The 63,265-nt window shown below is 47.9% G+C and overlaps 2 protein-coding genes and 1 long non-coding RNA gene across 3 annotated transcripts; all 3 read left to right on the top strand.

The window, feature by feature from the left end:
• The first annotated feature begins 7,144 nt into the window (after positions 1-7,144).
• SRP14 (signal recognition particle 14) lies at positions 7,145-13,971 on the top strand. The gene is made up of 5 exons (XM_044271898.1): positions 7,145-7,235; positions 12,354-12,426; positions 13,320-13,432; positions 13,506-13,538; positions 13,625-13,971. Exons 1-5 carry the CDS (start codon positions 7,212-7,214, stop codon positions 13,712-13,714), a joined length of 333 nt encoding a protein of 110 aa, XP_044127833.1. The 5' UTR covers positions 7,145-7,211; the 3' UTR covers positions 13,715-13,971.
• A 13,946-nt stretch (positions 13,972-27,917) lies between these two features.
• CHP1 (calcineurin like EF-hand protein 1) lies at positions 27,918-46,697 on the top strand. Its single transcript, XM_044272661.1, has 7 exons — positions 27,918-28,074; positions 34,069-34,141; positions 41,313-41,393; positions 43,673-43,800; positions 44,193-44,254; positions 45,078-45,200; positions 46,165-46,697. Exons 1-7 carry the CDS (start codon positions 28,008-28,010, stop codon positions 46,216-46,218), a joined length of 588 nt encoding a protein of 195 aa, XP_044128596.1. The 5' UTR covers positions 27,918-28,007; the 3' UTR covers positions 46,219-46,697.
• Positions 46,698-50,818: 4,121 nt separating this feature from the next.
• Positions 50,819-60,219, top strand: LOC122921726. Its single transcript, XR_006387061.1, has 2 exons — positions 50,819-51,201; positions 55,182-60,219. It is a non-coding gene; the product is annotated as an uncharacterized LOC122921726 (long non-coding RNA).
• Positions 60,220-63,265: the final 3,046 nt, after the last annotated feature.

A 63,265-nucleotide genomic window follows, 5' to 3' on the forward strand; every position in this document is an offset into this window, starting at 1 on the left:
GGTTAATTGGGTATCAAATATGACTAGAGGATGTGATTCTGTAGCTGACCTATGGGTGGTAGAAGAACTACAGGTCCCAGCATTACCGTGTGTGGTCTCATTCTGTAGGTAAATAAATAAGGATCGCAAATATGTATTCTGTATAAAAATATGCCGATGTATCAAGGAGATGCGGGCTTAAGTATAATCCTCATTGTAGGAACTGAACTTTGATGGGGTCATAAAACACTTGGGGGCCATTCCCTAGGCTTCACAGTCCCTCTGCTGCCATTGGCTGACAGGAGTAAGTCTCCTGCCCATGGGAGAGTTCATAAAAATCCATGCACAAGGACAGAGGAGAGAGACCCATGGAACATCACCAGACACTTCATTGGACATTGACGGCAGATCCCTGTATCAGAAGAACTTTGAGGGTCTCCCCTGATACATACTGAAAAGGGGTTTGCAAGGATTCAAAAAGGACATATGAACGACCATCTGAAACCCTGCAGAGAAACTAAGTATTCTTTCATCTTTTTCCCTTTCATTTGAACTGTCGTGATTATTTATATTGTTATTATTATTCTGTAGATTTATAGTCATTTTCATTAGATTTGTATGCACTGCTTTTTACCGCTTATTAAAGATTATAAAATCTAAATGGCCAAGTCTTCCATATTCTAAGCTGCTGAACAACGTACCTTGCCTTTGAAGAGACGTTACCAGGTAGTTAGTTAAATTGCATTTAGGAATTGTAGCTGGGGGTGATTGACTGCGGTTGGTCAGTAAGTGATATCCGGTTCATCCACTGATCTGTGTGATAGTGAATTACCCGGATAGTCGGCTCGTGGACCGGGAACCCACGTGGTGGCAGTTACCGAAGTGTAGTGGGGGGTGTTAGCCGAATGGTAATACCCCGGTCACGTGAGGTCTCTGTGTGTGCGCAGACTCCGTCACAGACCACTACGTCACAGCTGTGGGATCCGGAGCGGTCGGATCCATAGTTCGTGACATTCACTTACAATAGTGGTGTACTTTTATGAGGCCTTCAGGCTTCAGGGCCTCTGGGCAACTGCTACATTTGCACCCTTATGGGTATTCTCCTCGGGTTAGTCAAAAAAGGGGCACAGAGGGGCTGCCACTGTTAAAACAATCAATAGTATCAGTGTACAAATGTAACAAAGAGCTGGCAGAGCCAAGCCACTGACTGCACAACAGCAGCATTGGATATATGTATAGTATGTCTAGTCATAGTACAGCTTATTTTCTTGCCCTTTGCCTCACAAAGCCCTAGGACCCTTTTAAATTGCCCCCTCTCCCCACAGAGCACCCTGTGCCTCAGATTAGATAGATGTCTTGGCGTAAAACTGTGCAGTGGTCAAGAGAAGTCATCTTGGTGGTCTGGGCCAGATGGAGAAGAAAATAAAAAAACATGTCTACAGAGATGTCACATGTGAGTCGCTAGATTTACGGATTAGCTGTCACCTCTTCTGACATGTCTGTTATAGTAAGTCCTTGTATTCCACAGAAAGTCTTTGTGTAGGCCAGAACTGTATGTCAGCAGGTGATGTTCTTGTATAGTCTGATACTGTCAGCAATGATTGGACAGTGTCACACTGTGTAGGGACACAGCCCTTTGACACGATGACACTCATTTGTCAGTTTATTGATGCAGATCAAACCAGTATTGAACCTGCTAACGCTGGTAGGGTTGATTACAGACGGAAGGGCCAAGTTTGAGGAACCGCCTTTGGTCCACTTTATCTGCCACTGAGTTCCACCAGCTAACACCAGGACATTGTGACCACCACCGCAACTACATCCTGATGCTGGATGACACCAGGTTCCAGGGCATCGGTTGCCAGAGCTAAAGAGGATCCCAGAAGCTGGTCATGAACATCTGATGGAAAATATGTAGTGGTTTAGGGGAGAGGGTGCAATTTCTCCTCATGGCCTCTCCTTATCTCTACCCCTGGTGGTTAAGCCCTAGCTATCTACCAGGGGAATACCATTTTAAGGAATGTATCCCACCCAAACAAATTTCTGTTATTATGTGAACTGTGGACACTCCGCACAGAGTCACTCACTGAAATGCCCCCTAGAACGCGTTTCGGAGTTGTTCTGTTGTGTTTACCTCTCGTAGGAATTAGTCCCAGTGATTTTGTGGAAATAGAAAAAAATGACTTTTCCTGAATGCGAGACACTTCAGTGTGTATGGAGCAGCTTTTCTTCCACCCATTGTTCCCGGGCATTGAATGTCTGCACAACAGGAAGCGCCATTCTCCAGACCCGCTCAGCTGTAGTGGAACCCACCATATCCTCTGCTTCAGAGTTTTTAAGGTCACACTGGAGGTGCCAAGTTAATCATTGCTGGAATAATGAATGGGAGATTGCAGAGGAAATGCAATGTCCAGTTAACGCATGGACTCGGTGGATTCACCAGAGAGTCAAACCTTTTAAAGGAAACCTAGAAAAGATGCAGAAGTGTCTCTCATCGACTGCTCCGTTTTTTGAGCTTTTGCAATATAGATCCATGGGAAGTATATGGGATCTGCTCTGAGCAGTGCTTCTGCCCCTTTATTTGTGTGATCAAAGGTTTAGTTACCCTTTAAAGGGGTTGTCCAGGATCAGAAAAATATGGCAACCCTGGGAAGTGGACTGGGAAGTTAAAGCAGTCCTGGAAAAAAAAGTAAAACTGGCCCTATATTGTAGGAGGGTAAAAATTGACAGAAGACGGGGCATCATAAGTAGGCAGGTCCAATACAAGTTGGCAGGGCCTCCAATACCATAGTGCAGCACAAAATACAGTTGAGTTCAGGAGGGCACCTGCGGTTGTTGGCCAGGTACATAAGTACCTGATGCGTCCAGCATTAATGTTGAGGGTATCTGTCACGGCTGAGGATGGGGAAAACCCTCAGCCGTGCAATGCCAGAAGATGGATGGTCGATGCAAGGCCAGGACAGGAATCAGGGAGAAGGTCACCTCCTATCCATCCCTAATTCTGACCCTGTCTCCTAGCCGTATGAGCCGACCCTGATGGTAGGAGGGCTCATACTCCAGAACCTGATATTCCTGTCCTGGCCTTGCATCGACCATCCATCTTCGGGCATCGCACGGCTGAGGGTTTTCCCCATCCTCAGCCGTGACAGTATGACCACAAGGGTGGCCCCCACTGGCAGATGGTATACCACAGGAGGATGACTCCAGCTAGCCATGGCTGAAGTACCCCCTAGACTACTGATCTTAACTGAGGCTTTATAGCCCATGTAGCCACAGACACACCCAGTGCACACACACTAGGAAGGAAGTTAACCCTTTCAACACAAGGCAAGGGAAGACGGACACTTAAAGGGGAAGTACACACATAAACACACACTTCACCTGTTGCCGCGGGAAACGGCATGCGTGGCAACCATGTCCTGGGGATCAGCCAGAAGGCCGAGACACTGCCACCACATGCAAACAACACCAAACGTAGTCACGGGCAACCAAGTGAAGGATAATGTCACTACGCACACCATAGGCCATGACAGTATCAGATCGTTCTGCACCTGGACGAAGGCCATAAGGAAGGCTCGGGCAGCCTCATGGTCATTGGCCCATCGGGAAATTTCCCTGTAGGGTCTATGGCCAGTCCGCCCCTGGCTACTCTCTTCCAGAAACAGCACCACACCTGTCCATGGGTTGTGTCTTCCAATGAAGTGAATGGGGCTGAGCTGCAATAACACACAACCTGTGTGGCCCCAAGGAATCTGCCTCTCATTGTTCTCACTTTAAGTCAACACGGCAATTTGACATGGATGTCCCTGGAGGCTGCAGTGGATGTTCATGGTTTAGCTCCATTCAGTACCCCATGGGGCCCCCAAAAATAAATGGAGCAGCAGTTTGGGTATGCTCACTGCTGCTCCATTCATCTCTATGGGAATTTTGTAAATAGCCAAAAGCTGTACTAAGATGTCTTTGGAACACTGGTAGAGATGAATGGAGTGGCAGTGTGCATGCCCGACCTGCTGCTCCGCTCATTACAGGGGGACCCGAGGGGCACGTGATTAGTGGAGAGTCTCAGCAGTAGGACCCCAACCAATCTGTGAATAGAGGATAACTTCTCACACCTGGAATACCCCTTTAAGCTCTTTTCCTCCTAACCCACGACCCCTTGGCGAGCTAGTTACATTGGATTTTTTGTAAAACGTGCTGTGCCAAACCGCACCAAAAATACACCAAATTTTGCCACATTTTACAACAGGGTCTCTATTCGGTCACATTAGTGAATCTGTAGCTTCATATTTTATCATACATGCTCTGAAGTAACAGATGGTTCCAAAGGTGGAGATACATTTTAATGTACCATTATCCATCAGTCTTCATTGGTGTTATTATTCATTGTCACCTGCCAAGAGCATGTCCGTCCAATGGTGTAATGCTGGATTTGACCTCCGGAGGCACTGCAGGAGAGTTGAACACCCACTGCCACTTTCTCCTGCAGATGACAGCCCATTGTATGAAAGGGACCTTTCCAACCAAAAGGGATTTCTCAAAGTGATTAACCCTTTCAGCTCGTTCAACGCTTTATCTTCCAGCTTTGGAAATGTACTCATTTTACGTGTATTTGCATAATGGTGGGGATGCAGACTAGTATTAGTACCATCAACAAGACTGGTCCCTTCTGAGATACCTGCACAATAAGGTTTTCCATGTTATACATAGCGTACCATAAGACTGTGATAAGAAGCCCCCTGGTGGCAACAGCGGAAATGATTTGACTACGGCACAACTCGTGTGCCTCTGCCTCATAGTGCCGCCTTCTGTGTAGTAAGGCTAGAGATGTCAACCTTCCTGGGTGCTATAGGCAAATGCTCCATTTTTATTTCGCTGTAAGAAGGTTTGACCATGAAAAACTGTTCACAGCACTGAATAGGGGACGGAGGAGAGCAGGAAAAACATAACTTCTTCAGAGCTTTTATTATCAGGAGTAGTTTAAATCTGAACTTTTATTCTGCCAGATTCTGCTTCTGTAAGTGTGCAGGAGGTGGGGCTTCACTGGGAAACGCCCTTTCTTCTATGCATTGAGCTGCTTTAGAGTCTTTACCCCTCCATAGAACCACTGAAAAGAGCTCAATGCAGAGAATAGAGAGCACTTCACAGTAAAGCGCCCCCTGGGCATTTACAGAAGCAGAATCTGGCAGATTAAGAGTTCAAGGGGTCCCAGAGCCGATTTCCGATTTCCATTTCTTCTGCTTCACCATTTTATTTTATTTTGCTACAGCTGCCAGTGCAAGAGGTGCAAACACAGTTTTACACCTGCCTTTGAATTACTTGATAACTGTATAAATTCCTATGTACTGAGCTCCCCCTAGTGGTGGCATCCAACATAGTAACATACATAGTTTATAAGGCTGAGAAAAGAGGCAGAGAGCTCCAAAGTCTCACTGCTCTTACCGTAAAGAATCCTCTTCTATGTTTGTGTACAAACCTTCTTTCCTCCAGACGCAGAGGATGTCCCCTCGTCACAGTCACAGTCCTGGGGATGAATAGAGGATGGGAGAGATCTCTGTACTGACCCCTGATATATTTATACATAGTCATTAGATCTCCCCTCAGTCCTCTTTTTTATAATTGTATATTTATTAAATAATATAGAAATGAAGATGCACATCTACAATGGATTCGTGCACATTAGTACAAGGTAAAGGATGAAACATGAAAAGCATCACATTCATATTGATTGAGCACTTGTAACACTCAATAATAATCAATGATGAAAAAATAAGAAACCGAGCAGAAATATAACAATAAAGTGTAGTAAGGGAGACTGGGTCTATCTTTAATCAGTCCAAAGTAGGACTACTTAGCGGTATATCCTAGAACAAGAAGACATCAGGTAGTAGTGAAGGAGTCTTAAAGACCCAAAAGCCCGGAGCTTTTCAGCAAGTAATGCTTTACCAAATTAATAACCAAAAGACAAGACAAATAACATAGACGATGACACAAGAGGGAGGAGGAGGGAACACCTCTTTCTCATGAGGCCGTTAAGGTTGCCTTGTGGCCCAGTAATTATCCCAAAGGTCCCATATGGCGTTGAAGAGTACTATTTTGTCCTGAAACATGGCCGTGGAATATTCCATTGTTCGGACCTCCATCACCCTAGCGTACAAATCAGAAACCCGTGGCGGTTCAGGGCTTTTCCCAGATCGAGAGATTAGACAACGGGCTGCTGTTAGTATTAATAGTAATAACTTAAGTGAGTGTTTTTTTAACTTGAATGGGGACCACATTAAGCAGGAAGGACATAGGGTCAGGTTGGAGTCGTCTTTTTTCTAAAGTGAATAACCCTAATGTTGATAATCTTTCAGGGTACTGTAGTTGCCCCATTCCAGTTATTACTTTAGTTGCCCTCCTCTGGACCCTCTCCAGCTCTGCTATGTCTGCCTTGTTCACTGGAGCCCAGAACTGTACACAGTACTCCATGTGTGGTCTGACTAGCGATTTGTAAAGTGGTAGGACTATGTTCTCATCACGGGCATCTTTTGATGCAACCCATTATCTTATTGGCCTTGGCAGCAGCTGCCTGACACTGGTTTCTGCAGTTTGAGAGGTTTTCCAAAACTTCTACAGCCTCATACACTTCAGGTCTAGTGGTCTGAGGCCTATGAGGCTAAACAGCAGGGGCGGGAGCCATAGGCATTAACTGCTACCCATTAAAGGCAGGTCAGAGGGCATCTAGGAGAAATACTCATCTCACCTAATGAGAACCGGACCTGTTGGCAGGTGCCCACAGAGCTGGACCCCTACCGATATAATAGTAGGGTGGCCAGATGTCCGGTTTCCTGGCTCCCTGTCCGCACAGGGCGGACACAGGGATGTCCGCCTTTCTCAGTAGCTCACACTCATTGTGCTGTATGAACATGAGCTGCATCAGCCCTCTGACATGGCTGAGGGTGAGAGAAGTGATCCAGTAGAAAGACACAGGAGTGCTATGCAGTATCTAAGCTAGCTTACAATGCTGAAGCTAGGATCCATTCACAGCACTATGGGAATAAGTCCCCTCCCAGCTCATCTTTCCTATGCGCTTAATACCTCCCACCGCTAGGTGTCTCTGTGACACTTATGATCCCTCTTTCCACCGCAGTGCTGAGGCGCTCTATAATAGAACGTCAGGCGTACTCTATCGTCCGCAGTTCCGGGTGACGTGTTTCCGGTGCTTCTTGTGCTGAGCTCAGCTGTGGAGGAAGATGGTTCTGCTGGAGAGTGAGCAGGTGAGCGGCGCTGTGTGAGCCAGGGCTGGCATAGCCCCAAGTAATGGATAGCTGGGGACGTATCTTAGAGGGTGAGGACTGGACTCCGGGGCAGGACCCTGACCCCTCCCTAGCCGCCTGGTACCATATGTATTGGGGCTGATTCTCCTGCCATGTCACTATATAGCTACAGGTGGGCTGCTGGGACCACCAGAGATCCCTTAAAGAAGGGGTGGACATGCTTGTAAATAGCAGCTTCCCTTGACTTTGATGGCAACCCCCACAACAGAGCTCACCAATCAGAAAGTTATGGCAGATTATTGGGGTATCTGTGCCCTCAGTGATGCCATCTACTGGGGAAACCCACAAATTGGGCTTGTTCCCGTCCAGGACCCGGTGCCTGCCATCGGAGGTATACACTTTCCGCGTGACCTGTGGCAGCAGTGGCATGCGTCACCTACTGGAAAACTTAGCCTTGTGGTATGGTGATTTATACTGGCCTGACAGAGACCAAGGAGCGTATGGGTAAGGGCTCATGCACTCGACTATGTGTATTTTGCGGTCCGCATCCGCCCAAAAAAATAAAATAAATGGATGACGTCCGTGTTAAGTCTGTATTTTTGGCGGATCCATTGTAACAATGCCTGTCCTCGTCCACAAAACAGACAAGAATAGAACATGTTCTATTTTTTTGCGGAACGGACTTGCGGACCTACGGATATGGAGTGCACACAGAGTAATTTCTGTTTTTTACGTCCCCGTTGACGTGCGCATGAGCCCTATGTTTAATGTATATGCCAGCAGCTGTTGCCAGTGTATATATTAAACATGGCATTTTGCCTCACCCACCCCTCAAGCTTCAAGGGGTTGTCCAGTTCCGTGATATTGTTGACCTAACCTCAGGACAGTTCATCAGTGTCAGAGGATCTGCTGGCCGCCTGCGTTTTTTGTTGCCTTTTTGGGGGCCGTTTTTTGCATGCAGTGGGGGATATTTATAATAGACAAGCGTTTATTTTCAGACATTTTGCCAACGCTTTCTTAATAGGGGAAAACCTGCAATAAAGAAAATGCTTGTGGTAAGACGCAGAGGGGGTCATTTACTAAGGCTCGGTTCAAAGCTACAACCGGGTTATTAGGAGATGCATGCCTCTTTCTTTATAAATGTCGTATTGCCTGCTGTCCGTGCACTAGGGTTGTCAGATACCAAAATTTTTCTTCGATTTTGATACCATAAAAACGTATTGCGATATTCAATACCACGGCAAAAAAATAAAACGCCAAAAAAGCCGCGTGCGTTCAGGATTTTATGGAATGTCCGGCCCATAATGGAACAGTCCTATCCTATTTTTTTGGGGGGGACAAGGTGACTAACAAATGGCGAATCACATAGTTTTTACAGCATTCACTGCATAGGAGATATTTTTTTAATATTTTAATAGTTTGGACTTTTCGGACGTGGCGATATGTAATATATTTATTTATTGCTTATATATTTTATATGTAAAATTGGGAAAGGGGATGATTTATACTTTTATTTTTTTTATTTAATAACTATTTCCCCCTTAGGGGCTATAACCTGGATCTTTTCATCCCTTGTCCTATTCCCCTTGATAGATCTCTATTAGGGTGAATAGGACCTCACACTATCCCTGCTGCCCTGTGCATAGTGCACACATCAGTATGGAGCTGACCATGGCAGCCCGGGCTTCAGTAGTGTCCCGGCTGCCATGGTAACCGATAGGAGCCCCCGCAAAACACGGACAGCGGCAATGTGCGTTCCGCACATTGCTGGCCCTAATAGAATAGGCCTATTCTTGTCCGCTGTTGCGGACAAGAATAGGACATGTTCTGTTTTTTTTCGGGATTGAAATTGCGCACCCGGAAGTGCGGGTCCGCAATTCCGTTCCGCAAAATGCGGAGCGGAATTGCGGATGTGTGAATAGAGCCTTACACTGCTGGGGCTCTGATCAGAAGCTGCCACTGCCACCAATGAGGGGAAGGGGAGGGGACCCTGTGGCCACTGCGCCCCCAATGATGTAATACAAATACAGGAGGCGGGTGCCGGCCGCAGAAACACATAGCTGGCACCCGACCTCTATGACAGGGCGCTGCGATCAGTGGCGGTTAACTCCTCAGGTGCTGCCTGACCAACCCCCATGCACTTCTTGAAAAAAAAGGCAAGGGTGTAAGAAAGAGTTCCAAATTTTATTGCAAATCAACACTTACAACTAAATCTAAAAACTGGGGTAGAGCCATAGCAAATGAACCCTACTGTGTGCAAAAACCCGAAAAAATTGCGCATAAAAAGCAGGTGCCAAAAACCCTCCACAAGCGCTTGTTTTTATTTATTTTTTATACAGGTACGTCAAATGCTGGTGTACATGGACCCTTAGGCCTCATGCACACGACCGTTGTGTGCATCCGTGGCCGTTGTGCAGTTTTCCGTTTTTTTTTTCGCGGACCCATTGACTTTGAAAAATTGGAAAATGCACCGTTTTGCATCCGTGATCCGTGTTTCCTGTCCGTCAAAAAAATAGGACCTGTCCTATTTTTTTGACGGACAACGGTTCATGGACCCATTCAAGTCAACGGGTCCGTGAAAAAACACGGATGCACACAAGATTGGCATCCGTGATCCGTAGGTTACTTTCATACAGACGGATCCGAAGATCCGTCTGCATAAAAGCTTTTTCAGAGCTGAGTTTTCACTTCGTGAAAACTCAGATCTGACAGTATATTCTAACACAGAGGCGTTCCCATAGTGATGGGGACGCTTCTAGTTAGAATATACTACGAACTGTGTACATGACTGCTGCCTGGCAGCACCCGATCTCTTACAGGGGGCTGTGATCCGCACAATTAACCCCTCAGGGAACGCCTCTGTGTTAGAATATACTGTCGGATATGAGTTTTCACGATGTAACTCATATCCGACAGTATATTCTAACATAGAGGCGTTCCCATGGTGATGGGGACGCTTCAAGTTAAAATATACCATCGGATTGGAGAAAACTCAGATCCGATGGTATAAAAGGGACTCCTGACTTTACATTGAAAGTCAATGGGGACGGATCCGTTTGCAATTGCACCATATTGTGTCAACGTCAAACGGATCCGTCCCCATTGCATTGTAATTCAGGACGGATCTGTTTGGCTCCGCACGGCCAGGCGGACACCAAAACGACTTTTTTTTTTTTCATGTCCGTGGATCCTCCAAAAATCAAGGAAGACCCACGGACGAAAAAACGGTCACGGACCTACGGACCCCGTTTTTGCGGACCTGAAAAAGAAACGGTCGTGTGCATGAGGCCTTAGGCTAACTGTACACGGTGCACATTTTCGTCAGCAGCATAAGGTCTCCTTCAGACGGCCGTGGTGTTTTGCGTATCCGCAAATTGCGTATTCACAAAACAGATACCGGCCGTGTGCGTTGCGAAATTTGCAGACCACACATGGCCACAACCATAATAGAAAATACCAATTCTTGTCCACGGAACCACGGATGCGAGCAGAACACGGTGTGCTGTCGGCATCTTTTGCGGCCCCATTGAAATGATTTGTGGAACACGTGCGGACCCGTCCATATGGCCGTTTCCATGGTGCAGAAATTGAACCGCACTGCAGATTTTGAAATCCTCAGTATTTCAGTTTGGTGCAGATTTCATTCTTTCCAATGTGAATTGTGAAATCTGAGGCAAATCCACAAATAACTCATGTGGCGTTTGGTGCGGAAAAGCGGTGAAAACCACGCGAAGATCTGCATCAATTGGATGGATGGTAAATCTGAACTCCAATGCTGTCTTGCTGCTTATAATTGCCATTCTGACTCATAGGGGGTCAATTATTAAGACCGCCGCTCTTAATACCCCTTCAGCTGATGGTGTATGCATCACCTGTCTAAATCTACATCCGCTCCCTTGCATAGTTTTAGACCATTTTCTACGCCTAAAACAGGCGTAGAATATGATAAATGGGACAGGCCTGTCGGCCCTTCCCTGCCCACGCACCCTCTTTTAGACTTGGCATGAGCGGGGGAAAGTCACAGATTGTGGCACAAATAACCTTTGCAACAGATTTTTTTTGTTTACAGATAAACCCATTTTGGGACTGTGGTCCCTCGCACCTTCCATTCCACCCCATTCTCGGATGGTCACATCAGATGCTGTTCTGTTTGGTCACCTGTAGTAAATAAAGCTATTTGTGGAAAGTGACCTGCTCTATGGTCCCCTGCTGGACCTCATGGTCCCTATGCTTCCTCAGTCCGACCCCTGGATACATATATACTGTTAGGCTTACTTATGTATCAGTATGACTTGTAAGTCAGATGCTTACAATTAGGGCTGCAGTAAACGATTATTAATCGAATATTCTACCGATAATTTTTACGATTAATCGAGTACTTTAATAAGAAAAAATGAATTACGGTAAGAGACTGTTTTCCTTTATAAAAACTCATAGGACCCCCCCGGCATTAGTCCCCAACCCTCTTTGTTCCCCCAGTGCCGTTGGTGCACAGGGGTCACCCGACTGCTCCCCAGTAGTCACAGCAATAGTACCATAGTGTTGGTATTAAGGAGCCTTGGAGAGCCTAGTGCTGCTGCCACCCAGCTTTCCCAGGCACAGATCTCAATGGGCAGCAGGCCTCCTACCTGTGTCTATGGTGGAGCGGTTCCTGGCCAATGCCTCCTGGTGCTCCCCGGCCTCCTGCAGCTCAGCGATTTCCCGGGCACACACTTGTCGGCCAGCTACCTGAGCTGCACACAGGTCCGGCAGGGCGGGTGCCCCATGTCCCCCTGTCACAGCCGGCAGCACTTCCTGGGCTCTCCCTGCAGACAGGGCCAGCAGTACGTGTGCCCGCACAGCACAGTGACCGGGTCCGACAGGAAGCCGCCACAGCCTGGGCACCGCAGCACACACTGCACTTCCTCCCGCACCACGACCGAGTTCCAGTACTGCCGCAACAGACTCTCCAGCAGAGGCTTCACTTAGCTCACGCTTTGTGGTCATGTGATTTAAACGTAATATCCCTGCATCGAGGATTCATCGAGTAATCGTTGCAGCCCTTCTTACAGTAGAGCCCGCCAGGGCCGATTAGTAATAATGCAAGAAATAATTTCCATACATTTAACTTTATTGCAGTTTTTGACTGAGCTGACGCGTCTGTTCCAGAAATGCCGAACAAGCGGAAGTGTCTTCATCACATTAAAGAAATGTATGTATGTTCTCCTTTAGTACTTATGAAAGCAATAAGTTGTACAAAATGTAAAAAAATAAATTGTGACTGGGCTCTGGAGTAGAAGGCGTTTCACACTAAGGATCTCCCAGCATTGCCGGAAGCTTGAAAGTCTCCTCCGGCCCCATTAACCAGCAGATATCCGGCAAATGTGCTGAGGTAAATGAGGCTGGACGGAGACTTTCAAGTTTCTGGCAATACCGAAATGCAGAGATCAGGCAGGCTGTTCCCTGCCGAGATCCCTAGTGTGAAGCTAGCCTTATACAGGCTGTACCTTTGGAAGATTATGCAATGTATTTCTTAAAATGAGGCTTCTTCCACACCCAGATTTGCTCTAGCATTACTGCCAAAAAAAGCCATGAAAACAGCTTCCTTTTTTGTGTGTAAAACAGTGTGTGACTCAGAGGGTGGTGTCGCACACATCTTTTTGTGGAAGTTTTTGGTGCCTTTTGTTTTTTTAGCCAAAGCCAGAAGTGGATCCAGCAAGAAGGACTTCTGCTTCTCCTTCCTGATGGATCCACTTCTGGCTTTGGTTCCTAAAACTGCCACTAAAGTGTGTGATGCCACGCTGAGGAAATCTTTCAAACCTTCTGGAGTAGGATGCACATTAATTAACATGTCCACTTTGGGCTCATGTGGAGACTGTGCCGTTAAAAACGGCAGACAGTCGTATGGCAGATTGCTTTGACATTCAGCCTCAAAGTAAGTACAGGCAAAGCACATACATCCCAGATGTGCTGCACATGGACTTGCCATATGCCAGTTTGTGGTAAAACCATGGGCAGTTTTGGCCACGTGGCAAAAAAAAGGACAAGAATGGGCGCCATGATTACTTGAGTTCAGTGAGTTATATGTTCCCACATTCTTCACAGACGATGGACGGACAAAGCCAGTTCCTAGTAAGGGCCATTCAGAAACCTTCGAACCAGCCGACAATAAATGTCTTTTGAGAGCCACAGATGGAAAAAGAAAGATCAGCACTGTGGTGAGTGGCCGGGCAGTAGAAGGGTTCCTCTAAATGTCCACCTAAGCTCATTGTGCGTCTTCTACCTCTACAGGTCAGTTCCAAAGACGTAAACAAGTTCCAGATGGTAAGTGCTCATTATAGAATGAGAAGACCATCAGATGTCTATGTTCTGTATTCTAGGATAGGTAATATTTTCTCCCTCTATTTCAGGCTTACTCCAACCTACTCCGTGCAAATATGGATGGACTGAAAAAGAAGGACAAGAAAAGTAAATCAAAGAAGAGCAGTGCCGCCCAGTGATGGACTTGGACTTCTTTTTGCTATAGACGAGAGCAGTGAGAGAGCACAGCCTATCTCTATATAACACCTCGGACCAGTCGGAACTGGTGGCAATGATGGGTCCATCGATGTACATTGCTCTGCTGCTGCCTGTTATATTTTCTGATTTTTAAATTTTATTTTTATTTTGTAATTGGAAAACAGTTTCTTTGGATTTACTGTACAGATTGTCCTGTTAGGACATACATTGTTCTGTCATTAAAATTATACTGAAGTTAGTGCTCTGGTACCAGCACTCAGCCTGCTACAAACAAGACTTACTGAACCCAGTATAGAATGAGCCCACGGTTGGCAGCATGCTCTGCACAGTGTCCACCCCTAAGTGCAGAAAGATGGGTCTTGGGGACTAGCTAGGAGCATCAGATGCCACCACAGAATATCTGTGCTATCCCAGGAGCTAAATTGCTGTAGGACAAACTGACCGCAGGCAATGCCAATTCCCGTCCACTAATTTTGAAGGATCTGAAGGGCACAGTGACGTGTTTGCGGCGTAAGAAATCTGCATTGTAGCTGGCAAAAATTCATAGTAGCAAAAGCCACCCCCAGGTAGTGTGGCTTTGTGGCAGATTTCACAATACATGGAAATATAAAACGTGGAAAAGGTCTGCAGTGTGTGGGTTAGATTTGTTAAAAATCCCATCCACTTCATTACTACTGTAGATGTTCCATGAGGTTCTACAGGCTTTATGCTGCAGGTGGCTGTACCCTAAGGGTTTGTTTAGTCTCTGAAGCCACAGCTTGGAGTGTTTTGTAATAGAGAAGACTCATTTTTCCCTCTTTTAAAGGGTTCTCTGCATATGATGCACTCCTGGCTTTGGCTTTAAAAAAACAGAACATGGAAACTAAGCCTAAAGAAACCCTCACAGGCTGGTTTGGTCATCTTTCTGGAGGACCTGATATGTCTGTGCATTACATGGGCAGCCCAGTTGTAGCAAACCCTTGCTCCTAGTCTCCTCAGCAGACACTAGCTGATTGTAAGCTGTCTCACTGCTGGGAACCCCAGCAATTTGCTTATTTTCAGAGATTCTTCTAACCGAGAAGCAGTCAACACCAGTGGAAAGTCCACGTCCTCTCACTAGACATCATGGTTCATGAACTGTTATATCTGCTCCATACAGTCTGACATGTTATGGCTTTGTATTTATACTGCTGTTAAAAAAATATATTTAAAATAATTTACACCTGAGAATACTTGTTTTAGCAGATAAAGGCTCAATATAACGCCAATCCTATGTAAATTATTATATGTGGCTTTTTATATAAGCTGTCCTTGAGGTGCCTCTGCGGCCATCATCCAGCATGCATTGTTGAGCTGGAAAACTCATTTAATATTGGTAGAATGACACTACAATAATGCTGGCTTCTTGGTACAAGTAAAATCAAAAGGTTATAAATACATATAGAAAATGATTTTTCGATATTTTTGTGGTGACCTGGAGTAAAAAAAAAAAGTTTTTGCTAAGTTTTAGTCTGCATTTTCTCACTGTTAAGACCATAATATTCATTTTCCAACTTGCCCCTAGTTTTAGATCTTTGTCATATGTTTGTGTCCCTCTCAGTGAGACGTGCCAGCTGTGAGGTCTGTGTGTCCAGGATGCTGCTGTCTTCGCTAGCTCTCTGGGCTGACCTCTCATTCTACAGCCTTGAGGGATTTCTTCTCCCTTGAGCTGACAGTCTGTGATGCTGAGAGGTCTGTCATGGCTCCAGTCATTTGTAGTTGCTGTGTGCTGTCTCTGTACACTGCCTGTACCCAGCCTGTGTGATTCATCCTTGCTCTTCCTGCTTTCCTCCCTATCTACACTCTGATTCAGTACAGCCAACCTTGCATACGTATCCACCAGAACACAAACATGCAGGAACCTATGGCTGCTCCTAGTGTTGAGTTAAAACCTCTATCGTGGAGAATTTTAAAATGCAGACTGTAAATCCTACTATGAGTTTTTATTGTTGTCGTTGAATCCTGGTGGATCTTCATGTGGGGGGGTCTCATTTGCAGAGGGGGGCAGCAGTGGCCACGCACACCAGAGGCGAAAACACACTTCTCAGGGTTGTGCTTGACTAACTCAACTAAAGGGGCAGATTTACTAATGCAATTCTGCTTAGGCCTTGTCAGAAAATGTGCCAAACATTGGTGCATGACGTTGGATCAAGTTTAAAACTGATTTATGAAGCGAATGCGGCAAAAATAGTAATCCACAGCACTTCTCCTTGACAAGGGGGCGTGGCTTAAGATGTTCCAAAATTTTGGCACAAAATAAGGCCTTATGCACTTGAATGTATTTTCTTTCTGGGTGTTTTTTTTTGGGCAGACTGTTTACGGAACCAATCATTTCAATGGGTCTGCAAAAATTTTTACCGTGTGTGCGTTCAGTTTCCGTATTTCCGTTCTGCAAAAAAAAAAAAATAGAACAAGTCCTATTATTGTCCGCATCAGTGACAAGATTAGGACTGTTCTATTAGGGGCCGGCTGTTCCGTTCTGCAAAATACGGAATGCACACAGACGTCATAGTTTTATGTGGCCCTCAAAATATATACGGGTGTGCATGAGGCCTAAGCCAACCAATACTTGGTGTAATGTTAGACAAAGGTGTCCAGTCATAGACCAGATTTATCATACAGCATGAGCCACTGTGATAATTCTGGTATATCTTTAGATTGCCTGTCTTAGTTTATATCATCTACATTTTAGAGAGGATTAGTAAATCTGCCACAGAATATTTTCATTGGATTTTTTCCACTAGAGAGCTCTCTGAGAAATTGGCTGCTTGCCCCCCTCTTCACACTCTGATCAGCCCTGTACATCCTCCAGCCCCTTCTTTGCTGCTATCTCCAAAGCTTTATTCACATGGCAGTGTTCTGATTAGTATTTTGCATCAGTATTTATAAGCCAAAACCAGGAGTGGAGCCTACAGAGAAAAAGTATGATGGTTTACCACGGCAAAAACTACAGCAGTTTCTTCCTCGGTTGTTCACTTTAGAGGCCACAGACCTATTCACGGCTTAGCTTGAATTGAACTAAGTTGCAAGTGGACAGCTGCTGTGGCTTCAAGCAGTGGCTGTCCGCCCCAAGAAGGGACATGTCCCTTTTTGGCACTGTACTGACTTTTTAAAGCAGGGCGGCAAACTGTGAGGCTGCCTCCGATTTTGAAGAATGGGAGGCAGAACACATGCAGCTATCAGAATTTTGGTGCTATGTGAACAGCCCCATATGAAAAAAAATTGTATCTCATTGATGTTTTGAACACATTCCTGTTTTCTGCTTACCGTGTTTCCCCGAAAATAAGACATCCCCCGAAAATAAGACCGACCTCTAGTTTTGCCTATCGCTGTAATATAAGGCATCCCCCGAAAATAAGGCCTCCCCGATTCTAAAGCATCCCCCGAAAATAATGCCTCCCCGATTATAAAGCAAGCCACCCCAGAATGTAAGGACCCCGCAGCTACAGTACCGTAAGGCGCTGCCACGCAGCTCACTGATTGGCCGCAGCGCAGGCGGTGCGAGTTGGCACCTGCAGCTGATGTCCATCAGTCTTTCACCTCACTCCCTTGCAAATCAGCCAAGCAGTCTGAGCCCCAAGTAATGCAGCAGTCTCTTCTGCTTTTTGATGACTCTGTTAGCAGGGTTTCCAAGGGCCATCCACCTATTCCTGCCCCAGAAGTGGAAGACATTGAGTGCCCCGATGCCCAACCACTTATGTTTCAAGATGAGTACATGGGAGGACCACCGCAGAAAGTCTCAGATGATGACGAAACACAAGTGCCAACTGCTGTGGCTTTCTGCAGTGTGCAGACCGACAAGGAGGGCAGGGGTGAAGACTGGGTGGAAGATGATGTGAAGGACAATAAGGTCCTCGACCCCACATGGAATCAAGGTCATGCGAGTGACCTGTCTAGTTTGGAGAAAGAGCCACCAGCACAGCAGAAGAAGGAGCAGGGTGCAAAAGCGGAGCGGCCGTCCCCTAGACAGTACTCCTGCTACTGCCCACCGCAGCAAGGGACCGAGCACACCAAAGCCAGCTCCAAGGAGTTCCCTGGCGTGGCAGTTCTTCAGACAATGTGCTGATGACAAGACTGTGCAATCAGAGCCTGAAGCGAGGCATAAACGTTCTTAACCTGAGCACAACCTGCATGACCAGGCATTTAAGTGCAAAGCACGAGCTGCAGTGGAGTAGACACCTCAAAAAACAAGAAAGGTCTCTGGCTCCTCCTGCTTCCTCTTCTGCTGCAGTCCCAGCCTTTTCATCCACCTCTGGAGTGACAGTGGCACCTGCGACCCAGCAAACAGGATCTGCCAGCAACACCACCACCTGGGTCACCAAGCATCTCCACAATGTCCCACGGAAGCATTCAGCTCTCCATCTCCCAAACGCTGGTGGGGAAGAGGAAGTACCCCCTTACCCACCCGCGATCCCTGGCCCTGAGTGCCAGCATTTCAAAATTACTGGCCTTTGAAATGCTATCATTCCGTCTGGTGGAGACGGAGAGTTTTAAAGGCCCTATGGCGGTGGCTGTCCCACAGTACGTCGTGCCCAGCCGCCACTACTTTTCCAGGCGAGCCATCCCTTCCCTGCACATCCAAGTGGGGGACAAAATCAGGTGTGCACTGCGCAACGCCATCTGTGGCAAGGTCCATCTAACTACGGATACGTGGACCAGTAAGCATGGTCAGGGACGTTATATCTCCATAACAGCACACTGGGTAAATGTAGTGGCGGCTGTGCCTGAGGCGGATAGCAGTTTGGCACATGTCCTTCGACCACCGAGGATTGTAGGGCGCTTCAGTTTGCCTCCTGTTGCTTCCTCCTCCTACTCCGCTTCCTCATCCTCTACCGCCTCCTCATCCGGTCAGCGTAACACCTTCACCACCAACTTCTGCACAGCCAGGGGTAAATTACAGCAGGCAGTTTTAAAACGTATCTGTTTGGGGTTTGCAGGAGCTGTGGACGGGAATGGAACAACAGACCGATGAGTGGCTGGTGCCAGTGAGCCTCAACCCCGGCCTGGTGGTGTGCGATAATAGGCGAAATCTCGTAGCCGCTCTGGGCCTAGCCGGTTTGACGCACATCCCTTGCCTGGCGTATGTGCTGAATTTGGTGGTGCAGAGGTTCCTGACAAACTACCCCGATATGTCTTCACCTCAGCGTTACTATCCCACTTCTATGCCTCCTTTAAAAAACACTGCTGGCGATGATGGAAGAGGATGTGGCACAGGAGGAGGAAGAGGGATCATTTCGTAGGGTTTCCGGCCAGTCATTCATAAGTGGCTCCGAGAGTGGGTTCCTGCACCCACAAACCCCAGATACACATGTGTCCAGCCAGGGCACAGTTCTGGAGGATGACGAGGTGGAGACGGAGGAGGAGGAACCGTGTTCACAGCAGGGTGGCACCCAAACCAGCTCATGGCCATCACTGGTGCGTGGCTGGGGGGATACAGAGGACAGCTTGTCGTTGCCTCTGGGCAGCCTGGCACACATGAGCGATTACATGCTGCAGTGTCTCCGCAACGAACACCGAGTTGCCCACATTCTAACTTGTGCTGATTACTGGGTGGCCACGCTGCTGGATCCCCGTTACAAGGACAACGTACCGTCCTTAATTCCGTCACTGGAGCGTGATCGGAAGATGCGCGAGTACAAGCGCAAGCTGGTAGACGCGCTGCTGGTAGCATTCCCACCTGACAGCGGGGGCACAGTGGAAGCACAAGGCGAAGGCAGAGGAGGAGGAAGAGGTCGCCAATGCAGCTGGGGCACCGCCAGCACCTCAGAAGGCAGGGTTAGCATGAAATGTGGTAAAGCTTTGCCAGCACGCCACAACAACCAGCACCACCAGCTGATATGGAACGTCTTAGCAGGAGGCAGCATTTCAGCAACATGGTTGAGCAGTATGTGTGCACATGCCTACACGTACTGACTGATGGGTCTGCCCCCTTTAACTTCTGGGTTTCCAAATGGAGTCGGACCTCCACCAATCTGATACTGATGACTTCTCCTAAGAGCGCATTCATACGACCGTGCCATGTTTGATGTTCCTCAAATTGTGGATCTGCAAAACGGATGCCACCCATGTGCGTTATGCAATTTATGGAACGGGCTGCCCATTCTGTTCAGCCGAGAGTGTATGTGTTGTCATAGAAAGCAGACACCTCCAGGGGTGGCTTATCTCCAGAGAGAACAAAAGGATCTGGTAAAAAAAAATATTCACTTCCACCAATCCTCCTCTCACCTGACATTGGGGAGCTCCCCATACACATTTTTGTGCATTCACACTACCGTATGTATTTTGCGGTATGCAAAATACGGATGATATCTGTGCTGCATTTTTTCAGATCCATTGTAACAATGCCTATCCTTGTCTGCAAAACGGACAACAATAGGACGTTTTTGCGGGGCTACAGAACGGACATACCTATGTGGACAGCAGACAGCGTGCTGATCGCATTTTTTGCGAACCCATTGGAATGAGTGAGTCCTATCTGCAGAAAATGCGAATCGCATGCGAACCAAAAATAAGGTTGTGTAAATGCACCCTTAGATTGTTGGCTGAACCTGCCGTTCTTGGACAACACACTAACGATAGGTCATTAATATTAAAGTCCTGGTACAACACTTTAATAAGGAGGTCTGACCACTGGGACCCCCATCGATCATGAGAACAAGGGTCTTACATCCCTCATTTGCATGGAGTGATGGCCGCTCCAGTCAAGCTCTATGTACTCGGCTGTCTTCAGCATTTCTAAAGCGATGAAGGGCGCGGAAGCCATTAACAATGCGAAGCGGCTATACAGTGCAGTCTTCATTTGTTAAATAAGAGGCAGCTGCAGCCTAATTGGCCGCGCCGTTAGGGCTGCAGTAAACGATTATTTTAGAAATCGAGTATTCTATCGATTATTTTTTGATTAATCGAGTAATCTATTAAGAAAACGTAAATTAATAGACTGCACTAGACTGATCGAACATGTCCACAATATGCATGATCCGCGCTGTATTTCCTTTGCTGGGATAGAGCAGGTGCCGTATATGTCCTGAGGCGGGAACAGGCACCAAGCACTCCCGCAAAGGGAAGCCAGGTGGATAATGAAAGCTGAAGCTTTAGGTCCCCTGGGACTCAAGGACAGAAACGATCTGAGTGTCTCCGTGGTCACATGACACAAACGAATCCTCGATGCAAAAAATTTGCATTGATGATTTTTTTTGGAGTCAAATTACTCGTTTCAGCCCTATGCGCCGTACTTGACCACAGCACGGCCGAGCTCCAAATGGCTCATGGCTGGCCCACGTGGTCGTTCCCTAAGGGCTCATGCGCCTGACCATATCTGTTTTGCTGCTTTTTTTTTTTTCACTTCAATAGAAATGGCCTATTCTTGTCCTCAAAACAGACAATAGGACATGTTCTATCATCTTAGGGTGCGGATGTAGGCAGCAAATGGTGTGCTGTCCACATCTTTTGTGGCCTTGATAAATAGGTCCACATCCGATCCAAACACACGGTTGTGTGCATGATGCCTAAAGCCTCATTCACGCCTCCATGTCCGTGCTTAAATCTGCGAAAAGGTGGTCATTGATGCCTCCGTGAAGATGTCTGTGTTTGGTCCGTGTGTCCGTTTTTTGCTGTCCGTGTGTCATCCGTGTTTCACTGACACTGAACAGCTGAAAAAAAAATCTTCAAAGCATCTCATCCTAATGATCCGTGAAACATGGATGGCATCCGTGGTTTTCACGGACCCATAAACTATAATGGCCGTAATGGATTCGTGAACATGAACAAAATAGAACGTGCATCCGTGCTAAAAACATGGACCCAAGGATCGCGGTAAAAAACTGATTTGTGAATACACCCGCAGAGAACACATACAGCACACATATGTGGACCACTGAAGTGTGAATGAGGCTTAAGGCTGAATTTTCCATCAATATCTGTATGGCTACTTTCACACCTTCGCTTTCCCTTTCCGCTATTGAGATCCGTCATAGGATTTAATAGCGGGGGGGGGGGGGGGACGCTTTCATTTTGTCCCCTTCATTCTCATTGGGGAGAAAACTGAATGAAACGGAATGCACCAGAATGTATTCTGTTCCGTTTGGTTGCAAGCAGCGTTTTGCTGTCCGCAATGTGGTGCACAGCAAGACAGATCCGTCCTGACACACAATGTAAGTCAATGGTGGCGGATCCGTTTTCTCAGACACAATAGAAAACGGATGCGTCCCCTATTGACTTACAATGGTTTTAGTGATGGATCTGTCATGGCTATTTTAGAGATAATACAACCGGATCCGTTCAGAACAGATGCAGACGGTTGTATTATTATGGCGGAAGCGTTTTTACGGATCCAGCAAGCTGAAACCAGGAGTGCGTCCAAAGCATGGAAGAGGTGCAGACTTTGTCACCATACTTTCTTCTGCTTAGGTTCCACTCCTGGTTTTGGTTTACAGATACTGAGCCCTACACAAATAGGTGTCAGCAGTCACCTATGAGGGCTAATTAATTGGTGATTCATTTCCTCAATCTTCGCAGAGGGTTTATGGGTGGTGGCAGGAGCCTCAGGATCTCCTTCACAGGGTGCTTGAGGGATAATGAACAAAATAGAGCAGAGTCAAGCCAGGTAAGTACTCGTGACAGACACCTCCTAGGTACTATTCAAAATTTATAACCGCGCTGCTCTCCAACAGGTGCCAATCCGACCGCTTCAGTATATGTCGATATTCAAAATGCCCCAATCACTGTTTCCATAGCACTCCGCACCGCACACTTATTCGTCTCTCCTATAGTCAAATCAAAGGTTTGTGAAGCACCGCAGTAGATATCTTAAAATCAGCTTTTATTATACTCACAAGATCAAAAAGGGCACAGGCATATCAAATGTTTGCACTGGTTTCCCGTCTACCAGTAGATAGGAAACCAGTCTAAACATTTGATATGCCTGTGTCCTTTTTGGCTTAGTTACCCCTAGCAACCAATCAGATTGCACCTTTCATTTTTCAGAGCTCCTTTGAAAAATGAAAGCATCAATCTGATTGGTTGTTGGTTTGGAGCAGATTTTGTTGCACAAATGTCTTAATGGGGCCTGCAGAACACCAACCCTACTCCATTCAGATAAATCGCACCGATTTTTCAGTCACAGAAAGTTCTGCGACAAAACCTTCCGCGTGTGAAGGCCTCCTTAGGCTTATGCCGCTCAGACTCACACTCAGCAGAAATTTTCTGCAACTATCAAATCGCTGTAAGCACTATCCAGATAAATAGGATAACGGCAGAAACTTCTGGAACACATCTGCTTCAAAAGAACCTGCTATGAGGATGGATTCAGGCGGCCATGTTAATGTATGTAGGACACAGACCTGGAGACAATTGGTCTATGTGGAAAATTGGAGATGTGATTTGAGTCGGGGTGCGATGTGTTCAGCAAACGCATATGGGGTCATTTATCAAACTGGTGTAAAGTAGAACTGGCTTAGTTGCCCATAGCAACCAATCAGATTCCACCTTTCATTTTGGACAGCTTCTTTGGAAAATGAAAAAGGGGAATCTGATTGCTGTGGGTTATCAATCCAGTTTGATAACTGACCCCCTATAGCATCCGGACTGAATCCTGACCCATTCATTTCAAAGGGTCTGTGCACATGAGCGTAGTTTCTGCGTTCAGGAAAAATTGCAGCATCTTCTATGTTCTGCATTTTCTACACCGCTCTGGTTCCATAGAAGTGAATGGGGCTTCAGTGAAAAACGGAAGGCATCCGGGTGCAATGCGTTTTTCATTGATGGTTGCTAGGAGATGTAGATTGTTGTTCTTCAGGGTTTTTTTTTTTTTTTTTTTTTTCATGCGTGTGAAAAACTGATTGCACCTGCATGGAAAAAAACTGAACCACTGAATGCAATCGCAGACAAAACTGACTGGACTTGCGTGCAAACCATCATTTTTTTTTTTCTGAATAGCCCCTGAGAGAATCCGTAACGCTCATGTGAAAGAGGCCTAAGGTCTCTTGCACACAAACGTATTTTCTTTCCGCGTCCGTTCTTTTTTTTTTTTTTTTTTTTCAATGGGTCCGCAAAAAAAAATGGAAGGTACTCTGTGTGCATTCCGTTTGCGTATTCCCGTTCCTCAAACAAATGGAACATGTCCTATTGTCCGCATTAAGGACAAGGATAGTACTGTTCTATTAGGGGCCAGCTGTTCCATTCCGCAAAATACCGAATGCACACGGACATCATCCGTAATTTTTACGGATCCGTTTTTTTGCGGACTGCAAAATACATACAGTCGTGTGCAAGTGGCCTAAGGGTGTAAGCACAGGTCACAGGTTGTGTTGCATTTGCCAAGTGGCTAAGAACCGTATGTTCGTACCGGCCAATAGCTCTTTTTAACTGATGAAGACTGCGCTATTTAATCCAAGGATCAATCTTCAGCACGCCAGCTGCTGTGAAACTACACGCCATCGTTGCGCAATAACTTACAACTTTTTGAGCATCTCGCCACTTTTCCGAAATATCTTTAAAAATTCAAAAATAAAAATACATAAAATAAAAATACATAAAATAAAAAAATATCAAGGCCATATCACCGTGCGAAAATGCCTGTACTATTAAAGTAAAATGGCGAAATAGAAAAAGATATAAGGGGGCAGAATATGGCCATGAAGAGATTAAAAAAATAAATAAAAAATTCCAAGTTTTTTTTTTTTTTGTATTAAACCACAAGGCATACTATACATATGTGGTATCGCCGTAATCGTACTGCCCCGGAGAATGAAAGTAACAGGTCAGTTTTACCACATAGTAAACATTGTAAACTGTTGTGGAATTGCGTCCCCCGTCCCCCCCTCTAATTCCAACCCATTTGGATTTTTTTTCCTCACCTTCCCACTACATTGTAAAAGTGCAACCCCTCCTCGTCCCGTGTGTAAGATCCTTGTATTCGAGGCCATTGTTCAAGACGAGAGGATCCTCTGAGCGTCTTATTCTTCCAGTGCCGTGGGAAACCCTCCGTCATTGTATGCGGATGCTGAGCCATTACTAAACCCTTAGGAGAGGGTTAACACTGTTGACAAATACGAATAATAATAATTTACTCTACTTTCACACTAGCGTTCGGGGTTCCGCTTGTGAGTTCCGTTTGAAGGCTCTCACAAGCGGCCCCAAACGCATCCGTACGGCCCCAATGCATTCTGAGTGGATGCGGATCCGCTCAGAATGCATCAGTCTGGCTCCGCTTGGCTTCCACTCAGCAGGCGGACACCCGAACGCTGCTTGCAGCGTTCGGGTGTCCGCCTGGCCGTGCGGAGGCAAATGGATCCGTCCAGAGTTGCAATGGAAGTCAATGGGGACGGATCCGTTTGAGGGTGACACAATATGGCTCACTTTCAAACGGATCCGCCCCCCATTGACTTTCAATGTAAAGTCTGGACGGATCCGTCTGAATACAAATTACCCTTGGACTTTTTTCTGAAATATAATGCAAACGGTTCCGTTCTGAACGGATCCAATTGTCTGCATTATAGGAGCGGATCCGTCTGTGCAGACACCAGACAGATCCGCTCCGAACGCAAGTGTGAAAGTAGCCTTAAAGGAAAGGGTTATCCAATTCTAAAAGTGTCCCTCCTATAGTATAGATTATACTCCCGCGTCACTCCAGATCCCTGCACGGCCACCGCTGCATCTCCCCAGCGACGGTGGGTGCAGCCAATAGCGGGCCGCAATGGTGATGTCACCCGTGTAGATGGGAGGGTATTGTTTATATATAGATATATATATAAAAAAAATTTTTTTTAAGGCCATGCCCTTAACTCAAACTATGCCCCTTTTCCACAGTGTCCCATCCCCTCAATGGACTTTTGGCATCAGGGCTGTCTAATGACTGAGAATCCTGGGGCCACGTAGTTAGGCCTCTTTCACACATCCATGACAAGCTGGTAAGTGATTGATCCGTGTTTAGTTCGTGTCTAATCCGTATTCCACAGACATCTACTGATGGTCTGCGAAAACCACAGACCATGTACGGAACCCCATCCCAGTTGTGTCTGTCTATTTCACAGACAGGTAGACTATAATCAGTTGGTAAAATCGGGGCATATAAGCCCCGGAGAACGCCGCCAAACCCACGAAAACAACACTTGTGGGTGGAGTTTGCATTAGCCCCACCTACTTTTGGCCCAGGACATTGCAAATTTGCTGGGACTGTCTCTTAAAATCAGGGACAGTCCCGGCAAATTCGGGAAAGTTGACAACTATGTATAATGTGTGAGGGATCTGTAATCGTGGACACAAATAGGGTGTGCTTCTGGGGTGTCACCACGGACCCATGGTCCATGAAAACCGCAGATGGCACATGTTAGTGATTCACTTATACTGAATGTAATGATACCGTTCACTTAGTGATCTGTTACTTCTGGACTTTTAATCCATATGCAAATGAGGAGTTAAGTGCACTGAGGGCGGGCCCAAATAACTGTGCACTCAGTCTCCTCTGTTGGCCTGCCCTTTTCCTTGATTGATAGACCAGGTTCCTGCATAGTCATCTTGTCTGGGACCTGGCATTTATTTTGAACGGTGGTGCTGTCGATGTGAAACGCCAAATGGAGGCCAGCCGCCAGGAGGAGGAGCGTGCTGTGAAGCGCATAGGTGAACCGGACTGGAGTCTACACCAAGTCACCAGAAACGCATCCAGATCAAAGGTGGGTGCAACTTCTTTATTGGGATCTCTTATGGTGACAATGCGTTTCGAGTAAAGAAATTCCTTCTCAAGTCTTATGGAGATGAACAGAGAGCCTGGTTCTCTGCTGGATGAGCATGAGGAATGCTGTAGTATCAGGCGTCTCGCACTACCGCATTCCTCATGCTCACCCAGCGGAGAACCAGGCTTTCTGTTTCTCTCTATAAGACTTGAGAAGGAATTTCTTTACTCGAAATGCGTTGTCACCATAAGAGATCCCAATAAAGACGTTGCACCCACCATTCATCTGGTCATGTTTTTGGTGACTTGGTGTAGACTCCAGTTCCAGTCGAGTTTACCTGAAATGGAAACAAAGGTCGTCTTCTTCTTCCTGCTGAATCCACTCCTGGTTTTGGCTTAAACTGCCACACAATTTATTTTTTTTTTTTTTCCTATCCCACAAAAAGCCATGTGTGAAGCCACCCCAATTCAGCCATTCCCTGGCCCTAAGTGGCAGCAGTGGCGCTCTTCCAGCAGTGGGCTTACAAGACATTTGGGGTCATTTTTCAAACTGGTGTAAAGTAGAACTGGCTTAGTTGCCCCTAGCAACCAATCGGATTCCTCCTTTCATTTTCCAAAGGAGCTGTGAAAGGTGGAATCTGATTGGTTGCTATGGGCAACTAAGCCAGTTCTACTTTACACCAGTTTGATAAATGACCCCAATTGTCACCTATCATGTAATCGCCAGCAGAGGGCGCCCCTTCTAGTAGGCGGTAATAAGTAATGTCCAGGTGAGTTTGTGTAGGTTTTCTGCACTTTTGCCTTTTTTTTGTGGTGATTTTTATATATTTTTTTGTTGTAAAAACATCAGCTCCAGATATAACACTATGGCTTGTTTCTTGGGTTTTTCTTGTGTCTCTGGCTTTTATTTTTATTTTTTTAATGCAATGTGTTAAAGCTTTTCGCATTTATCTGGCATTTTTTTTTTAGATCCCCTTCTCAACAGGGAAAAAAATACCTGAAAAAATATGTGGTTCAGGCAGAATGTGGTCCTAAAATGCCAGGCGGCTGCACTGAGTTCCCCTTCCATTGTTTTCAATGGGAGGCCACGCTGCTGTTCACACGGTAACGGCCATAAATCACATTCTCCCATTGGAATCAAACAGATTGGTTCTGTGTGGCCACCCGACCACTTTTTGACACGGTATCCACACCAAATTCTACCTGTGTGAATGGGGCGTTACACAGTTGTTTAGAAAAAAAAACGCAGGTACAAAAACTTAGATTGCATTTGGTATAGAAAAAAACCGCAAGTGGTTTCTATGGTGTTTACACGTGTGTGTATTTTAAACTCGCAGCCAAAAAGTAGTGAACGGGTTAAAAAAAATCATGTGACCACATAATGCCGGAAGCGAATAAAGCCACGCCCCTTTTACGCTTGCCTGGCTCGCTAGCAATGTTTCCTTAGCAGGCCAGTGGTGGGCGGGATTTACAGGCCGACTTGTGGGCGTGGATTAACCTCTCGGCCCCTCCCGCCGGCTTCACCTTCGCTATAAATTGCGGGGCTCAGCGGTTTCCACCATTGTCAGACCGGAAGCTGCAGTGTCAGGATGGGCTCCCGCGCCTCCACCTTGCTGAGGGACGAGGAGATAGAAGAGATCAAGAAGGAGACCGGCTGTGAGTGCCTGGCCAATCCCCGGGGTTACTGATGTGGGGCCTCTGCTGGTGGTTGTAGTACTATGTGAGGAAGTGATTGGTTGTTGTACTGACAGGAGGTTGACACTTGCTGGAGGTTGTAGTGCTGCGGCAGGACGTGGTGACACTTGCTGGAGGTTGTAGTACTGCGGCAGGACGTGGTGACACTTGCTGGAGGTTGTAGTACTGCTACAGGACAAGGTGACACTTGCTGGAGGTTGTAGTACTGCTTCAGGATATGGTGACACTTGCTGGAGGTTGTAGTACTGCTTCAGGATGTGGTGACACTTGCTGGAGGTTGTAGTACTGCTTCAGGATGTGGTGACACTTGCTGGAGGTTGTAGTACTGCGGCAGGACGTGGTGACACTTGCTGGAGGTTGTAGTACTGCTACAGGACGAGGTGACACTTGCTGGAGGTTGTAGTACTGCTACAGGACGAGGTGACACTTGCTGGAGGTTGTAGTACTGCTACAGGACGTGGTGACACTTGCTGGTGGTTATAGTACTGCTTCAGGTTGAGGTGACAATTGCTGGTAATTGTAGTACTACGTCAGGAAGAGGTGACACTTGCTGGAGGTTGTAGTACTGCTACAGGACGAGGTGACACTTGCTGGAGGTTGTAGTACTGCTACAGGACGAGGTGACGCTTGCTGGAGGTTGTAGTACTGCTACAGGACGCGGTGACGCTTGCTGGTAATTGTAGTGCTGCAGCAGGACGCAGTGACGCTTGCTGGTAATTGTAGTGCTGCAGCAGGACGCGGTGACGCTTGCTGGTAATTGTAGTGCTGCAGCAGGACGCGGTGACACTTGCTGGTAATTGTAGTGCTGCGGCAGGACGCGGTGACACTTGCTGGTAATTGTAGTGCTGCAGCAGGACGCGGTGACGCTTGCTGGTAATTGTAGTGCTGCAGCAGGACGCGGTGACGCTTGCTGGTAATTGTAGTGCTGCAGCAGGACGCGGTGACGCTTGCTGGTAATTGTAGTGCTGCAGCAGGACGCGGTGACGCTTGCTGGTAATTGTAGTGCTGCAGCAGGACGCGGTGACGCTTGCCGGAGGTTGTAGTGCTGCAGCAGCACGCGGTGACGCTTGCCGGAGGTTGTAGTGCTGCAGCAGCACGCGGTGACGCTTGCCGGAGGTTGTAGTGCTGCAGCAGCACGCGGTGACGCTTGCTGGTAATTGTAGTGCTGCAGCTGGACGCGGTGACGCTTGCTGGTAATTGTAGTGCTGCAGCAGGACGCGGTGACGCTTGCCGGAGGTTGTAGTGCTGCAGCAGCACGCGGTGACGCTGGCTGGTAATTGTAGTGCTGCAGCAGGACGCGGTGACGCTGGCTGGTAATTGTAGTGCTGCAGCAGGACGCGGTGACGCTGGCTGGTAATTGTAGTGCTGCAGCAGGACGCGGTGACACTACTCCTATGGTGACACACACACCGTGGTCCCTCTGATTTCCAGCTGTGATGACACGACGCAGGCTGCTACATCCCGGCTGTGTTACGTAGTGTGATGGGAATATGATCTGATCCGCCTCATGAGTACGACATGTTCTCTAGTGTAAAAGGCTCGGCCTGTGTTCACACTACCAGCATGGGTTTCATTATAGATGGAAACTATCCGTATCTGTCACAAGACTGACCCCAAGGCCCCTTTCACACGGGTGAGTTTTCCATGTGGGTGCAATGCGTGACGTGAACGCACTGAATCCGGACCTATTCATTTCAATGGGTCTGTGCACATGAGCGTGTTTTTGTTTTCCCACTCATCAGTTCTGCGTTGCATGAAAATCGCAGCATGTTCTATATTCTGTGTTTTTTTTCACGCAGCCCTGGCCCCATAGAAGTGAATGGGGCTTCAGTGAAAAACGCACTGCATCCAGTGTGGATACAATGCATTTTTCACTGATGGTTGGTAAGAGATGTTTGTAAACCTTCAGTTTTTTTTTTATCATGCGCGTGAAAAACGCATCAGAACGCATTGCACCTGCGCGGAAAAAACTGAATGCAATTGCAGACAAAACTGACTGAACTTGCTTGCAAAATGGTGCGCATCCGGACCTAATCTGTCACGCTCGGGTGAAAGAGGCCTAAGGCCTCGTTCACACTTCAGTGTTTAGTCAGTGATTTCCATCAGTGATTTGTGAGCCAAAACCAGGTGCAGCTCTAAACACAGAACAGGAGCAGATCTTTCCCTTCTACCTCATGTCTGTGGAGGCTCCACTTCTGGTTTTGGCTCACAAATCACTGATGGAAATCACTGACCAAACACTGAAGTGTGAACGAGGCCTAACTGCTCCCGGTGTACCCCAGACTTATCAAGAGGTCCAGTATTGTGACTGAGAGAGCAGTGCTGCGCCGTTCTTCCAGTACAATCTGAGGCTAAAAAAATAATAATAATGCACTAACACAATAGATGCAAGCATTATATAAGGACTAAGCCCTGATTCTGATATGCTAAAATCGGAGACTCTTAGCCAATATATTTTGATCAAAACACATCCGTGCCCGCCTACCCGCGCCAAGGTGGTCTCAGTCAGGCAGGTCCTACGCTAAACCTACCTATTATGTTGGGCACCTACATTCAGGAGAGCAGACCCTGCACATATAGTATGCTGCTCCTAGTCACTTCTGTGTGCACCAATGAGAGGAGGAGCACATGCACAGCTAAATGTACCACCTAATCGAGGACGCCTGTCGCCCGGTCGTCCATATATTTAGTTATAATATCGTGCAGGATGTTTTTATCTTTGGTTTTCATCTTTTTTTCTTTTTTTTTCTTTGTAGTACCATATATACTTGAGGGAGTGGCACCTTCAGGTGTGAATGCGCTTCTATTTGTATACTGGGAGTAGCATTCTTGTGTACTTTTGCCCCACTTATCCCACAGGCGGCCTTTATTAGGTGGTACATATAGCTGTGTGCGCGCTCCTCCTTTTCTTGGTGCACACATAGGCAAGGCTACTTTCGCACTTGCGGCAGAGTGATCCAGCAAAACGTATGCCAACTGATGGCATTTGTAAGACTGATCAGTCAGAAAAATGCATTGAAATGCTGGATCGGTGTCATCCGGCAAAACGGATCCGGCACTTATTTTTCGGTCTGCGCAGGAAGGACTGATCCGGTATTTTGAATGCCGACCCCAGCACTAATACATTCCTATGGAATAAAATGCCGGATCAGGCAAGTGTTCAGTTTTTTTTTTTTTTTTTTTTGGCTGGAGATAAAACTTTAGCATGCTGCGGTTTTAACTTTTGCCTGATCACTCAAAAATACTGAACGGATTACTCTCCATTCAAAATGCATTGGGTTAAAACTGATCAGTTCTTTTCCGGCATTGAGTCTTTTTGACGGAACTCTATGCCGGAAAAGAAGAACGCTAGTGTGAAAGTACCCTTACTTTATGTGCAGGGTCTGCTCTCCTGAATGTAGATGCCCAACGGCATAGGTAGGTTTAGAGTAGATCCTACATGACTGAGATCACCTTGGCGCAGGTAGGCGGGCACAGATGCGTTTTGATCAAAATATATTGGCTGAGGTCTCGCATTTTATCACATCAGAATGAGGGCTTAGTCCAGATGTTGTGTCTGATTCATGATTGGCGTGCCACTGATCACTGTACCAGGGTCCCAAATTTGTTTAGACGTCCATGCCGTTATGGGGTTTTGTTGCACTTTCATAAAAATAAAGTGAAATCTGCACCAAAAATTGCAAACATAATAATAGAAATGCCTCAGATTTCTAAATCCATCTAAGGGGGCATAGACTTTTCAGGTTGTGTCCACACAATTGTGGTGGGATCCTGTGTCACATGACCAGCAAATAATGACCTGCCAACAGATTTTACATGGCTAACCTAACCCTGTCCCATCCCCCTGTACGAGGGCATCATCGATCAAATATATTTTTTCCATACGGGGAAAAAAGTCAAAATGGCAGACTTGCTGTTTTTGGTCACTTCACCTCCCACAAAAAAATAAATACCCTCCTGTCTACTGCAAGGTCTAAGGGACATGAAGACTGACGCCCGTTAAATCGATGCGTCACGCAGTGCCCTCTCCCATCCTGCACTTGACATAAGAAATTTTAAAGGGGTTTTCCAAGACCCTAAAACCATGGGTATTAGTGTTATAAAAAACATGATGTGTCTGACCTCCCCGGAGATTACTGCAGCTTCCCTCAGGGGGACATCATTTCAGGGCGGTCTTGGAAACGCCTTTTATGTCTATGATTTCCCTTGGAATCAGGATAGGTTATAAATGTAGGGTCCCTGACGAGGACTCGCTGAACACTGCCCGAACCCCATAGACATGCATGCTCGGGGACTCCGGACTGTTCCCGTGATCGGCAGGGTCACCCCTTGTGTGGGTAGGTGATAAACCAGTATCCTTGGAAGACCCCCCCCCCCTTTAAGCAGCTAGGCCGCCCCTTTAACAAAGCCTTGCTCACTTAGAGCGATGATTTAGCGCATTGGCCGGGTCTTGTGGAATGAATCCCTGGTGACAGGCAAGTATGGTCACGGTGAGGCAGTATGCCGAGCACTTACCTGTAATGTGAGGTGTGTAACCCTAGAGCGGGGTCTCCTCTCTCTTTATTCTCTGTGTTTGTTCGGTTTATGATTTCTTTGTGTCCCGGCTCCCCCCGCAGCAGGTTTGCTGATGCTTGGATTAAAGGATTACTCTGACAGGGAGACACCCGCGGAGCCAGCTCGCTGGGGGCGCTTCGCTACTGGGACTGATTTCTGGCCGTTGTCATGTTGCCCAGTAGTGGTCGCCGCCGTTTTACACTATTTGGCATGTTTACCCTGCAGTGATGTCGACAGGGGAAACGTAGTATTACGCGACGTGTTTTGAATGGATGCGCTGTAATCTGCCAGAGCAGTAATGGCCGACACTTGGTGCCTCTATGGCTTCCAGTCGGGATCCCCTTCATTGAATTTTTGGTTTTGGTCGAAGCTTGCTGCATTGTTGGGGGTATGAATTAAAGGCGTTGTCCACCCAAAATTAAAATTGGCGGGTGTGAAAAAAAAATCCTCTCTGATCTCAGCCTAGTGAGTAACTGGCTCATGCGCATTACAGCCCTTTTGATGAATGTGCTTTGCTGCGCATGTGCTGATTACAACACAGTACAGGCGTGAGATTACATGGCCAGGCTAAAGGAGAATTCAAACTTGGGGCCCAGTCAGTCAACCAAGAGAAGGACCGGGTTAAACAGAGCCAGGGTGCACAGAGTTGCCTGCACTCGTTGCACTTAAAGGGAACCTGTCATGTGGATATTTGATTATAATCTAACTAATTATATACAATCATTAACTACTAAAAAGTTCCTTAGATGTATTCACTTACTGGTGTGACAGATGGTTACCCCATAATATACACACAAAGATGCCGCGTGCTAATGATCTGATTTGAGTCCAGCGTGATGTCATTGAGTCCGGCGTATATTTAATTCAGAGCTACAGCCACTCCCCTGCCCACCTGCTGCTGATTCCTATGGAAACAATCTGTCACTCAGCAGCAGGTGGGCGGGGAGAGTCAGGAGCTCATGAATATTCATGACTCATCATTATCAGCTGGAGCTTTTCAATGCAAGATGTTGGCAGATTGACTGGGTCAATTAAAGAAAGTGACCCAGCATTTTGCCAAGAGAATCAGTCACTTATTTATGTTGCCCTTAGTTAGGACACCATAAAACTGGTGACAGGTTCCCTTTAACATCTCATTTACACATTGAATTAAAAGGCTTTTTTTTTTTTTCTGTCTTAGGAATGTAGCCATAGTTTTATTGCCTTCTACAAGCCCTACCAGGCATTTCTGATGACAGACTGCCTTTTAGTTTAGGTTGGACATCTCCTCCTTTGAGGACAGAATTACCATTACTCTAGAGTTATACAGTCATATAGGAGCGCACAGATCTCGCAGTGCGTGAGAATTGTGAAAATTGTCTGTTTTATATAAATAAATGTTTTTCTCTTTTTCCCTTTTAGTTTCCCACAGCCAGATAACACGCCTGTACAGCCGCTTCACCAGCCTGGATAAGGGAGAGAACGGCACGTTAAGGCAAGTGATTAACATTCATCAGCCCCCAGCCCTGCTCGCATTCAGATCTATGAAACGGCGTCTGTAAAGCCTTGAACGTCATGTTACGCTGTCTATAGGAACATCCGTTGATCAGACGCGTTAAATGCGTTTTATTACATTCTACACGTGTTAAAAAGTGGCAGTGCCCCTGCGTACCAGCCTCACCAGCTGATCTCAGTGGGTCTGGACAACCATCTAATGTATATGGTGGTGTTTGATGCTCTCCTCCCTCCTCAGAAGATGTTGTAGGAGGTAAGGCTAGACGCCTCTGGCGGTGGATTATCTCCCTTAGGCGGGTTCAAGTCACCGTTATTTTTCCGTTCTTCTGATAACGGTGATGTGAACCTGGCCTAAGGGAGGTAACCCACCGCCAGCCACTTATTCTCCCTAGTGAGAACATATGTAAGTGAACATGGTTTATTTTTTTGTCGAAGAACTTTTTGAGATGTATCAATGCATGGCTGCAGGATTGCCAATGGGCTATAAGATGTGCTGTAACTTGGGACCTGTAGAAGACAAGTAGTGCAGTGTATCTACCAAGTTCGTCATCTCTCAGCACCCCATGGATCACAGCCATTTCTACCCGCTGGGTCTTATGAGCGCTGACATGTCATTCAAGCACTGTGACTGCTGATGCCAGTGATTGGCTGCAGAAGTCATAGGACTAAGCCAGTTCTGGCTGGGAACCAGGGCAGCTGCAGACAGGTGAGGGTTTAAAAAAACTAACAGCTTTGTAACATACCGTTTAAGCCAGAGTTCTAGGCTTTCTTCACACACAAATTTGCTCTCAAAAGAAAAAGTTAAATGAAGCCAATGTTTGTATGGTAGCTCTCTGTCCTTGTGAGACCACTGCGCATGTGCCACAGCCATCAGCGGTACACCCGGCCTGTACGTCTGAGATTTCAGCTGTGATGCTGGTGACTTCAAGAAAGGCTGGTGTTTGTCAGGGCACAGGGAAGGTATTCAGCAGGAGACCTAAGGCAAGGAATGGGACCACCCTCAGGACTCTTCCCACCTAATTTGCTTAACGGATTATAGCTTGGCAACAGGCACAAAGGTACGTGTCCACAGCTTTCTAAGTACCCTACTAAATGCCAGGCATTGTTTACTAGGTCTCGTATACCTGGGTGGCTCCCTTAAAGGGATATTTCCGTCTGGGACATTAATGGCATATCGATAGGAAATGCCATAAATGTCTGACGGGGGCTCGTCCCACCTCTGCGACCTGCAGCTATCTCCAGAACAGTACGAATGGAAAGCACACTGTGCAGGCGTGGCATAAATGAACTGGGGTGGCCGCACTGTGTTACACTGCCAAGGGACTTCAGATCCGGAACGCTTGGTTAGTTTCAGAAGTCCCGTAGTGTTGAGTGGTGCGTGTGATGGTCTCCAGTCACTTCAGAGCATCTTTCTGGAAATGGGTGCAGCTCTCGCCTCTGCGACCTGTTGTAGTCGGACATTTATGGCAAATCCTATCAGTATGTCATAAATGTCCCAGAAGTCTGGAAGTATTGCCAGGGACCGGACCCTCAGCGCTGAAACGGGGGCGGATGAGTGCCTTTATTAGGCTACTTTCACACCGGCAGGGTTCAGCAAAAACGCTTCCGTTACTGATAATACAACCGTCTGCGTCCGTCATGAACGGATCCAGTTGTATTATCTGTAACATAGCCCAGACGGATCCGTCATGAACACTATTGAAAGTCAATGAAGGACAGATCCGTTTTCTATGGTGTCAGAGTTAAACGGATCTGTCCCCATTGACTTGCATTGTGGGTCATGACGGATCCATCTTACTCCGCATCTCCTGACGGAAAGAAAACCGCAGCATGCCAACCGAAACGGAATGCGTTCTGTTCAATTCAGTTCAGTTTTGTCCCCATTGACAATGAATGCGGACAAAATGGAAGCTGTTGTGTTTTTTTTTTTTTTTTTTTTTTTTTTTTTTTTTTTTTTTTTTTTATACCGGTATTGAGACCCTATGACGGATCTCAATACCGTAAAACCGAAATGCTAGTTAAAATGGTTGGAGCTGGGCAGATTTTCAGTCCTTTGTGTGCATGTGTCAGTCTAACAGATGTAATGATCTCCATCAGTAGCGTGCTGCGGCACCTCTACAAGGTCCTGTTCTCGTAGGCATGTTCTTTCCGACAGTCGGCAGTGTACACATGCTTTAACTGTGTGTTGGGTTACCAAAATTAGTTTTTGCACCTTTTTTGTATTTTGCTTTCCCTTTGAATCCATGTCCGGTTGTGGCTAAAAAAAAACTGCCTAAAAAACGACCACAAAAAGCAGTGTATACAGGGTGGAGGTGGTGCAGGTCTGAAGCCCGGTACTGCACGTGGTCTGGAACAGGTCCTGCCACGTCACTACTGATTGCCTTCCAGATATAATTATGCCGTGGTGGTGGCCATTAATTGCTTAGAAACTAATTACCAGCTGTAATGGCCTGACGTTTCATTAAGCGGTCGGAGTTATGCAAGGCCATGCCATTATCTCGTTCTTCTACTGCCATTCAGTCATTTTTTAACTCTATAAAAGTCCTAACCATGTGATGTGGTAGTTTTATTGGCTTAGTCTGTAGGTTTGAACTTTAGTGGCCCCTTTTTATGTGCATCTGTATTGACCTTAAATACTAGAATGTTACTATAAAGTCTATGGGTGGGTTGTTAACGAGGCTTTATGTCCCTACGTGTTGGAAGGATCCTAAGCTGATCACCAAGCGCCCCCTCAGCTATTAGAAGTCTTCAATTTCCCTGCAGCGCCTCCACAGGAGAAAGATGGGAATGGCATGTTTGCTTACAGAACGAGACTGCTTGTATCTGCTGTCCACTCTGGCTGAGGGATGAAGATCCTGAACATGGGACCCCCTCTATTAAAGGGGGTTTCCCGGCCTATCCTGAGAACAAGCCATAGCCATGTAACCATACCTGCCCGACGCCAAACAGATTCCATTTTCTAGGTTCCTGTTCAGGATTGTTGTTCTTCCGCTGACTGGCCGTACACCGGATTTTCTTCTGGTCTGGGCAATGTATGGGCATCGCTGATGTCACATGTGCCAGGCTAATGGCGAAACGGCAAGTTCATCTTGTGAAAATAAAAGGGTCGTGGCAGTGCAATCTGTGACCACTAGTGGACACAGACATTGGATTCTGGGTCGGGTGAGCTGCTCTGATTTAAAGGGAGGTCCCATGGTGGCCCCCTTCAGCTGCTGCTTTAAATGTCAGTGGGTGCTCCTGTTTAGCGTTTGACCATTGGACATAACTGTGCTCCACAGATGGGAGATGCCCATGTGGAATGGAGTGCCTAAAAAGCTGCCCTGCCCTCTCCACATGAAGTCCAGACGTCAGACCCCGATCATACCCTGCACCAACATCCTCGAAAATGAGCTGGAACCTTCTGCTCTAAGGCCCCTTTCACACAAGCAAGTTTTCCACAAGGGCGCAATGCGTGAGTTTGAATGCATTGCGCCCGCACTGAATCCGGACCCACTCATTTCTATGGGGCTGTGCACACGAGCGGTGATTTTCATGCATCACGTGTGTGTTGCGTAAAAATCGCAGCATGCTCTATATTCTGCGTTTTTCATAGAAGTGAATGGGGCTGCGTGAAAAAACGCATCAGATCCGGAAGCAAGTGCGTTTTTCATGGATGGTTGCTAGAGATGTTTGTAAACCTTCAGTTTTTATTATGCGCGTGAAAAACGCATCAATGCGCATTTTACCCACGTGAAAAAAAGTGAACAGCTGAACGCAATCACGGACAAAACTGACTGAACTTGCTTGCAAAATGGTGCGAGTTTTCCTGAACGCATCTGGACCTAATCCGTATCGTTGTAGTTCCGTGGTACTGTGTAATACAGCACCCATAAAAATCTATAGGCCCTTACCCCCGATTCATGGGGCCCCGAGTGTTGGACTGTACATGGTTCCTGGTTGCGCGCTCCTCCCGTCTTACTACTTATCTTCCTGCTCTTTTTATTAAACTATTTGTCTTTCGTAAATGTACCGCCAGTGAACTTTGCACCGCTCTGTGTTGTAAAAGTAACCCTTGCATAACCACGCTGTCTCAACACAATGCATATTAGTCTCATTTACTGGTCTGGATATTGATCGCTCCAGATAATTTTTGTATTCCCACACATGGTCTGTGCACTATGGCGTCTGCGGAAGAGCTTAACCAGTGAGGACTCGCTCAGGAGATCTGTGGTGGTGGCCATCTTGGCCGTCATTTATCACAAAAACGCCTCGGCATACACCATCAAAGCATGCAACATTTAAAGGGATTCTGCAGCTTTTTCTTGATGACCGATCCTCTGGTCGGCTGGGGTCTGACACCTGAAACCCCGCCGATCAGCTGTTTGAGAAGGCAGCCCCATTGAAGTGAATGGGGCATAGCCACGCCTAGGTGAGTGATACTAGTCGTGACGTCACTGGGCCTGCAGAACACAACGAGAAGGTGGCGGCGCTACAGCTGTTGTTGGGGGTGCCAGGAGTCAGACCTCCACCGATCAGAGGCTTATCTATCCAGAGGATAGCTCATCAGTAGGAAAAAGCTGCAGCACCCCTTTAAGGGTTTTCTGGGAGTACAACACTCATGACCTAACCTAACTATGTCCTAACCCACCACCAATCAGCTGTTTGAAGAGGCTATGACGCCCCCCAGGGAGTTCTGCGGCCTCCTCGCAGCATATCAAGCACAGCGCCAGTACATTGTATAGTGGCTGTTCTTGGTATTGCAGCGCAGGCACATTTACTTGACCTCCACCCATCTGATGTAAGATAAGATGCTTTTATTGTCACTGTACAATACAGTGACATGTTGTTGGAGCAATCCTAGATGCCATGGACTGAGGAACAAGAACTGACAATTCAATTAAAGTATTATAATAGAAAAAATAAGCACATTGCCCTAGAAAGCATTACTATTCGCTATATACCTGGAGGGTAGGGAGTGAACAGTCTATGGCCGGGGTGAGTTGGATCCCAGCAGATAATCTTTGCCCTGTTGCTGCAACGAGCAGTGAAGATGTCATCCAGGGATTCTTCAGCCATTCTGAGGATGTTCTTGAGGGTCTTCTTGTCAGAGGACCACACTGTAATGTGATAACAGATTCTATGGTGCAGCTATTTTGGGAGTTGTGCTTTCTTCAGACTCTGAAGGCCCTTTTTTTTGGGTAATTTCTGTTGTGTTTTTTATCCATGACAGGTCCTGACTAATATGAACGCCCAAGAATCTGAAACTTTGAACTCTCTCCACGTTTCCACCATTTATGCTAATGGATGGTGTCCCTTTTTTGTTTCTTCTCCTTCTAAAATCCAGAATTGGCTCCTTTTTGTTTTCTTGGTATGGAGTAGGAGGAGGTTGTTGTTCTTCCTCCATCTCTCTAGGTTCTCAACCTCTTTCCTATAGGCTGTTTCATCATTGTTAGGAGATTAGGCCTATCACGGTCACGTCATCTGCAAATTTTATATTGGTATTGTGAAGAGGGAGTAAAGGAGAGGGCTCCACACACAGCCTTGTGGTACCCCAGGATGAAGAGCAGTGCTTGCCCATGCAGTACGATTTGTGGTCTTTTTGTATGAAATTGGTTCACATTGGTATACAATTTGATCAAAAAGCATAGGCCCACTCACTATGACAAGGTTGCCTCCTCGAGTAGGAACCTACTCTAAATTTGGTGTGGTGACCACCGGCGCCACAGCACCAATAGAGGCAGCGGGACCCAGGAACTTCATCAGGGCCAGCTGCTTTGTGGGGATTAATGTGGCTTAAGGCCCCTCATGTGCTCTCGGCATCAGGGAACATGGTGGAGCCTCTTGCTGGGCTAGATTGATGATGGGCGGCTCATTGTCCTTGTCAAGTCGTGCGAAAAAATGATTTAGGTCATCAAGAGAGAGTATTTCCAGTGTTTGTTTCTCTTAGAATTCGTAATGGACTTCATACCCTGCCACGTGCGTCGGGAATCGGAGCTGGTAAAATGATGATTCTATCTTTGTCTTGTAGCAGTGCTTGGCCTCCTTCATGCCCCTCTTCAGATTGGACCTGGCTGTTGGTCTCCCTTTCAGAAAGCAATGTCATGTGCCTTCAAAAGGTTTTGGACATTTCTGTTTATCCATGGTCCAGATGATTTTGGTATCCGCGACATTGTCCATGCAAAATTTAATCTAGGACATTACAGAGGAGGCATATGTCTGTGTGATTTTCCTCCAATCTGTGTCCTCAAAACAATCCTGGAGTCTCATTGTGGCTTCTTCAGGCCAAACTGATTGTATGCACAGTAGGCTTAATCCTGGTGATAAGAGGGTTGTATGCTGGAGCCAAAAACAAAGACGTGATCCGACCTGCCGAGATGGGGGCAGGTGATGCTGTATAAGCATTTCCTATGTTGTAATAAACACGTCTAATGGATTTCTCCCCCTAGTTGGGAATTTAACAAACTGGTAAACAGTTTTGAGATTGGCTTGGTTAAAATCGCCCACTAAGAGAAACACTCAATCTGGATGGATATTTTGTAGACTGTAATCTCATGTAATTTGGACAGTGCCAGCTTAATATTAGCTTGTGGAGGAACATAAACTTCGGTTAGGTACACGACGGTGAATTCCCTCAGTAGGTAGAACGGTCTACACTTAAGGGTCATAAGTTCTAAATCAATATTGTACACCAAGCATTATTGACATAAATACACACGCCACCTCCCTTCTTACCGGACTCGGGAGTCCGATAGCCTCGTCCAGGATGTTAGTATTTAGCCAGGTTTCGGTGAAAAATGAGGCGCAAGTGTTCATCCTATCAGACGAGACCCTCGGTCTCAGCTCATCCATCTTGTTCACTGTAGACTGGGTATTTGCAACGAACAGGCTGGGTAGCTGCGTCCATGTTTTAAAATGTTGATGACCTATCTCTTGTACTCCCAGAAAACCCCTTTAAGGAGTGGTCTCATGGCAAAGACTGACGTCCAATGCCAGCAGTATGATGGCAGTGCCAACAAGGGAGGGCGCCGCTCCTCAGACCAGCACAGAAGGGAGGGTTATTCCATGTGGTTTCTTTGTACCATAGCAGCGCCGATCGCAGGCTCCGCTTATAGATCACTGCTAATGAGTAACTGCACCGAATATTTTATTATATTTGATTTTCTCCTCCACAGCCGGGAAGACTTCCAGCGAATTCCAGAACTCGCCATTAACCCTTTGGGAGATCGGATCATTAATGCATTTTTCAGTGAGGGGTAAGGTTCAGAAGGTGGTACAATGCATGTCATGGCAAGGCTGCTGCGTACTGTGCTTGGTGTATAAGGGGGGGGGTTGGGCAGATGTTTGAACAATACAGAAAATCCTGCTTATTTTTACAAGATTGATCTGGAATCGAGGACGTGGGCGCCTCTGTAAACTGGAATTAAAGGGTCAGTTTAAAAAAAAAAGAAAAAAAACTTTTGATATGTCGGAGATGGAACGTTTTGATTGGTGGGGCCTGAGCGCTTAGAACACTAGATCATAGAGAAGCGCTCATGTTGCGGAGGCCAGAATTAATATGGGCCTGTATTATGGGAGCGCTTGTCTCTTTTCACCCTTGTTTGAAGGATACATGGTGATCTCTACACTCAGACCCCCCCCCACCAATCAAAACTTTTGGGAAGTCTCTGACATCAAAAGTTTTCTGTCCCTTTTAATATATCTTTATAGCAGTAGTTATGTTTTTCTAAAAGGATGTTCCATTTCATGGTTCAGATAGGGATGCCCATCCTATGGGGTGGCTGGGGTTGTCCTATTTCCATAGCTCCCATTCACTTCTCTGGGAGTTCCAAAAACCTAGCACTGCCCGCTAACCTTTCTGCCATGACCTAGACCACCCGCCGTCTCTGCTCGCTTTCACATTATACTAATCAGTGCAGTTCTCACTGTAATTATACAAAGGACAGGGCTTAAAGGGGCTCTCTGCCTTTTTCTTACTGATAATCTATTCTTTGGATAGCTTGCCAGCATCTGATCTGTGGGGGACCTCCACCGCTCAGCTGTTTGAGAAGGCTATGTGGCCAGGGTGCTTTCACTTCAATGGGGTTGAGCAGCGCCCAGACTACATGTCATGGATGTGACTCCACTGGCCTGCAGCAGGAAGGCCGTGGCACTACGGCTGATCGGTGGGGGTTCCGGGTGTCGGACCCCTGCAGATCAGATGCTGATGACTTATTCAAAGGGTAGATAATCAATAAGAACCCCTTTTTAATACTGAGTGACGGTGCCCTATTAAAGTGAACCAGTCTGCTGCCGTGTCTGTGGGCACAGTAAATCCTGACAGGACTCCTAGGAGAGACAGTAAGGGTCCTAATTACCCACACAGGATGATTGACAGCGCCCTCTCATAATGTCTCTAAGGGCTCATTCAGACGGCCGTATGCTATCCGCAAAAATGCGGATTCGTTTTTTTACGGATTAGATGCTGACCTATTCACTTCTATAGGGCCCTTTTCAATTCCACGGTTCCGCAAAACAAATGAAACATGTCCTATACTTGTCCGTGTAAATCCGGGCATGGCCCCATTGAAGTCTATGGGTCCCCAAAAATACTGAATGCTATATGTTTTTTTGCGGATCCGCAAAAAAAAAAACGGATAGCATTCAGTATTTTTGCGGACAGCATACGGCCGTCTGAAGGAGCCCTAAAGGTCCTAATGTCAGGCATTAGTTGTGGACAGCAGTCTGGCCATGGAAAGCCAATACATAAGACCCCTTTCAGACGAGCGAGTTTCACGCTCTGGTCTCGCAGCATGATTATGCAGCAGCTCCCGGCCTAACCTCCCAGCACTGCCGGGGTCGCATATCATTATATTGATTTATGATGCTATATAACCCTTTCAGTTCTGGAATGTACTGGATAACACTGACATAATGCTGTCAGTGTTATACAATACATTCCAGAACTGTAAGGGTTACATAGCATCATAAATCAATATAATGATATGTGACCCCGGCAGTGCTGGGAGGTTAGGATGGGAGCTGCTGCATAATCATGCTGCGATTCCGTGGAACTCGCTCGTCTGAAGGGGGTCTAAAGCCCCCGGCAAATTTTCCTGCTTTGCTTGCTGCCATTGAGAACCATCTCCTCGCATTGCCTTTTCTGCACTCGGCAGATCCGTCCACTTCATGGTTGTGCTGCTGTCACACGTAAACTTCACTCTGTAACCACTTGCAGACGCCTGACAACTTTAAACGTCCCCGTTTTTAACTCCGCTGTAGGAGTAGGAAAGTGGTTGTCGGTGACAGCCGGGCTCACCATAGAGAAGGCAGAGACGGCTGATGATTGTATACACGGCACTAGGCGAGCCTCATGTATACAGATCAAGAAGCCGTCGTGGTCCTTCCCGCTGTATGACCTTATGGGGGGCACAAAGTGTAACGCAAACAGACAAACTGCCCCCTGCCCACACAACAGCTTTAATAGAAATGTACCATAAAAAAATAAACCTAATGCATCATTGTAATAACATTTTTATTTTTTGATGTTCTTTAGGGAGGACCAAGTGAATTTCCGTGGCTTTATGAGGACGCTTGCTCACTTCAGGCCGATTGAAGATAATGAGAAATCGAAAGATCTTGCCAGCACCGAACCTCTGAACAGTAGAAGCAACAAACTGTTGTGTAAGAGTCATTAAAGGACTTGTGCCACTATCTAGAGCAGGGGTAGGCAACCTCCGGCACTCCAGCTGTTGTGAAACTACAACTCCCAGCATGCATACTTCCTCTACTCTTCTCAGAAGTCTCATAGAAATTAATGGAGCATGCTGGGAATTGTAGTTTCACGACAGCTGGAGTGCCAAAGGTTGCTGACTCCTGAATCTAGAGGATGGTGGGTTAGCATCTGATCTGTGGGGCCCTGCCATTCAGAAGAACGGGATCGGTGTTCCCGTTTGGGGCAGTGGACACGTGTGTTCTCCAGTCTTTCTATGGGGCAACGGACTCTCTGCTCTTTCATATTACTTGCCTATATTTCATGTATATATGTTTTATTTTATTTTTTACTTTTCTGGCAGTTGCATTTCGGCTCTACGACCTGGATAAAGATGATAAAATCTCTCGGGATGAACTCCTTCAGGTAAAAACTACTATTCGCTGAAATTTCCCATCTGGTCTTATGAATTTTACTAAGATTTTATTTTATTTTTTCTCTTGGCGGATGAGCAGCAGTGCTTGCCAGTAACTACACAGCACGGACCGCGGTTTTGGTAACCGGTGGTGGCAGTTTGTCCAGCGAGAAAATGGACTCTTGGTGGACATAACTTGGTTCCAGGTTTTCTCAAGTGTTAAATGGGTTCTACACTTGTCTCTTACTGATGATCTAGCCTTTGCCTTCTCCACCAGCTGATTGGGACTCCTGCCGATCAGATGCTGATGACCTATCCAAAGAATAGAAGCAATTATAGAACCCCTTTAAGCTTTTTACAAAACCATGGCCTACATATCCTAAATTGAGATGAGGTGGCCTCTGTGGCGCACCCTGTTAAAAGTTGTTGGACATTTCCCCCCCCCTCTTCTTTTTTTAAAGGGGTTGTCCTCAGGATAGGTCATCAATCTCAGTTAAGTGGTGGTCCAATGCCTGGAACCCCCGATGAGCAGCTGGTAAAGTTGTGTGGGGCTCATGTGACGGCTCTTGAGTGTTTTATCTGCACGCCATCTTGGTTTTAGTGGTGGGGCAGTGTAATTACAGCAGAAGCTAGAATTACCCTGCACCACTATAGTGTAGACTGCTCCAGGTTGACACTGAAGAGGACACCGCCATGGCATGAGCGTCATGGCCCCTTTAAACATCTGATCCGTGGGGGTGCCAGTAGTCGGACCCCACTGATCTGATATTGATGACCTCAGCTATGAAGGGATATGCTATAGAGAGCTATAATTTGTTTCACTTTCTACTTTAGGTTCTGCGGATGATGGTGGGAGTGAACATCTCCGATGACCAGCTAGGAAGCATCGCTGACCGCACTATCCAGGAGGCAGACCAGAATGGAGACTGTGCCATTTCCTTCTCTGAATTTGTCAAGGTTTATTATTTCATCCCCTTCATCTAAGAAATTCATAATTCTGTGCTGGTAGTTCTTAGTGGGCCTGTGCAGTGTATTTTACTGTATAGGCGTACTATGGGATAGATAAGTCACACTGTTAACCCTTCCACAGCTGCTGGATCCTCGCCACAAACTGCCCATAGTGAGCTATTGGTCCATTATTCAAGGTTGGAAGGAACTACAGATCTGGGACCTGAGAGAGGGCCACTAGGACTATACACACCGGGCACTAACAGTGCTCCATAGTTTACCACTTATGAAGCCTGCCTGTTTTAACCCTTCCTTGGCCAAACCTCGGGATTCAACAGCAGGCAGTGATGTCACTGATGCCTGGTTGAGGGTTCATCTGGCTGAGCAGAGGGGATCTCCAAGTAAGCAGAGGGGTGGGAGGTCTGTTTTAGAGGTATACTCGCTGGCCAAAAGGATAATTTTACAGCTGATGGCTGAGAGTCACCACATCAGGGAACGCTATGGTCGGCAGATCGCTGGGGGTCACCACATCAGGGAACGCTATGGTCGGCAGATCGCTGGGGGTCACCACATCAGGGAACGCTATGGTCGGCAGATCGCTGGGGGTCACCACATCGGGGAACGCTATGGTCGACAGATCGCTGGGGGTCACCACATCGGGGAACGCTATGGTCGACAGATCGCTGGGGGTCACCACATCGGGGAACGCTATGGTCGGCAGATCGCTGGGGGTCACCACATCGGGGAACGCTATGGTCGGCAGATCGCTGGGGGTCACCACATCGGGGAACGCTATGGTCGGCAGATCGCTGGGGGTCACCACATCAGGGAACGCTATGGTCGGCAGATCGCTGGGGGTCACCACATCAAGGAACCCTATGGTCCGCTTATTTCCATGGCCAGAGTAGTCCAGGGGCTATAACTGAACCCAGTCTCCTTACTCTATGCATAATTCAGGTATTTTTCATGGCAGGTTCTGGAGAAGGTAGACGTGGAGCAGAAGATGAGTATACGATTCCTCCACTAGCCCGTCCTGACACCATTGATCAAGCAGTAGAGAAGCGGCCAGCGTAATCTTCTGTGGTTCATGGCGTCAGCCCTCTGAGGGAGAAGAACACTACTGCCGCAACGCTAGATGTCTGACTGTAACCTTAGTAGTCATACGTCGCTAATAATTTATACGTTTTTTTTTTTATTTTTCTTCTAAGATGACCGCTTCTTTTGGGCCATTGCTGAAAACACTAATAGCATATGCAAGCAAAGTCAGAAAAGCAGGGACTGTCAGACCATTTTGCAGCCATGTCTGTGCCTTGTTAGCGGGGGGTGCGGCGATCTGTTGTAACGATCCGTGTACAGTGGTGTCATTAGGCTTTATGCACATTTGTCTCATATCTTATGATCCAATGAATGACTGCACCGTCTCTTAAATATACAGTTGCTATTTTTACGATCAGCATGTGTTCACGTGGAATTGTAAATAAAGTTTTGAGAACGGAGAGGATTAAAGATGGCCTCGCGTGTAATTAATGTCTACTGCACGGGCTCATTCAGGCGGCCATATGTTGGTGGTCACATCCGATCCGCAATTTTACAGATCAGATGCGGACCCATTCAGTTCAATGGGGGCCACAAAAGATGGACGCGTGGCTCTGCAAAATTCTTGTCTGCAATTGGACTGGCCATGTGCGTTCCACAAAATGCGGAGCCCACACGGGCCAGTATCTGACTTTTGCCGTCTCAATAAGCCCCATAGGAAATACAGTGAGAATAATGCTCGTACCAGGGGTCAGCAACCTCTGGCACTCCAGCTGTGGTGAAACTACTACTCCCAGCAGGCACACTTGCTTGGCTGTTCCCATAGAAGTGACTGGAGCATGCTGGGACTTCCTCTTCCGGTCACATGGTCTTCTAGGCACTACTCACTCGCATTGGAGGGAATGGGCCTGAGCTGCAATACCAAGCACAGCCACTATACAATGTACGGCACTATGCTTGGTACACGATCGGCGGCGATGCCAGGAGTTACATCCCCACCAGGATGCTTACACACGGCAGTGAATAGATGAAGAAATGTTCTCCTGATCATTGGACCATGTACAAGACCTTTGAGTGACAATCAGATTTTTTGACGGAAAAGCATAAAGTATTTCTGAAATACTTGATGTTTCTGTGTTGTTACTTTAATGGCCCCAGGAGGTATTCAGTGTATGATCTTTGGGGTCTGACCTCTGAAAACGTCATTGGCTGAGCTGCACTACAACCGCACATGTATGATGTCACTGTGCAAGGTACTGCAATGAGGGGGTTGTGCCACAGCAGGGCGCCAGAGAGAACCTCATGGGATGTATTGGGAGGCATAGATGCAAGAACCTGAGTACAACTCAGAATCTTTCTTTGACTTCTATGGTGTGCATGCTGAGGGTTGTAGTTTCACAGCAGCTGGAGTGCCGAAGATTGATGATCCCTGCACTTGTCAGATGGCACATACTGTGTACCCATGGGGGCCTGTGAGTAAGGATATAACTGAACAGAGATTGGTACAGAAGAGGGTGACCAAAGGGGTATTAGTAATTTGGACATGTCTGGAAGGTGGCACATCATTCTTGGACAGCCATCTGCCCTACTGGATCTGAAAGTGGGCTGCAGGGTCTGAGTGGACAGATTGGGGAAAGTTTATAAAGACTAAGGTTCCCATACACCAGTCTTGACCTCTCTGTGCAGGAGTAAGTTCCTGAGGTAAGTTATAGTGGACTGCATAAAGCCCCGTCCCTACCGCTAAGTCCTGCCCCCCTTTTCATGGCCCTTCTAAAAAGTGACAAGGAGCTCCAAGTCTCAAATTATGGTTTGAATTTGGTGTGACCCATAATATGCAAGTTGTTGACACCACAACAGGTTAAAGGGGTTGGTCCACATCACTAGAATATGCCACCAATGTCTTGTAGGTGCAGGTCGCACCTCTCAGACCTGCATCTGTCTCTAGAACAGGGGACCCACAGTGAATGAGGGAACTTGGCACAAAGCATGGTCTGAAGACCCCGGTAAGAAGCCCAACTGGAGGGCAGTGGAGACCCCGGTAGGAAGTGTGGGCTGTAGGATGGTGGAGACCCCGGTATGTAGAATAGGCTGGAGGACAGTGTAGACCCCGGTAAGGGTCCATTCACACGTCCGTATGTGTTTTGCGGATCTGCACATTGCTGACCCACATTGCCTTTTCTTGTCCGCAATTGAGGACAGGAGTCTGACGTGTTCTATTTTTGTGCGGATCCACAAATGTGGAAAATGAATGGGTCCACACCTGCAAAGTTGCGGATGTGTGAATGGATCCTAAGCACAGGCTGGAGGGCAGTGTAGACCCCGCTATGAAGCACAGGCTGGAGGGCAGTGTAGACCCCGCTATGAAGCACAGGCTGGAGGGCAGTGTAGACCCCACTATGAAGCGTGGGCTGGAGGGCAGTGTAGACCCCACTATGAAGCGTGGGCTGGAGGGCAGTGTAGACCCCGCTATGAAGCACGGGCTGGAGGGCAGTGTAGACCCTGCTATGAAGCACAGGCTGGAGGGCAGTGTAGACCCCACTATGAAGCGGGGGCTGGAGGGCAGTGTAGACCCCGCTATGAAGCACAGGCTGGAGGGCAGTGTAGACCCCGCTATGAAGCACAGGCTGGAGCGCAGTGTAGACCCCGCTATGAAGCGTGGGCTGGAGCGCAGTGTAGACCCCGCTATGAAGCGTGGGCTGGAGGGCAGTGTAGACCCCGCTATGAAGCGTGGGCTGGAGGGCAGTGTAGACCCCGCTATGAAGCGTGGGCTGGAGGGCAGTGTAGACCCCGCTATGAAGCGTGGGCTGGAGGGCAGTGTAGACCCCGCTATGAAGCACAGGCTGGAGGGCAGTGTAGACCCCACTATGAAGCGTGGGCTGGAGGGCAGTGTAGACCCCGCTATGAAGCACGGGCTGGAGGGCAGTGTAGACCCCGCTATGAAGCACAGGCTGGAGGGCAGTGTAGACCCCAGTATGAAGCGTGGGCTGGAGGGCAGTGTAGACACCGCTATGAAGCACAGGCTGGAGGGCAGTGTAGACCCCGCTATGAAGCGTGGGCTGGAGGGCAGTGTAGACCCCACTATGAAGCACAGGCTGGAGGGCAGTGTAGACCCCACTATGAAGCGTGGGCTGGAGGGCAGTGTAGACCCCACTATGAAGCGTGGGCTGGAGGGCAGTGTAGACCCCGCTATGAAGCACAGGCTGGAGGGCAGTGTAGACCCCAGTATGAAGCGTGGGCTGGAGGGCAGTGTAGACACCGCTATGAAGCGTGGGCTGGAGGGCAGTGTAGACCCCGCTATGAAGCGTGGGCTGGAGGGCAGTGTAGACCCCAGTATGAAGCGTGGGCTGGAGGGCAGTGTAGACACCGCTATGAAGCGTGGGCTGGAGGGCAGTGTAGACCCCGCTATGAAGCGTGGGCTGGAGGGCAGTGTAGACCCCGCTATGAAGCACAGGCTGGAGGGCAGTGTAGACCCCAGTATGAAGCGTGGGCTGGAGGGCAGTGTAGACCCCCCTATGAAGCGTGGGCTGGAGGGCAGTGTAGACCCCGCTATGAAGCACAGGCTGGAGGGCAGTGTAGACCCCGCTATGAAGCACAGGCTGGAGGGCAGTGTAGACCCCGCTATGAAGCACAGGCTGGAGCGCAGTGTAGACCCCGCTATGAAGCACAGGCTGGAGGGCAGTGTAGACCCCGCTATGAAGCGTGGGCTGGAGGGCAGTGTAGACCCCGCTATGAAGCACAGGCTGGAGGGCAGTGTAGACCCCACTATGAAGCGTGGGCTGGAGGGCAGTGTAGACCCCGCTATGAAGCACGGGCTGGAGGGCAGTGTAGACCCCGCTATGAAGCACGGGCTGGAGGGCAGTGTAGACCCCGCTATGAAGCACAGGCTGGAGGGCAGTGTAGACCCCACTATGAAGCGTGGGCTGGAGGGCAGTGTAGACCCCGCTATGAAGCACAGGCTGGAGGGCAGTGTAGACCCCAGTATGAAGCGTGGGCTGGAGGGCAGTGTAGACACCGCTATGAAGCGTGGGCTGGAGGGCAGTGTAGACCCCGCTATGAAGCGTGGGCTGGAGGGCAGTGTAGACCCCGCTATGAAGCACAGGCTGGAGGGCAGTGTAGACCCTGCAGTGAAGCAGGGGCTGGGGGGCAGTGTAGACCCCGGGGTGAGGCAGGGGGGGCAGTGTACAGTGTAGTAGACCCCGGGTGAGGCAGGGGGGGCAGTGTACAGTGTAGTAGACCCCGGGGGGGGGGGGGGGGGGGGCAGTGTACAGTGTAGTAGACCCCGGGTGAGGCAGGGGCTGGGGGGGGCAGTGTAGACCCCGGGTGAGGCAGGGGCTGGGTGGGGGGCAGTGTAGACCCCGCTATGAAGCACGGGTTGGGGGCAGTGTAGACCCCGGGGTGAGGCAGGGGGGGCAGTGTACAGTGTAGTAGACCCCGGGTGAGGCAGGGGGGGCAGTGTACAGTGTAGTAGACCCCGGGGGGAGGCGGGGGCCGGGGGGGCAGTGTAGACCCCGGGGTGAGGTCTTCTCCTCCAGACGCCGCACCGCCCGCTGATTTCCGCAGTGACCTGATGACGCGCCGCACACTTCCGCTGGATACGATGCCGCATACAATGTGACTTTGGCGCGGGGAGGGGGGAGCCGCAGCCGGGGAGATGAGTGACCGGCCGCAGCCGTCTCCCCGGGGAGGGCAGCCCAGGAAGAGGACCTGACAGCGTACATGGCGGCGGGCGGTGTGTAGCCCCCTCCCGCTGGGCAGGTACCGCAATGTCACAGGGAACATGGCTGCTCGGACTTACAGCGCGGGGTGAGCGCAGTTACCGCAGCCTCCCTGATGTGTGCACAGCGGGGTGAGGAGGACGCGGCTCCGTCCCGGGAGTGAACAGCAGCCTATGGAGCAGAACCGGAGAGGCCGGGGTTATAACCGGCAGAAGACTGCGGCAGTTATCCCCGTCAATTACCCTCACAGGCGGCTCCAGGTAAGTGTGCGGACTACGGGTGTGCTGCGGGGACCTACAGGGACAGTACAGGAGGGGGGACCTGCGGGGACGGTACAGGGGAGGGGGTGACCTGCGGGGACGGTACAGGGGAGGGAAGACCTGCGGGGACAGTACAGGGGAGGGGGTGGCCTGCGGGGACGGTACAGGGGAGGGGGTGACCTGCGGGGACAGTACAGGGGAGGGGGTGGCCTGCGGGGACGGTACAGGGGAGGGGGTGACCTGCGGGGACAGTACAGGGGAGGGGGTGACCTGTGGGGACAGTACAGGGGAGGGGGTGACCTGCGGGGACAGTACAGGAGGGGGGACCGTACAGGGGAGGGGGTGACCTGCGGGGACAGTACAGGAGGGGGGACCGTACAGGGGAGGGGGTGACCTGCGGGGACCGTACAGGAGGGGGGACCTACAGGGACAGTACAGGAGGGGGGACAGTACAGGAGGGGTGACCTGCGGGGACAGTACAGGGGAGGGGGTGACCTGCGGGGACCGTACAGGGGAGGGAAGACCTGCGGGGACAGTACAGGAGGGGGGACCTACAGGGACAGTACAGGAGGGGGACCTACAGGAGCTGGGACAGTACAGGGGAGGGGGTGACCTGCGGGGACAGTACAGGGGAGGGGATGACCTGCGGGGACAGTACAGGGGAGGGGGTGACCTGCGGGGACCGTACAGGGGAGGGGGTGACCTGCGGGGACAGTACAGGAGGGGGGACGGTACAGGGGAGGGGGTGACCTGCGGGGACAGTACAGGGGAGGGGGTGACCTGCGGGGACCGTACAGGGGAGGGGGTGACCTGCGGGGACAGTACAGGAGGGGGGACCGTACAGGGGAGGGGGTGACCTGCGGGGACCGTACAGGAGGGGGGACCTACAGGGACAGTACAGGAGGGGGGACCTACAGGGACAGTACAGGAGCGGGGACAGTACAGGGGAGGGGGTGACCTGCGGGGACCGTACAGGGGAGGGAAGACCTGCGGGGACAGTACAGGGGAGGGGGTGACCTGCGGGGACAGTACAGGGGAGGGGGTGACCTGCGGGGACAGTACAGGGGAGGGGGTGACCTGCGGGGACAGTACAGGGGAGGGGGTGACCTGCGGGGACAGTACAGGGGAGGGGGTGACCTGCGGGGACAGTACAGGAGGGGGGACCTACAGGGACAGTACAGGAGGGGGGACCTACAGGGACAGTACAGGAGCGGGGACAGTACAGGGGAGGGGGTGACCTGCGGGGACCGTACAGGGGAGGGAAGACCTGCGGGGACAGTACAGGGGAGGGGGTGACCTGCGGGGACAGTACAGGGGAGGGGGTGACCTGCGGGGACAGTACAGGGGAGGGGGTGACCTGCGGGGACAGTACAGGGGAGGGGGTGACCTGCGGGGACAGTACAGGGGAGGGGGTGACCTGCGGGGACAGTACAGGGGAGGGGGTGACCTGCGGGGACAGTACAGGGGAGGGGGTGACCTGCGGGGACAGTACAGGGGAGGGGGTGACCTGCGGGGACAGTACAGGGGAGGGGGTGACCTGCGGGGACAGTACAGGGGAGGGGGTGACCTGCGGGGACAGTACGGAGGGGGGACCGGACGGGGAGGGGTGACCTGCGGGGACCGTACAGGAGGGGGGACCTACAGGGACAGTACAGGAGGGGGGACAGTACAGGAGGGGTGACCTGCGGGGACAGTACAGGGGAGGGGTGACCTGCGGGGACGGTACAGGGGAGGGAAGACCTGCGGGGACAGTACAGGGGAGGGGGTGGCCTGCGGGGACGGTACAGGGGAGGGGGTGACCTGCGGGGACAGTACAGGGGAGGGGGTGACCTGTGGGGACAGTACAGGGGAGGGGGTGACCTGCGGGGACAGTACAGGAGGGGGACCGTACAGGGGAGGGGGTGACCTGCGGGGACAGTACAGGAGGGGGGACCGTACAGGGGAGGGGGTGACCTGCGGGGACCGTACAGGAGGGGGGACCTACAGGGACAGTACAGGAGGGGGGACAGTACAGGGGAGGGGGTGACCTGCGGGGACAGTACAGGGGAGGGGGTGACCTGCGGGGACCGTGCATTAAAAAAAATACAGTTCGTTATGCAAAAAACAAGCCCTCATACAGCTCTGTAGAGGAAAAATAAAAGTTATTGCTGTCAGAATATGACCGTGTAAAGAAAATCTTTCTTCAAAGGTTAAAAAATTGGGGACCGTACAGGGGAGGGGGTGACCTGCGGGGACAGTACAGGAGGGGGGACCGTACAGGGGAGGGGGTGACCTGCGGGGACAGTACAGGGGAGGGGGTGACCTGCGGGGACCGTACAGGGGAGGGGGTGACCTGCGGGGACAGTACAGGAGGGGGGACCGTACAGGGGAGGGGGTGACCTGCGGGGACCGTACAGGAGGGGGGACCTACAGGGACAGTACAGGAGGGGGGACCTACAGGGACAGTACAGGAGCGGGGACAGTACAGGGGAGGGGGTGACCTGCGGGGACCGTACAGGGGAGGGAAGACCTGCGGGGACAGTACAGGGGAGGGGGTGACCTGCGGGGACAGTACAGGGGAGGGGGTGACCTGCGGGGACAGTACAGGGGAGGGGGTGACCTGCGGGGACCTGCGGGGACAGTACAGGGGAGGGGGTGACCTGCGGGGACAGTACAGGGGAGGGGGTGACCTGCGGGGACCGTACAGGGGAGGGGGTGACCTGCGGGGACAGTACAGGGGAGGGGGTGACCTGCGGGGACAGTACAGGGGAGGGGGTGACCTGCGGGGACAGTACAGGGGAGGGAAGACCTGCGGGGACCGTACAGGGGAGGGGGTGACCTGCGGGGACAGTACAGGGGAGGGGGTGACCTGCGGGGACAGTACAGGGGAGGGAAGACCTGCGGGGACCGTGCATTAAAAAAAATACAGTTCGTTATGCAAAAAACAAGCCCTCATACAGCTCTGTAGAGGAAAAATAAAAGTTATTGCTGTCAGAATATGACCGTGTAAAGAAAATCTTTCTTCAAAGGTTAAAAAAATTTTTAAAGCAGCAAAAAAAAAAAAAAACATACACGTTTGGTATCCCTGCATTCATATTGAGCCGCAGAATAAGGACGTCAGGTCATTGTTAGCGCACAGTGAACGCTGAAATGTCAAAAACACGGCGGAATATTTTTTTTTTCTCAATTTTGCCAATTGTTTCCCAATACAAGACATGGTAAATTAAATGGTGGCATTAAACAATGCATTGTGTCCTGCAAAAAAATAAGCCCTCATATAGCTATGTGAAAGGAAAAATAAAAGTGTTACGGTTATTGGAACGTGGGGAGGAAAAATCCAAAATGAAAATAGGCCTCGACTCCAAAGGGTTAAACTCCAGTCTAAAAACAATGGAGCAATTCCTTTCCACAACCCGCTAAAAACAAACCCCCATCCGTCTATGTTGACTGCAAAATGAAGTTGAAGGCACCTACTTATGTAGTTTCATTGCCTCCTTCAAAAAATAATAATCTTAGTAAATCAGTAACGTATGTGCACAACCAAATGTGTGACGAGAACCTTCTTCCACCGCTCCTGTTTTTCGCCTACAATGACTTCTGCTTTTCATCAATGGATCTAAGCTATGGTTCTTGTCCTCCTGTAATCTGGTCCATCAAGGTTGTCCAGGTCGTGGTTGATCACGTACACTCTTGTCAGTGTATCTCTTGAGGCCACACTCTGCACAACCAAGAGACACCTTCTCCAGACTAAGTCATGGATTTCTCAAAGTGACTTTTGGGAGACCTCTCTACACAGTATCACAACACGAGGCAAACAGTGTAGTTCTGTCAGCAGGCTAGGGTGTCTCCACTCAGCTCCTGAGCAGGCACCATCTTTAAAGACCTGACATCCATCGTGCATGGATGGCGGGAAGGGGTTAAGCCATCACTTGGGAAAGGCTGGCTTTTTACATTAGTACGAAATACGTTTAGCTTTATGATTTTATTTTTTCTCTTTCTAGGTTTTCCTGGCAAGAGCCAAACAACAAAGCTGGACATTCCTTTGGAAATGCAAAAGTGGCACCTTATGAGCGATGAAACAGAGTAAAATGTCTTCAGAGTCTTTGGAGATGTATCCTGAGGGTCCTCTTATCATGGAACACAACATGGTGACCTTTTACATCCATTTGATGAAGAGCTTTCACATAGCTAATTGCTCAGGCATCGTAAGGCAGAATGCTCCCGATATGTCTCCACCATGTAGGCTTATATAACTGGGCCAGGGGTCTTCATTCCTCCGAGAGTCTTCGGATGGGTAACACACGGCTTTACAAGACTGCTGATGGACAGAATCCTTGTACCTTAGGCCTTGGATAGACCTCAACTCTGGAGATGGAATGATGCATTGTTATATAGCAATGATATATTTGTCTACAGCTCTGGGATCATCTGACCACGCTGAGGACCTGTAGCTAAGGTAATAATCGGACTCTTCAGATGGATCTGATGTGTTTACATGGTCCACTTTCCATGTGGATGGGACGGATGCATCCTGAGCTGTAACATAGAAGACCAAAGTTGAATGACTGGGTGTCTATTTTTTACCATGGGACATCTCTTGCGTCTCACTGTCACGTAGGTTCTTCAGTTGTATGGCAATGTTAATCTTTCACGGCCTTCTCACTTCATTTCTTTCTGTAGCAATTAACAAATAGTAATGAATTTGCAGGAAAATGCAAAACTTTTACACGTAGAGGCAAAGCAAGTCCGTCATTTACCTCAAACTTGGTGCCAGGTAAACCAAGCTGGTGGCCGATAGGCATACGCCGAGCGATGTCGTCCGTAGGTTTGCAATAAATGCAATAATGTTGATTTCACTTAATTCTCAGGTTTTCCACCAGGATTTTTTTTTATTTTTTTTTAGAATACACATTGACTGGTGGAGTCTGACCCTTTACTGTTCAGAAAATGAGTAGTCCTAATGATTAGCTTGTAGGACATTTCTTAGGGTGAGATGAAAAAAATATTTTGGTTCTTCAAATTACTTCTCCATCTGTAGTTGAGAAGGAGGGGATATGACTTGCTGTAGACTAGCGACCTGTATAACTAAGGAATTCTTTTCCATGAGATACGGTAATTCTGATGTTTTCTACCAGAGGATGTCCTCTATACTGGGCCATAATGATAAGAGATGGGATTGTTCTGATGCCCCTGCACAACAGCGACCATATAAATAAAGTGTAAGACTAGTTATTTTAAATTTGGCCATCTCCTTCAGTCCTCCTGCTAATTCCATTACATTCACCTTATAACCTAAAAGATGCAAGAACTTTAGTTTAAATGTCGATGGAAATGTTCTTCATCTTGCCAATGACGTTCTTCACAACCCTTAAACTGGTGAAGACGGCTGTCCTATTCATACAGTCTTCAGTAGTGCACCAGGTCCATAAACATATGAGCTGTTACGCCAAAACATCAATTTGAAGGGGTTGTCTGAGTTAGAAAACACATTTTTGAAAACGAAGAGAGGGTATGGGAGTCTTGAAGAACAAATTCATAGAACAACTCTCTGGAGGAACCAGCCTATCTGAACGTTTCCGAGACAGCCCATTCTTTTTCTTTTTTTTTTTCACGGGAACCGTGTAATGCTTCATTTATCCTGTAGAGGTGCTGCAGGGAAGTCATACATTTGCCACCGCTCGGCTGATCATAGGTCGTCTCGGAAAAAGGACGCCCCCTGATCAGCCGATCATTGTCCAAAAAGCCCTTCAAGTATAAATATGGCTGGCGACGACCAGAAAGATTTCATGTTTCTTATATATTTTGCACACTTATTTTTTTTTTCTGCTTTGTCATTCCTGTACTAGTAACAAGTTGTAATGAAATAATGGGACAAGTGCAATATTAGTGTATGTATTATATATTTTACTACTTGTGGACAAAATGATGTTGTCTGAGAACAACAAAATCACCAATGTCTTCCATTTTTTGATATGTGTATAGTTCCATACGTAGCTAATTGTAGTGCCGCTGTAAGGCCAGTGCATGATATATTGATGTCTATGTATCTGAAGTATATATGTATAACCTGAAACTAAAGGCGCAGAAGTCCATATATAGCATGCTTATTGGTTTCTCTCCACTAGAAGTAGGTCAGATTTGGCTCCTGGTGGTGTGTCTTCAAGCCATGTTCTGGCGTCTCCTTTCCATAATTGGGTCCAGGATTTTGGTCATGCAATTGAAATTTCATATTGTTTGAAAACTGCAGGTCCCTTTTTAGTGTGTTCTGCATGCATTTATATGCTCCGTTGCCTGGCAACCCCAAGACTTCCTGTCTGGGTGACCACCTTTTTCTTCCACACACTGTAGCGGTTGTAGGTAGTTCTGTTTGCCATAACCATACGGTGCAGCCAACGTGAAGAGACGCAACAGGAAATCAAGACTAAGATCTATGTTGTTCTTTCTTGTATGATATGTGCCATCTAGTTTACGGAACGGGTGGAATTGGGGAGTCTATATGTGGCGGGCAGAGGTACACTTTTTAATACTGTCTTGTAAAATAATTGTGTTTTTAACTGAATAAGAGTGTTGATCCCCGGGTAACTTCTTCTTGGGGGAAATGGAAAGAAAGGGGTTTCATTTAAGAGTTAGATGATGACTAGAAATAATTTGTCGGGCCAAGCACAAGCAGGCTTTACATAGACGGCTCATCGATTTAGTGGGCTTCGTGTAATGCTTCTTTTCTCCTTCGGTGGCGCTGTAGGGAAATGTAGCAGTTTTGTTAAATTGCCAAGAAGTTCAACAATGGAGCAGCTTTTGATGAGCTTATTATCAGGCGATCCTTCTATTGACCTGGGATTGTCCTAAGCAGTTGCACTAAGTTGTATTTTTGGCATGTGATATTAGGTAGGTGAACATACTGTTTACTATCACTACCTATTGGCTATTAGAAGTCAAGAACATGAGAAATGTGATGTACATCAGACTATGCATACGTGAAGGCTCCCTGTTGATCCTAGACCTTATTGCTGTTCGACTGAATTAAGACGCTAGCTTGGTTGACTGAATTACTAAATCAGATTTGGATGATCATTCAAACCATAAGGCTCCAAATTATGCTGCATGAACTGTAGAGGTGGTCCTGGCAAGTACTGACTAGGGGAACTGGCTCTTGGATGCATATACTGTACCCTGGAGAGATGATCATCTGAGGTTACGACTAGGAGGACTGGCTCTTGGATGCATCTACTGTACATTGGAGAGGTGGTCCTCCCAGGTGGTGACTGGCTCTTGGATGCTTCTACTGTACATTGGAGAGGTGGTCCTCCCAGGTAGTGACTGGCTCTTGGATGCATCTACTGTACATTAGAGAGGTGGTCCTACCAGGTGGTGACTGGCTCTTGGATGCATCTACTGTACATTGGAGAGGTGGTCCTCCCAGGTGGTGACTGGCTCTTGGATGCATCTACTGTACATTGGAGAGGTGGTCCTCCCAGGTGGTGACTGGCTCTTGGATGCTTCTACTGTACATTGGAGAGGTGGTTCTCCCACGTAGCATATGTGTGTGAAAGCCAAAGAATATCTTAGTCTATTGCCAACTCCTTAGCCTGCCACTGATCTCATGATAATCCAGGAATTCTAATGATTGTTTGATGGCCAAGAATTCTGTGGGGGTTATACTCCACATGACACAGGCTGTACATTACTTCTGCCCACAGTTGTGATGCCAGACTGAATCCTATAGAGCCTCTAATAGATGTTATTTCTGTAATTGATAAGATCCATGAGCTGGAGAGACATCTTCAGAACAGGTAGGAATAAGTTTCTACCTACCAGACAGCTAGTCTCAAGAACGTCCTCGCTGCGATAAGTTCTAGGATTATTGATGGGGGCAGATTCAGACCTCCTAGGCACTGTCCATGTGTAATAGTGTAGAAATAAGCAGTGAAATACCAAATATGTGACCTAATACTTATATATGTGAAGTCGCACAAGTCACCATGTCTATTACAATGGCACAGATACAGAAGAGGACCGAAGGATAAAACATTTCGATGTACTGCATGGTATGACGGTCATCAAGAGTCCCTCCTTGGCCCCAGTCTCCATATTGTAGCCAACATTCATGGGTGGGATACATGTAAAATAAAAGACCTTGCAGGGGTGAATGTGTAGACATACACTGATTTCTGTCGGGGGTCCGACCGAACGGGGAACTCATCCATGACCGCTGCTCCATTCAGTGCTAGGCTGTCTGTCAGCCCATAGATGTGAATGGGTTGGTGGTCATGGAAGACCCTTATACTCTTGCATGGTTAGGGCTATGTATTATACTACAACTTGCATGTCTGATTCCTTACCGTGACCTCATAGAAGGGACTAGGTTCCTGCAGCATGCGAAGGAGCATAACCCTGCCATTCTTTGCAGTGGAACCTAATATTATATATTCCAAATATCTCTAAAAATATTCCATTTATTTTTACAGGAACGCATGCTTCTTTTAAGATAAGGGATGTATATAGCATGAGGCATACTGTGTTGTGGGGGCCGGCGGAGAGCCTTCTATGGCTCGCCGTGTAAATATGAAACCTCAAGGTGGTCGGCGGTGTAAAAACTATATGTGATTGTATCCTCCAGGTATTCACGTCATTATAATCTACTCCAATGGAGGAAGCAATAAGAAGCGAACTTTGCTTGCAGTAGCGTACACTATGAAATACCTCTGACGCAGTAATGCACACTCGCGCAGTATGTAGCTGTCGCCGCAGACAAAGCCATACGACGAGTTAGGTGTTTAGCAGCAATAACTGTCTTGCATGGTACAGTACAGGGCTGGCGGACCAGTTCCACATAGCGGTGTGCATGTATCCTCACCTTTTCCTTGTTTTACCCAGTTTTTTCTGGAAGTGGTTGTTGGCCAGAGGACGTGTGAACTATTATTATTATATATATATTTTTTTTCTTATATGTATTTACTTTTGCTTCCTTTTTATCCAATATATTGTCTACTTTTTGTGTTACTGGACATAGAACTGAATAAAGTTGAGGTATTGCTATTATTCTCAGTCTCGTGTCTCAATTGATGTGGAAACTTATATATCGCACATTTAGAGCTAAATTGTGGTAAAATAGCAGCAGCGCAGCAAAGTAACCGCAGTGTAAATTTTTATTTAATTTAAAAAAAAATTGTGCTGAAGTTATCCATAAGGAAACTTATTTTGTGAAAGTAATGCTGCGATTTTGCCATAACTTAGTCGACCAAAAGTTGTGGTTTTAAAGGGATTTTCCAAGATTAATGTGGCCTTTTCTTTATCCTTTTTATTAACCACTTCAGCCCCGCTAGCTAAAACCCCCTTCATGACCAGAGCACTTTTTACACTTCGGCACTACACTACTTTCACCGTTTATTGCTCGGTCATGCAACTTACCACCCAAATGAATTTTACCTCCTTTTCTTCTCACTAATGGAGCTTTCATTTGGTGGTATTTCATTGCTGCTGACATTTTTACTTTTTTTGTTATTAATCGAAATTTAACGATTTTTTTGCAAAAAAGTCATTTTTCACTTTCAGCTGTAAAATTTTGCAAAAAAAACGACATCCATATATAAATTTTTCGCTAAATTTATTGTTCTACATGTCTTTGATAAAAAAAAAATGGTTTGGGTAAAAGTTAAAGCGTTTACAAACTATGGTACAAAAATGAGAATTTCCGCTTTTTGAAGCAGCTCTGACTTTCTGAGCACCTGTCATGTTTCCTGAGGTTCTACAATGCCCAAACAGTAGAAAACCCCACAAATAACCCCATTTCGGAAAGTAGACACCCTAAGGTATTCGCTGATGGGCATAGTGAGTTCATAGAACTTTTTATTTTTGTCACAAGTTAGCGGAAAATGATGATTTTTTATTTATTTTTTTTCTTACAAAGTCTCATATTCCACTAACTTGCGACAAAAAATAAAAAATTCTAGGAACTCGCCATGCCCCTCACGGAATACCTTGGGGTGTCTTCTTTCCAAAATGGGGTCACTTGTGGTGTAGTTATACTGCCCTGGCAATTTAGGGGCCCAAATGTGTGAGAAGAACTTTGCAATCAAAATGTGTAAAAAATGGCCTGCGAAATCTGAAAGGTGCACTTTGGAATATGTGCCCCTTTGCCCACCTAGGCTGCAAAAAAGTGTCACACATCTGGTATCACCGTACTCAGGAGAAGTTGGGGAATGTGTTTTTGGGTATCATTTTACATATAACCATGCTGGGTGAGATAAATATCTTGGCAAAAGACAACTTTTCCAATTTTTTTTATACAAAGTTGGCATTTGACCAAGATATTTATCTCACCCAGCATGGGTATATGTAAAATGACACCCCAAAACACATTCCCCAACTTCTCCTGAGTACGGCGATACCAGATGTGTGACACTTTTTTGCAGCCTAGATGCGCAAAGGTGCCCAAATTCCTTTTAGGAGGGCATTTTTAGACATTTGGATCCCAGACTTCTTCTCACGCTTTCGGGCCCCTAACATGCCAGGGCAGTATAAATACCCCACATGTGACCCCATTTTGGAAAAAAGACACCCCAAGGTATTCCGTGAGGGGCATGGCGAGTTTCTAGAATTTTTTTTTTTTTTTGGCACAAGTTAGCGGAAATTGATTTTTTTTGTATTTTCTCACAAAGTCTCCCTTTCCGCTAACTTGGGACAAAAATTTCAATCTTTCATGGACTCAATATGCCCCTCACGGAATACCTTGGGGTGTCTTCTTTCCGAAATGGGGTCACATGTGGGGTATTTATACTGCCCTGGCATTTTAGGGCCCTAAAGCGTGAGAAGAAGTCTGGAATATAAATGTCTAAAAAATGTTACGCATTTGGATTCCGTGAGGGGTATGGTGCGTCCATGGGAGATTTTATTTTTTGACACAAGTTAGTGGAATATGAGACTTAGTAAGAAAAAACAAACAAAAAAATTCCACTAACTTGGGCCCAAAAAAATGTCTGAATGGAGCCTTACAGGGGGGGTGATCAATGACAGGGGGGTGATCAGGGAGTCTATATGGGGTGATCACCCCCCTGTAAGGCTCCATTCAGACGTCCGTATGATTTTTTACGGATACATGGATCGGATCCGCAAAACGCATACGGACGTCTGAATGGAGCCTTACAGGGGGGGGGTGGTGATCAGGGAGTCAATATGGGTGATCACCCCCCTGTCATTGATCACCCCCCTGTAAGGCTCCATTCAGACGTCCGTATGATTTTTTACAGATCCATGGATCGGATCCGCAAAACACATACGGACGTCTGAATGGAGCCTTACGGGGGGGGGGGGGGGGGGTGTGATCAGGGAGTCTATACGGGTGATCACCCCCCTGTCATTGATCACCCCCCTGTAAGGCTCCATTCAGAGGTCCGCATGTGTTTTGCGGATCCGATCCATGTATCCGTAAAAATCATACGGACCTCTGAATGGAGCCTTACAGGGGGGTGATCAATGATAGGGGGGTGATCAGGGAGTCTATATGGGGTGATCAGTGGTTCATAAAGGGTTAATAAGTGACGGGGGGGGGTGTAGTGTAGTGTTTTGTGGTACTTTACAGAGCTGCCTGTGTCCTCTGGTGGTCGATCCAAACAAAAGGGACCACCAGAGGACCAGGTAGCAGGTAAATTAGACGCTGTTATCAAAACAGCGTCTAATATACCTGTTAGGGGTTAAAAAAAAATCACATCTCCAGCCTGCCAGCGAGCAATCGCCGCTGGCAGGCTGGAGATCCACTCGCTTACCTTCAGTTCCTGTGAGCGCGCGCGCCTGTGTGCACGCGTTCACAGGAAATCTCGGCTATCGCGGGAGGATGCGTATATGCGTCCAGAAGGAATAGATCAACCACCTCCCGGATGCATCCGTGCATACAGCGGTCGGGAGGTGGTTAAAGGGATTTCCGAAACGTCTTGTCTGGCTCCTTTCCACACTCCGGACTCGCAGAGTGAGTATGCAGCAGCTCCCATCCTGACCTCCCAGCACCGACGAGGTCGCATAGCATTATACCTATTTGTGATGTCATGGTTAACACTGACAGCATTATGTCAGTGTTATCCAATACATTCCA

This window comes from Bufo gargarizans, chromosome 11 (assembly GCF_014858855.1).
Source record: "Bufo gargarizans isolate SCDJY-AF-19 chromosome 11, ASM1485885v1, whole genome shotgun sequence".
In the NCBI taxonomy this organism is placed as follows: domain Eukaryota; kingdom Metazoa; phylum Chordata; class Amphibia; order Anura; family Bufonidae; genus Bufo; species Bufo gargarizans.

Bases quoted from the DNA above. Each gene is read 5' to 3' on its own strand.
- SRP14 (XM_044271898.1), top strand. From the start codon at position 7,212: ATGGTTCTGCTGGAGAGTGAGCAG. The intron at 13,433-13,505 runs GTGAGTGGCCGG...CTACCTCTACAG, and splicing joins AAAGAAAGATCAGCACTGTG to GTCAGTTCCAAAGACGTAAA. The intron at 13,539-13,624 runs GTAAGTGCTCAT...CCTCTATTTCAG, and splicing joins ACGTAAACAAGTTCCAGATG to GCTTACTCCAACCTACTCCG.
- CHP1 (XM_044272661.1), top strand. From the start codon at position 28,008: ATGGGCTCCCGCGCCTCCACCTTGCTGAGGGACGAGGAGATAGAAGAG. The intron at 28,075-34,068 runs GTGAGTGCCTGG...TTTCCCTTTTAG, and splicing joins GATCAAGAAGGAGACCGGCT to TTTCCCACAGCCAGATAACA. The intron at 34,142-41,312 runs GCAAGTGATTAA...TCTCCTCCACAG, and splicing joins GGAGAGAACGGCACGTTAAG to CCGGGAAGACTTCCAGCGAA.